Source organism: Lissotriton vulgaris, chromosome 6 (genome assembly GCF_964263255.1).
Source record: "Lissotriton vulgaris chromosome 6, aLisVul1.2, whole genome shotgun sequence".
NCBI lineage: Eukaryota > Metazoa > Chordata > Amphibia > Caudata > Salamandridae > Lissotriton > Lissotriton vulgaris.
The window spans coordinates 822970897-823042985 of NC_141694.1; the positions used below are offsets into that span (position 1 = coordinate 822970897).

A 72089-nucleotide genomic window follows, 5' to 3' on the forward strand; every position below is an offset into this window, starting at 1 on the left:
GTGGTGCGACCAGCGGGGCTCCAGACACTTGGTACGCTGAAAATTTCAGATCACCACCCAGTCACCTGGTTGAATGGTGTGACCTGGGCCTTCTCTCTTGTCGGGGATAGCAGCGTGTACCTAATGATAAAGAGTACGAAAAGAATCGGTTAACTGGTACAGGTGGTCAGTCAATACTGGGAACTCAACATCAGACAATTTCTTTGGCCTTGGTACGTTCCATACATTAGCTGGTCTACTGAATACCAATTCGTAGGGAGATAATCCTATCCTTGAGTGGGAAGTTGTCCTTACTGACAAGAGAGCAAAGGGTATGGCATCTACCCAGGTAATGCCTGTTTCTGCCACTATTTTGGCCACTTTTAATTTGAGTAGCCCATTGTATTTCGCCACCAATCCGGCTGAATGGGGGTGATTAGCAGCGTGAAACTTTTGTCTGACACCAAGCCCGGAACACACAAACTGGACCACATTGGCTTTAAAATGTTGGCCATTGTATTCTTTCAGCAAAACCTTGGCCATTGTAATAGCTGTGCAATCCTTGGTGGGGTAGGCCTCCACCCATCTGCTGAAGGCACAGACCACTACAAGGACATATTTCAAATTCGCACACCTGTCCATGTGGATATAATCCATCTGGATGGCCTCAAAAGGAAACATAGGTGGGGAGAAGCCACCAGTGGGGGTAACTGTACCTTTTCCTGGATTGTGCATAAGGCAGATCATACATGACTTAACCACTCGGTCAGCATATAGGGGTATTTTTTCATTATACCATGTTGGCTCTAGTAACTTGCATATTCCCTTTGCACTGATATGGGCAGGGCCATGGGCCATAGTGACAACTGGGGGGACATGACTGTCTGGTAACACCCATTGCCTCCCTTCGGATATATGCACCCAACCTCCCTCTATCTCTTTCTCTGCTAGATGTTCCTCCCATGTGTGCAGTTCTTTTGCAGTGGCATGAGATTGAATCTCGACCACACTCTGACTAGTATTTTCCAACATTCCTCCTTCCACCACCCATCTGGCTGGTCCTGTCTCAAACATTCCATCTGATTTACTTAGAGCAGTCTGTCTTGCTGTTTGGTCTGCAAGATCATTGCCTTCCCCTACATCATCAGTCACTTTCTGGTGGGCTTTACATTTAATCACTGCAACTTTTCTAGGTAATGTCAAGGCGTCTAGAAGTCTGTGTATCAGGGGGGCATGCTGTATTCTGGTCCCATGTGAGGTGAGAACATTTCTTTCTTTCCAGAGTCTACCAAAATTGTGAGCCCCCCAAAGGTGTACTGACTGTCCGTATAGATATTAACAGCCATGTTTTTACTGATTTCACAAGCTCGGGTCAAGGCCATTAATGCAGCGGCTAGGGCCAATGCCTGTGGAATTTGTGCTGTCTCAACTACTGTAACAAGAGTGGTGAGGGCATATGCCGCAGATGTAGTTCCATCCGATCGTTTAAGACATGAACCATCTATGTATAGTGTTCCCTCAGCGTCTCTTAGGGGGGTGTCTTGTAGGTCCACATGACCCTTTGTCTCTTCTTCAGTCCGTAATATGCAGTCATGAGGGTCAGAATTTTTCCCTTGTGTCTCAGCAGGGAGTAGTGTAGCTGGGGTTAGAATATTACATCTAATGTCAATGTGACTTGAAAAAAGAGTGAGCTCATAACCAGTAAGTCGTGCACTGTTAAGGTGTTGTGTCTTGGTGTTGTTGAGCAAGGTATCTACTACATGTGGGACCATTAGGGTCAAGGGTGAAGACATAACAATACCTGCGCTCTGGCGGACCATAAGTGCAGCAGCAGCAGTTGCGCGTAAACATCCAGGTAGGGCTCGGACTACTGGGTCAAGTGTAGCCGAGAAATAAGCACAAGGGCGATGTTTGTCTCCAAAAATCTGAGTTAAGACCGTGCAAGTGCAGCCATGTGTCTCATGGACAAAAAGGAAAAAGTGTTTGCCATAGTCTGGGGTGCCTAACACTGGAGCTGTACATAAGGCATATTTGAGTGTCTGAAAGGCAGCCACATGTTCAGTTGTCCAAGGAAAACCTCTTTCTGGCATATCTTTAGTAGTGAGAGATAAAAGAGGTTTGACAGTGGCCGAGAAGTTAGGGATCCATTGTCTGCAATAGGAACTGATGCCTTTAAAGGCACGTACTTATTTCTGTGTCAAAGGGGGAGGCATGGAGGTAATAAGGGACACTCGGTCAGCGGTAAGTTGTCTTCCCTCCTTTGAGAGGAGGTGGCCGAAGTAGGTCACTTTCTCTCGACAAAATTGCAATTTGTAAAAGAAAACCTTATGATTGTGGGAGGCAAGGTGGTGAAGCAGACGTACTGTTGCTTGTTCACAAAGTGGAGCAGATGTGGCTGCAATTCAGAGGTCATCTACATATTGCAACAGAGTGGCTCCTGCTGGGAGCGTCAGGGAGCACAACTGATTCTTGAGAGCCTGACTATAGATGCTGGAGCTTTCAGTAAAACCTTGGGGGGGGCGAGGTAGAACCAAAAACTCCGCCCTCCAAGGGAGAAACCAAAGAGATGTCTACTGTCTGGTTGTATGGGAATGCTGAAAAGCGCATTCTTTAGGTCAATAACAGAAAAATGAGTGGCGGTCGCTGGGACCATGGTCAAGAGGGCTGTGATATCAGGGACAACTGGATACAGTGAGACCGTAATTTTGTTGCGAGCCCGCAGATCGATGACAAACCGATACATTTTGGGGGCCACGGGAGAGGGATCAATACATTTTTTAAGAACTGGAATAATTGGGCTGTTACACTCATTACCACGTGTCTCCTCAACTACTCCCGTGTTCATGAGATCTGATATTATAGATAATAGGGCAGCCTCACCTTCCTGGGGAAGGTGATACTGGCGAAGCCGGGGCAATTGAGCACCTTGCAGGATACGGACAGTATGCGGAGCAATATCGAGAAGTCCTACATCAGTGTCAGAAGTGGCCCAAAGTGATGAGGGTAAGGCATGCAGGACGGGAGGGAGGGTCCAGAGAGGAACATAGTGCGGAGGAATCTGGTGATATGGTAAGGGACACGCCATCAGGACTACAAGAAACGGTAGCATGTAAAGCCTTTAACAAATCCATACCCAGCAAATTTTCACTACATCCCGTCGTGAGAATCAAAGGAGCATCCATATGAGCTGGACCGAGATCCAGCGGGAGAGGCTGAGAGACAGGGTTGGTGACAATGACCCCAGAAAAACCCATAGAGACATTGAGAGAGCCAGAAGGGGGTGCCTCCGGTATCAGGGTGTGCGCAATAGAGCATCAAGTAGCCTCTGTGTCTTGGAGAAACTTCTTTTTATCCCCTGCAACTGACATCCGAACATAAGGACCTCGCTAATCCACTGGAATTGGCACTCTTACATTACCCCTTTCCTGGCTTTCCTATGGCTGGTAGAAACATGTCTCATCGGTCTCATCATAATCATCTTTAAAGTATGATCTAGTGGCCTCATACCCGTTGTCAAATCTGTTAACTGTACCCTGGGGCGGACCCATACGGGGTCAAACATTAGGATCTGGTGCACGCCTCTGCCTAGGAGGTCCCATATTTCCTTCCCTTTGGGTTCGGGCCTAGTTTTTCCTTACTGAATATTCTGGGCTAATACAGGGCATTCACTAACCCAGTGGCCATAAGCCTTACAGTAGGCACACTGGTCTTTATCAACAGGAGCTGCTGAACTGATGTACTTATGTAAAGGAGACTGAAGGGGGCGCTGGGGCAGCCTCTGGAACTGGTCCGAAGGCGGACCTTGGCCTCTAGTATTTTGTCCCCGGGGTGGATAAGCTTGTTGTAGCAAAACTTTCATTTTAAGGTCCTTGTTCTTCCTAACCTCTTTGTCTTTATCTTCATTCTCTATATTCTCATGTTACTGGGCCATGGCAAGGATGCCTGCCATAGTCTGAGCTGACCACGTACTCTCAACCTTCTTACGGTGGGCCGAGAGACCCAGTAATAAATTAGATACAAATTTATCAATAAGCACTGAGCCTGAGCCAGGGGCTCTAGCGTCCAATCCACTGTGACTTTTGTACTCAGTTTCGAAGCGGGTAAAAAAATCAGCAACAGGCTCATCCTTACGTTATTTACATGCATTTATCTTATCCTAATTAACAGCTATTTCAGGTAAAAGGGTCTTCATGAGTTACAACAGATGGCCTGGGAGAGCCAGAATAGCCGGATCAGGCTTAGTCCCCCCCTCTCTGTCATTCTCCATCCTCTCAAAGTCGGTCCAGTCACCATGCAAAGCTGCTTTATGGTTGGCATGGCGTATTTTCTTCCATATGTCGGGTGGTACTACTGACCCGAATAATAAGTCAATATCCTCTAAGGTAAGGACACCAGAGGAAACAGTCTGACCTAATTCCTGATAGTAAAGAGCCAGATTCTTACGGGGGTCTGGTAATTGGGATTTCAATTGAAGAACATCCGCTCTTTTCCATGGGACATGCTCCCACATCCTACACCAGTGGGCTGCGGCTGCTCCACCCTGGTTATTGGCGAGCACTGCAGGGATAAAGATGGGGGCTGTATCTATCCTAGGCATAGCTTTGTCATTCGGAGATGGAGTAAAAATGGTTGTGTCTCTGAACGCAATCATGGTAGCAAGGGCTTCATGCATATCATCTCCCTGAACATGACCCTTGGCAATAGTTAGTTTTAACTCAATCAATCCCCTAGGAGTGTCTATGAACAATGCTTCGTATCTTTTTATTATAAGTGTGCACATGTACTCGGCCATGTCTATTTGTTGTATGGCCGTCCATTGTCTAAACGTCGACCAAATATCTTTAACGCCATAAATATTACCATTATTTACCCAAAATGCACATTGTTTTCGCATAGCGTCCCTTTCACTACGCCCATCGAGTTCAGCAGACCTCAAAAACTCCTTTCTAGGGGTACCGAAGAATCCAAACAGGGTATTGGGCATAAGGGAGGACCATCTCGTTAGGTCTGGAGTGGCATAAGAGTCACCAACAGGGGTACCAATAGACTTATTATCAAGCAGACAGGAATGTATGGTCGGGGTTGGGTCAATAGGTGGGGCGGTATGAACTGTCAGAGGGATGGGTGTTGGCAGGATGATGGGAGTCAAAGGATCAGGCAGTGGTACAATGGGTGGGGCAGCCTAAACCTCCACTGGTGGGGGTGGCGCGTTAGGAAAATTTTGAAGAAGAGCGGGATACATAGGAGCCGGAGCATAGGCAGGAGGTGGACCTTCAAGAATAGCATTCAACAACGAGTCCCCCTCTTCTCTTTCAATCTCAAGGTCCCTGGGAGAACGAGCGGGGTAACATTTTGTCGCCTTAGCCCTATGATGCCTATCTGCCATTTCAACCCCTTCCTGAACCTTATTTTCGAAATGCGCTTTCGCATGATCAGCCATAGACATCCTCTCTTTCTTTTTATTCAACGCTTGCTTTTTTCTCATTTTTGGATCTATTTCTTTCCTCCACAACACGGTGGTGTCAAACACGGCGTGACGAGACCGTTTGCGGAGCAGCTGCTCCTCCAGGCTCGAGAGGGCCTGGAGATCAAAGGAGCCAAACTGTGGCCACTGTAATTCAACATTGCTTCATTTTGTATATTTTACTAGGTGACCTTCACTGGCTCCGTATTGACAGTCGTGCCAAATGTAAAGCCATATGCTGCATGCATAAAATCAATTTCGGTATACCACCCCACTACCTAAAGTCCTTAGTGCACCACTATTGCCCCCCCACCTTCTCCGATCCTCCAGTCAACACAAGTTCCAAGTCCCTGGGATTAGACTGGCCAGAATGGGTGGACGCTCCTTTTCCTACCTGGATCCCTCACTCTGGAACTCTCTCCCTAATCACCTACGCACTGAACCACACTATCTCAAATTCCACAAAGACTTAAAAACCTGGCTTTTTAATCAGTAGTTCCCCTACCACTCTATTTACCCTAGCCTTCATCCTTCTGTGTTCTCTAGCGACGGGAAACCTTTGGGTAGCTGTGCGCTGTACAAATGTAATAATAATAATAATACCCATAAGGGAGAAAACATGATAGCAGATGGCCCATATTTAACATACTTCTCATAACTTGGAGTTCCTTCTGGAGGAAGCGGGCAGGCTGCCTCCAGAAGGGAGTGCTCTGTACATACGCAACAACATGACTTTCAGAACTTACTACTGACTGGCATATTTTTACTTCAGGCAGACAACAGTGGGAGAAAAACACTCACCTTACTGGCTTGGCTTTTGCAAAAGTCAATACAGACAGAAAATGAAGCACAAGTGGTGGATGATCAGTCCACCCTTACCCGAAAATGTTGTTCTCTTCTGCAGATGTAGGCACGAGTCCAGATCCAGACAGAGACCGCACTAAAGGGGGCACCAGCGGGACACAGTCAGGTGGCCCAGACCGGATGGGGAAGACCGTGTGCAAGACTTCTGGTCTACCGGTCTCAAAATGGTCCCTCGGTAGGATACCTCCGTCGGACTTCCACCACAGGCCTCCTCACGACCACCAGGCCAGACCTAAGTCTCCATGGTGTCCCTATTCAGCCGCCATTTGTAGAACCAAGAAAAGCCCACCTCAAGGAGGAGTGGGGGCTTGGTGGTGCGGGAATCATCCGAGTCTACTCTTACCCTCCTTAAATAATAAAGTGGACCCTGATACCGTCATCTGCAGAGAGAACCACCTTTATTACAATAGCCCGGGCTATGGAACAGAGTCCCAAGCTAGTCAGAGACAAAACCCAGGAGGCTGCTGGTTTACTCCACAGCGAACAAGCCTTATATACATTTGTATTGCACTCTTTTGGTATTCAGTCCATTGTTCAATCAGGGCGGTGTTTGTAGTTGATGACCTGATCAAGGCAGTGTTTGTAGTTGATGACCTGATCAAGACTCTGCATTCAGACCATTGTTCAATCAGCTTGATCAAGGCTCGGTCAGTCAGACCATTTTTCAATCAGCTTGATCAAGGCTCGGTCAGTCAGACCATTGTCCAGATGACCTGATCACGGCGTCAAGAATGTTTACCAAGCAGGGAGCAGAAGATGAAAAACAAGCTTATTTACACAGGGCGTAGGTGTCTCATGGCTCTCTGTTGATGAATTGGTTAACTGCAAAGAACAGGGGGCTTGGGTATGTGATAGTTTTTTTTAGTGTCAGCAGAAATGGAGGCTGTAGGCAGGGTTTTGTCACAAGATGGCAAGAAATGGAGGAATGTAAGGAAATTCATAGGACCTAGGAAAAACGTATTTTTTTCAGAGACAACTGTAAGAGCAGCTCAATTAGGGCAATATCTGTGCTAATATTTCAATTGATCCAGAGGACAAAGGAGAAGCAATCCGTAACGGAATTAATAAACAAGGGGAGCAGAAAACAGGCCAATATCTACAGCCGAGTCATCAAAGCGTAGCTCCCACATGGCGACTGTAAATCACTCATAGCCCTGTATTGCAGCGTGGCTCGAGTAGTTTGAAAGTTGTCAGAACAAATTTCCTTAAATTTCAGGAATGTGCAGCATACCGAGAACATATCTTTGCCGCTGTTTTATAAGTCTCATATTTAGTGCTGTTCATAACCTATAGAAAAAGTATTCTTGAAATTATCTCATAAGTCCCGCGCACTGCACGCAGCCATGTCCCTCCTGCTCCCCCAATCTTTGCCATAAAGATTTGGAGGGGGGCAGACCTCAAAACATTTTGCTTAGGGGGAGCTCAGAGTACAAAAGTTTGAAGACAAACCAAGAAGCTAACAGCAACAGCGGACCTTCAGTGCCGCACCTCGTGCCAGTTCAGTTGTGTGCAGATGCTGTGCAGCCAACCCCTATGCCAGCCGTTGAGTGGCGCCGCTGTGCTCCAGATCAAACGATTAATATAATAAATGGAGGTGCGCAGCTCACAAAGTCCAACACACCAAGAGTTTTTGGAAAAGTCACCACTTTATTTCAAATTAGTCGTCTTAAGAAACATTCAATTCGAATCATCAGCCAACGTGTTTCGTTCCCACATAGGGAGCTTCCTCAGTGCAAAGATAGTATCAACTGGTACTGTTCAAGTCACAGCTAATGAATATCCAATATCCAGCATTCCCTGCTCTTCTGACAACCTCCCTTTTCATTTTACGAATTCTAGGTTAGTCCCTACAGTAAAAGAGGTGTCCCTCCTTCCCCCGACCGCCGCCATTCCACATTCTCATGCCTTGGGGCACTCATTTGCACGGATGACGTGTCTTTACTTCATACGTTGACTTCAGAGTAACTTTGCACTTAGCACTTGCGTGCTTCGAGGTCTGCGGGAGCTACGGTGGCCCAGGCAGTCACTGAATGGGCCTGCAGTCGATCCAAGGTGATTCATGCCTTTGGGCACTCTTTTGCATGGATGACGTGTCTTTACTTCATACGTCGACTTCAGAGTAACTTTGCACTTAGCACCTCATAATGCAACATCGCAGAATCTCTCAAGAGTTTAAGGGCCATATGTATCATAGTTCCGTTTTGCGAATTCCAAATAGCGAATTTTAAGGAATCGCTATTTGGAATTCGCAAAACGGTATGTATGAACAAAATCGCTTTTTTATAACGATTCCTTACCATTCCTAATTTGCGATTAGCAATTAGCTAATCGCAAAATAGGAATTTTTTCAAGGGTGCAGGGGTGTCTCAAGAACACCCTGCTGCACCCCTGAAAAAGACATTTGGGGGCATATGGCGCACATACATACCCTAAGGGCGTGTATGGGCGTCATATGGCACCTTTGGTTTGTTTGAAAAAAGCATTATTAAAAGAATTCGCAACTTACCACCAACTAGAAGTTGGTGGTAATTTGCGATTCCTTAATGGCATTTTTTGCATTTTTTTTCTTTGATACATTGCATTTAAGGAATCACAAAATTTGCGATTCCTTAAGTGCAATCGCAAAATAAGGAATAACAATTTTTGTGATTCCTTATTTTGATGCAAAAATGTTTCATACATACCATTTAGGTATTTAGCATTCGCAAAGGCCGAAATTCGCAGAATTTCGGCCTTTGCAAATGCTAAATAGCTTGATACATATGGCCCTAAAATTCGACCCTTTCCTCCTAATCACAGAAAGAATCATAATTATTAAACCCCACACTTGGCGCTGTACATTTTGGTGTTGATTTCAAGACTTCTTTAACAGGTAGAGTACCGACGCCTCTGCTGGGAGACCGCCAGCCCCACTCAGAGGCGAAGCCCCTTCCCTGCGCCCTGATGGTACTGACGACCAATGCTTTCACTCCCAGGAGTCGGTAAATCACTGACACGCGTGCCTGCCTCACTGCCTGTCCTAACCCCGCGGTCGGAGTGCGCTTTCTCTTTTGTTGTAAAACGATGCATAAATATCTTGTGCTGTGTTTGTCTGTGCCCACGGTTACTCTTTGCTTAACCTGACCATATTTGACTATCCCTCATCTCTGCCTCCCCTTTGCTGCCAGGACACTAAAGAGATGCTGCCGCCATCATATAATTTTCCTGTTTAGGAGCACCTGGGACGTACCACTTACTTCCATTTGCAGACGCTACCAGAGTTAAGTATAGGGACTAGAAAGACAGCATTCGGTTCATTTTTTTCTTTTCTGACCTTAAACATCGCTGGCACAACATGGACACATTGTTGCTGCAATGCCTACAGAATGTGTAAGTTAAACTGCACGGAGTTGACAATTTAGGACATGTTCATAGAGAAATTACTTTGGTAGGTCAATGCGCCAGACATGTTATCTTTAAAGGCACAATTTGCCAGTCGTAATCTCGTCGGGCTGATCCAAGATTTAATTTTCCTAAAATCAGTATTAGAAGGAATAGTGGCTAACTGGTCCACTCCACTGGAGCCTACAGGTGTTCGTGTGACATGCTTTGAATGAAGGGGCAACATAAACAATGACCCGTGTGATTGGTGCTGATTTTAGTCTCTTTGGAAAAAAGTGTACCCTATTTTTGTTTGAACTTGGAACATTGCCCATTCGTTACAGATTACCCAGAACGTTTGCTCTCTTTTAGTTTTCAGCCAAGTATCTTGGATTGAATACATGTATTTTTGTATTAACATAGCTATATTGTGTGCTCATCCTGACGTGTGCTTGTCTTGTTCGAGCTCATGCACACACTTTTTTAGGGCTCGCCTGCTGATGCACTTGCGCATAGCTGGCGAGAAATATAGGGGCTTATCCAAAGTTTACCAAACTGGCGATTTGATGCTGTGCCCGTGCGCTTTTTAGGTCAATGCGCCAGCACATTAACCTAAAAAGCGCGTGCACATCAAAGCCAGCCATCTGTTCCCCAGCTTGGTGCCGCCAGCAGCTCTTCCCGCTCCGCCCCCTGCTGCATCAAAGCCTTTCATTCCCCCCAGCGTGCGCTCTGACTCAGCCCTTTCTCCTCCCTAATTATTCAGGCGGCCGGCTGTACTTTTAGTTTCACGGCCGCCAGGCCGTGTCTCCTTTTATTTTAACTGTTTAGTTGCCCTTGCCTTTCATTCTGTCTTCGCCAGCTAATTTATCTTTTCTCTTCTTTCGTTCTCTGCTCTTCCCTCTCTGTGCTTCTACCTTTATCCCTTTCACATCCTTATTTTGTGATCCCCTAGAGATCTCTCCCTTTGTTTACTTAGGGCGTCCTCTCTCGCCCTGTTCTTTCTCTCCTGCGCATTCCCTCTGTCAGGCACGTGTGCCCCCCCGTCCCCCCCCCTAATTATTCACGGCCGTCCGGCCGTACTTTCAGTTTCACGGCCGCCAGGCCATGTCTCCTTTTATTTTAACTGTTTAGTTGCCCTTGCCTTTCATTCTGTCTTCGCAAGCAATTTATCTTTTCTCTTCTTTCGTTCTCTGCTCTTCCCTCTCTGTGCTTCTACCTTCGTCCCTTTCACATCCTTATTTTGTAATCCCCTAGAGATCTCTCCCTTCGTTTACTCAGTGCGTACTCTCTCGCCCTGTTCTTTCTCTCCTGCGCATTCCCTCTGTCCGGCACATGTGCCCCCCTGTCCCCCCCCTTCTCACGAGCCCCCCTCCTCTCCTGGGTGTTTTGCAGGCCCAGGCAGAGCTTCGCCAGGGCTGTTCTTTTTGGTACAATGAGCGATTGTGTTTTCGGTGGGTGCCCTGGGGCTGACTCCTGCTTGGCACTGGAACACGCTGGACTCTTCAGACTATTTCTGCTCTGTGCTTCTACCTTTGTCCCTTTCACATCCTTATTTTGTGATCCCCTAGAGATCTCTCCCTTCGTTTACTCAGTGCGTCCTCTCTCGCCCTGTTCTTTCTCTCCTGCGCATTCCCTCTGTCCGGCACGTGTGCCCCCCGTCCTCCCCCCTAATTATTCACAGCCGGCCGGCCGTACTTTCAGTTTCACGGCCACCAGGCCGTGTCTCCTTTTATTTTAACTGTTTAGTTGCCCTTGCCTTTCATTCTGTCTTCGCGAGCTAATTTATCTTTTCTCTTCTTTCGTTCTCCACTCTTCCCTCTCTGTGCTTCTACCTTCGTCCCTTTCACATCCTTATTTTGTGATCCCCTAGAGATCTCTCCCTTCGTTTACTCAGTGCGTACTCTCTCGCCCTGTTCTTTCTCTCCTGCGCATTCCCTCTGTCCGGCATGTGTGCCCCCCATCCCCCCTCCCCTTCTCACGAGCCCCCCTCCTCTCCTGGGTGTTCTGTCATGCCCAGGCAGCGCTTCACCAGGGCTGCTCTATTTGGTACAATGAGAGATTGTGTTTTCGATGGGTGCCCTGGGGCTAACTCCTGCTTGGCACTGGAACACGCTGAACTCTCCAGGCTATTTCTGCTCTTTCTATATTTGTCCTTTTCTTCTGGGTTCTCGCTCTGGGATGTGATTACAGAGGATTCTTAAAATGTGCGTGACTCTGGGATTTCTCTTTCCCTGGTTTTGAGTACCACCTTTGGTCTTCCAACCCACTCCTTCTGCCCCGCCCATCGCCCCTCCTTCTAACCAAGCGCCCCGCCCTCTCACCCCTCATCTACCCTTGCTCCTCCTCTGCCCCCACCGCATCCCTCCTTCTCATTTTGTCCAACCTCTTATCCCACCTCTGCCCTCCCTTTTCCTGCCCCGCCTTCTTTCCCACATCTGTCTCAGCCCACCCTCTGTGTTTCTTCCTCTGCCCAGCCTCTCATCCTGCCCTTTCCCTGTCTTACCTCCAACTCCCCCCTGTGCAACCGCCATCGCTGACAAAGCCTATTATCTTCTTTTATCTCTTATACTGCCCCTCTTTCCTACATTTATTTCGCGCACCTTCATCTTTGATGTTTCCAACCTCCCCTCCCCGTCCGTAATTTGTTTCCTGTGACGTCACCTCACTGACGGCGAGATTGTGTGATCTGCAGATAAAAGTTAGATTCCCTGCAAGGTCGACTTAGCCTTTCACATTTTAGAGGTCGCTAAATCTCACGTGCCTTTAAATTAGGTGATAGTAACCCACACATGCTATTTACAGTAGAGGTGGTATGAACAGATGTCTAAAAATAAGTTACTTATCGGGAAGGATCTAGTCATCCTGCTCTTCAGCTCTTGTCCAAATAGTTCACAATCTCTACGATTTAATCAATGGCCCGCATCTTGGCTGTTTGGGGCTATTGAGGGGTGTCAAAGTCACTTGCTAGACATACTTCGCTGTAGTTTGGGACTGTCACAGTTGCATAAATGCCAATTTCAGATTACTGAACTTGAGTGGAAGAAACCTACCTCTCTGAAGAAACAGTAATGAAGTAAATACGCGAGAACTTAATAAACATAAATTTTGTTATAATAATAGAACCTGGTTCGTCTCACTCTACTAATCTACCACCCTCACTCTACCTCTCTCATGCCCTCTCTCTACCTCCCTCTCTCTACCTCCCTCACTCTACCGCCCTCACTCTACAACTCTACCGCCCTTCCTCTACCACTCTACCACCCTCACTCAACCGCCCTCACTCTACCACCCTCACTCTACCGCCCTCACTCACTTTACAGCCCTCACTCACTCTACCGCCCTCACTCACTCTACCGCCCTCACTCACTCTACCGTCTTCACTCACTCTACTGCCCTCACTCACTCTACCGCCCTCACTCACTCTATCGCCCTCCCTCACTCTATTGCCCTCCCTCACTCTAGCGCCTTCCCTCACTCTATCGCCCTCCATCACTCTACCACCCTCCATCACTCTACCGCCCTCACTCACTCTATCGCCCTCTCTCACTCTATCGCCCTCCCTCACTCTATAGCCCTCCCTCACTCTATCGCCCTCCATCACTCTACCGCCCTCCATCACTCTATCACCCTCCCTCTACCGCCCTCTCTCTATCGCTCTCCCTCTATCGCCCTCCCTCTATCGCCCTCCCTCTATCGCCCACCCTCTATCTATCACCCTCCCTCTATCTACCTATCGCACTCACTCTATCTATTGCATCACCGTAGCATCACTCAGCACAACCACAGCATCACTCAGGGCAACCACAGCATCACTCAGCACCACCACAGCACCTTTCAGCACCACCACATTATCACTCAGCACCACCACAGCACCACTCAGCACCACCACAGTACCACTCCTCAGCACCACCACAGTACCACTCAGCACAACCACAGCACCACTCAGCACCACCACAGCACCACTCAGCACCACCACAGCCCCACCCAGCACCACCACAGCATCTCTGGTTCAAATATGTTCTTTCAATGTTTCAAGCTGTTTTCAAGCTTTCACGCTGTATTACAAATCACAAAAAGATGTTAATATTTCACTTCTGTTCTTGAATTTTCGTCACAATAAAATACAATGAATATAATCTTCACAAAAGTTATTTACAAAAATGTAAGCTATTGCCAGTACAAATTAAATAAAATATTTAAGTATTATTTTAAAAAATTAAAAGCATTGTTATTTGTAATATCAATACATATAAGTCACGTAAATACAAAACATGTTGCATTACAAATGCTATAGGTGTCAGATTTGCGAAAGTTATAACTATTGGCATTGCAAATGACAAAGCTATTAATTTAACTATTTGAAAAAATAACACATAAATAAAAAAATACATTTATAAGACCAATAGCTCAAACTTTTCTAATGCGAGCCCTATTGCATTTCCAATGCTTGTTTCCTTTCCTTTTTACACATGTCTTGCATTATAGGGGCACCCTCAGTCTTTGCTTCATGGCATTCACCTGTGATAATGTTACTACATTAGCACATTCTTAATCCACCTGCTTTTTTCGCCCAGGAGCATAATCCTTCATAAAGTTTAGCATCTTTATCACCAGTGCAGCCCCATCCACGCCTCTTGGGTCTCTCACCAAGACGGTAAGCTAATGTGGTCGCTCTCTATCCTTTGTTCTGTAGGTCCATATCCTGAATGTAGATTCTCAACATGGTTAACGAGAAACAGTAAATTTCAGTTATGGTCAAAGTTTTTCAAGCCAGGGGGATTGCACCCTAAAGGTTTTTCAGAAAGAAGTTTCAAGCGAAATCCTTCAAAATGTTTGACTGATAGCATTGTCATGGCTGTGCCATCCACAGACCTGAGCTGCCTACTTCGTTTGTAAATCAGGCAAGTAATCAAGCAGATACTAAACTGACAGAATGCGGCTGACCAGGGTTCAGCACATCAGTTCCAAAGTAAGACAAGCATTTGCAATGCAATAGGTCTTGCATTATTACAGTTTGAGCTTTTGGCATTGCTAATGCCACACCAATAGCTCAAACATTCAGTAATGCGAGACCTATTGCATTGCAAATGCCTGTTTAACCGTGTGACCATCCAACCAGGCCATACACCTGAAGTGGCCACCACTATGTGGAATAAGTGAGGGCTGAAATTGGTTGGATCAGTCCCTGCTGGAACTAGCGTCATCTTCAACACACTAGCAAACTGGAATTTGGACAGTGGCGATCCATCCGTGTGTAAAAAGAGTGCCTTTGCCAGCCCATGTGGGTGCACTGCAATGTATATTATTATTTTGTGGGCCCGGACAGGGCAGCAGTCAGAGCCAGAAGCCCTATTTGATATAATGTGCTCCCCCTGGTCCATCAGGTCTGTCCTAGAAAACTGTATTGTTACCACAAATGACCCACTCGGCCAGCTGACCACCTTGAGCCAGAGCCTGTTATGAATGTCTTTTATGGAACCTTACACTAACTCTCCTACTCTGAAGGCCCCATAAAAGGTCAAATAAAAGGATACCCTAACAGCTGCACCTTGAAATCGAGCTAGCGAATAACCTCAAAATCTCAGTCGGCTCTAGACCTTCACGTAATGCTGAAAACGTATTGCTTGAGCATCCTACTTTCAAAGGGGAAGATGTATAGCTCAATCCTAAATTCTCAAGCAATGCGGACAGAATTTGGAAATCGCTTCCTCCAATCCTCCGAACCCCCGCCTCTCTCCGACTTTCAAAACAGATCTTAAACCCTTCTCTTCCAAAGATACTTATTCAGAAATAATTCAACCCATTTCATGACCCTCACAGCCGTCTGGCATTCTCTTGAGCTCAACTTTACAAATGTGAATTCTATACCTGTTTTAACATAATTTTGCCACCTTTATTTTTTTAATAATCCTGATTATATATGTAACTTGATAGTGTTTACATTTCCTCGTGTAACTCACTTGGTTCTATTATGAAGTGCTCTGACACCTTTGGGTAAAGTTTGCACTATATAAAACTGCATTAAATAAATAAAGTTGGAATGGCCACAGATCTCCCGAGCCCGGAGCTCCAACGTGCCACCACCACTCCTGCCAAGAGGAAATAAAGGCAAGCAGCAGAGCAGCGAACAGCAGACAAAAAGCCAGTTCTGCCTGCAGTGGCTCCTGTCGCCGCGGCAGGCACCCAAAACTCAACACTATCAGAAGGAACTAGATAGACAAAGACGAGACTCTCTGAGGAAACATGCTGACAATTCTGCAAACACAATTGACCGCTACCCGCGGCCCATCACTGAGCTGACCATGTGATACAACCTCAACTGTGACAAAGAGTCACACACCAATAAGACAACCTAAACAGCGACTAAAAAAATCGAAATGAATGTGGAGTAATGAGGCTACTGCCTCGGTATCCAAAAACTCATCACTGTCAGAAGGAATCTGACAGACGAAAACAAGACAGACGCGCAGTTGCTCCTGTTCAACGCTGCGGCTCATCTCTGTTGGGGGCAGCGATGTCTTCACTGCGAGGTGGTTGGCAAAGAGGTTACGACCCACCTTGCTGCACCTTTTGTTGTGGCCATTGGTCGCCATGCCTAGTGCCTCCTCTAACCTGTCGCAAGATCACCCACTGTGCCATAGGGGACCTAGACCTGCATGAGAGGGCTACACTTCAAAATCCCAAAAGGGCCATTTTTCTCCATGGTCCAGCTGTTCCCACCATAAATGTTGTCTCTCCCCGTTTGGAAGGGATATGGGGAAGGGGGGAGTGCCATGGGACAATTTACAGAAAACTGTGTAACCTCTAGCAGGCAACAAGATGTAAACCATCTGTCTCATATTTCACCAGCTGAGGTGAAATTTAGGTTTATTTCATGACAAGATATCGCATTGCTAAGTTCCAGTGCTTAATTTGAGCCAGTAATTTCCGGCGCTGGCACTGGCAATTATAACAGTCTACCACATGATGGCGCTGTCTTTCAAATGTAAAGATGAGCACAACAACTGATGTATTTTAATTCAATTTACATTTAGAATTACTAATACCCGCCCCCCCTACCCCTTCTTATAGCTTTGGAGACATGGACTCGTTTGAATTGTCACACTTGAAGGAGAGGGAGGGTTAGTGGTTGTGTTGGTATTTATTGGCAGCAATGGCAGAGGTATTGGTGGTGCAAGCAGCAGTAGCCTTCTGACGGGGCAAGGCTCTTATTATTATTTTTTTTACAAATTAAGCACTGATGCTAACAGAGAATTGATATGTGCTGTCATAATGTATTTAGAAGGCAACAATTTTATGGAATCTCTTGAAATAATGTATTACTGACTGAAATAATAAAAAATAAAAAAATTGAAGCGCACCAAAAAAGTTCTCATGTGTACGTCAGAGCAGGTCTGCTGAGATAGCGCCCAAGACGTGGGCGGAGGGAAATTTGGCGCCCTAGCTGACAATAGTGAATTAAATGAGGCAGCAGGGAGTCCCTTTTGTGTTCACTGATCACACAAACATCCCCGGACCTCCCCCAGCTCACACAAATCACCCAAAGCTTAGCTACGTCACACAGGTGATGGTTTTATTGATGTGTTTCAGCAGGGGTCAGAGGGTTAAGGGAGGTCGAGAAAGCGGCCTGAAAGGGATTTAAACATCACCCGCCCTGTGATAATGAAGAATATAAACTGGCAAATCAGACAGAAACAAAGGAACAGGCAGGGACAAGGCTGGAGGGAGATGAGAAGGGCCCTGCTGCTGGCATAACCTTAATGCACACAGCTTCATGCGCCCTTCAGAAAACTGAGGCCTGGCTCGAGCCTTTGCACAGCTCGCCCCGGGCTAAACCCGGCCCCGAGTCCAATCATAGAGATGAAAAGACTTCCTCATCCACAACATGCCAAGCTGTTCCCTATCCGCACTTGTAGTTTAGAATTTCCCTTCACCAATAAAGGACTACAAATCCCAGAATGCAATAAGATTATTCAACAGGAGTTGATTTACTACTAACATTATTAATTGGGCTCTTAGACGTCTCAGAGATCAATTCGAAAAGAGGCCTCGGGGTTTTTCCCCATTATGTGTGAAGTTATTGGTTTTGCTCTCCGCCTGAACGTGTGTGTCGCACCTGGCATTTGACAGAGCATTTAAGCTCCCTGTAAAGAAGTGACTACTTAACGATTCCGCGTACATAATTGGCATGCCGTCAAATACGGAGAGAAACCTGGTACTTTCCCCGCGTGCAATAACCTGGTTTGGCGTATACAAAGACTACAGCCAGTGCGTCAGCCCTAAAAGTGACCACAATTACCTCCCCCGCCCTCATACGCACTTTAGCCAACAATCAGACCAGTTTCGGGCAGGTCAGCCACGCCCCCGGCTGTGGGGGAGGGGTGACCATAAGGCAATAAACGCGGCCATATAAACTGCTGAGCCCGGAGGCCACAAATCACCAATTAACTGTCAATAAGGCCTGGAGGGCGTGGTGTAGGGCCGTGGTCAGCGGGCACCAGTGCAAACCTGTCGGGGAAGGGAATGGAACGTCTGCAGAGAAGCGAAAACCCAATCCCGTTTAAACAGAGGAAGAGTTTAGGTAGAAAAGTTCCCAAAGGTTTTTAACGTTATGTCTATTTTTGTGAGCTGGTTTGAAAGTTTGAAGGCTGTGTATTTTGTGTTAGCTCACTAAGGAATGTTTTTGTTCACAGCAACTCGGAAAGGTGAAGTGGTGGATATAAACAGAAAGTTTCCGTCAAAAGTGCCGGTGAGATTTCTTTAGTAATATTATTCTCTCTCTTCCCCCCCCCCCCCCCCCCCCCCACACACCCCTCAAGAAAATTGTTTAGGGTGTCAGCAATGAGCCTACTGGGTATCTATAAACGCGACAAGGGAGCGCTCTGTTCTCATCTTGCCTGCTTGGCACATTGTATGATTAGTTAATAGTGGCGCCATCGGCAGTTTTATCTGTGGGAGGCAGACTGCTGAGAGCGCTTAGAAACCAGATTCTCGCAGGGTTTATGTGAGCTACATGCTTTTATTAAGTTTTGCGTAACATGAGTGTTTGTGCATGCTGGTGCTTCGCCTGAAGTAATCGTGTGCGTTTTTATATATTTTTTTTCTCTATTTATTTTGCACAGGTGGTCGTGGAAAGGTATCAAAGGGAAAAGTACTTGCCTGTATTGGATAAAACGAAATTTCTTGTTCCTGAGGAACTGACCATGACGAAATTTATCACCATAATTCGGTACGTTGAATGATCTGAGCGTCCTGTTTAGATTAAAGTAGTTTTATGATTGTTTTGATTGACGCGTGTGTTAATATGCGTCTTTTACTCAAGAGAAAGTTAACATCGAGCGGCTGTTTTCTCTTCGCGGGCCAGAGTACTAGAAAGGCGCAGTGGAATTGCAGAACTACCGAGGGGGCCTTTTTGGAGCGCACACATTCGAATAGTGTCTTCGGGAAATTGCGTAATCGTTCCCTGGAGTAGTTTTGCTGATGCCAACTACCTCCTCGCGGTACAGCTGGAAAAGAGCTGCTAATTTGTCTGTCATTTTATTAAAATGGGCTATTGATTAAGTAAACTCATGCTCCTGATTTACGTTTGATCTGCACTTACACCTTTGAATTCAGGTAGGGCCAACTGGGCCTGTCATCCTTCGGGTCATTACGTCATAGTAACTCCTGCCGTCTGGCAAACTTATATACGACACACTGCTGCGTTAAGGCGATACGTTATCAGTGACCTTTAGTTGATATAAAAAGAAATGCTTTATTTAAGTAGCTGGGGTTAAATGGTTCAGTAATTAGCTTTTTTTTCCCGCCCCCTCCTCAACATCGACGTTTCTACTTTGCTCGTGGCTGACACTATTGCGCAACTCGGCCCCCTGTGGTATCCCTGCTTTCTCACTGTCTGTTCTGACGCATTTGCAAGAGTTAAACATAGTAGTTCCCCCTCCTGTTAGAGCGAGGACGCTGATTCCCGCCTCATGATGCTTGAAGGGAATTGAACAGCCAGAGTGTAAAGTTCGTTGACTAGTTTTCTGTGGTGCCGGCTGAAGCCTTGTTCGGCCGAGCCACTCTAAACTGGCACCAGGTCAACAATGGCCGGTCACTTTACACAAGGTGAGGCTTAACGGCTCAAATACGGCTTTTTGTCCCATCTCCATGCGGCAGGTTGTATGCTTATTGCCAATGTGCAAGAGGGACGCTAGTCTAATAATTATCTTGACTGGTGTTGCATCTGGTACATTCAGCCTACCCCCCACCCCCTCCCTAGCTGACTGTCCCTGTTGTAATTGCATCTGTATAGCGTCTAAAACACCTCAACAGGTGTCGAGTAGCATCAGCCGAAGACAGCACGGTACGTCGTGGGGTACTGTTTGGTTGAATGTGTGTTGAATTGCTTTCATGTCTATTTGCGAGGACTTTTTGGGTAATTTGTACCTAGAATTGCGCTTATCGGTGTTATGGTGCGACGTGGGAGCAAGGAGTTGGCAGTAGCTGAACTTACTCCTTTTGTACAGGCCCCTGCGCAATTCGTGGCTGACTATCTCGGGGCGAATGGACGTTCTGTATAATGTTAGTGGCTGGGGAGGTGGGAGTTTGCAGTAACTGATGCTGAGCGCCAAATCAACCATGACGCTGCTTATTTTGTAGCAAGGGTTTGTTGCTTTAGAATTCAGTGTAGTGACGTGGAGCCTGTAGGGACAGGCTAGATTAAAGTCTCTCAGGGTAGATGTTGTTGTAGAGGGTCGTTTATTGCACTTTAAGCTACTTCAATGGGAGAGCCATTCCTTCCTCTGGTCCCCTGTTCTTAGTAAAAACGTTCGATTTGTTTGGGAGGGTGGTTGGCGAGTGCATCATTGTCACGTGGTTTGCCTCGAGGAAAGTGGCCATGTTATGAATGTCTTCCTTTCTCACCATGCGAGGATACAAAACCAGCCTGTGGTCTGAGAATGCTTCATCCAGTCAGAATACATATTCAAGTTGTCCAGAATGCAGTGCGTGGCATGCAGGGATTCGTCCGCACTCAACACATGCTTTCAGTTGTTACAGTGACTTTTCATGGGACTGTTCAGTGTCTGCCTTGTAACAGTCTTGTGAATAGTATTCAGTTATAACTTTTTGTGTAGGGCAGTGGCGAACCCACCATTGTAGGCCTGGGTCATGCACATAGCTGTGTTCAGTGAGTGACTTCCCCACACATGGGGCATAAAAACCTCATAATACATGCGTGACCCCAGCTGGTGTGGGGTTTTTTTCCGCTCCCGATCACAACTTCAAGAACTTTGCTTCTCGTGTTCCATCCTGTGGTTGTGATGTACTGTCTTGCTCAGGCCAGGGTCGTAGCTTGTTCGGTAAGCAGGGCCGCCTTTAGGCCCGTGCGACCAGTGCGGCAGCGCTGGGCGCTGACCTTAAAGGGGGTGCTGACCTCGGTGGGGGCTGTTTTTAACAATAACTTATGATTTGAATGCAGCTGTTGCAAAGTTCATCGGACATCCAGATTTCAGGCTGCAGTAAATATGTCATTAACTCTTGTGGTTAATGTTCCTGCTAGAGAGACTGGAATTTTGTCTAGTGGCAATTTTGGTTAATATGCCTGCTGCAAAGAACAGATCTGTATTTAAAGTGCTCCACTGAGTGGATCAGTAAAGACAGCCTTTACCAGCACTTTAAAACACATTTAAATGTATGCGAGAGAGGAGCTATGGCGAGATGGGAGGGGGCGTCCTTTTACCTGGTGTTGCTGAGGGAATCCAAGGAGGAGTTCATGGGGCAGGGGCATTTAAAAATTGTCGCGCCACCAGCACTTAAGCCGGCCCTGTCAGTAAGACTGGGGTGGAATGAACCTGGTGTTAACTGCCCCCCTCTGGGATCGTTTGGCATATGGTTTCCACTGGGTAAGTGTTGCGAGGATAGTTGCAGCAGTTTGGGCCAAGCTTCCCAGTGGTGTGTTTGATGGACTGGAACACCTAATGCTCTTAACAAACAAACTCCACTTTTATCAGGTGATGAGTCCAACTAGGTCCAGGGAGGCCTCTGACCACTCACAAAAGGTACAGTGGCGGCTAGTCGCTTGCCAAGATGTAAATCGGGCCGTCCTCGCTTGGCAAGGGAATGAATACTTGTTAGTTCTCCAACACCCGCTAGGCTCTGTAGAACAGTGATTTTGAAGGAAATAAAGGTAATTATGCACCTTTTGCCCCCCCCCCCCCCCCATGCCATGCTCTCCGGTGACATTGTTCACTATAACCTCTCAAAATAAAGGGAAGGAAATCTATTTAAAATGGCTTTTTGTGTGCTGACACTGACTTGAACAGTACCTATTACTATAAATGAAGTGGAGTGAAACAGGTGATTGTGTGAGGTGGACCATGTAGTGTATGGTGGTACTTTTTAAAAGCTGCATAGTGAGAAAAGCTGTTTGAAAACTGGATTTGCTCCTCGAGATGAGGCTTACAGCTAACTACCTGGAACAAGTGAACAACAATCCTGTGCTTGACCAAGTTTTACACTAGAAGAGCATTTTGCCTCTGCAAGCAACACGATATTTACCATGGACAATAAAACATTTCGAAGATGCATGCAAGACTAAGCATCCATCTTGTTGCTTCCAACAAGCAACTACTCTTCCGGTGAAACATCCACAGTAAAGCCGGCGTTGACCAATTCAAGGTTCTTTGAGTAACTGGAGATGAGGCGGGTATGGGTTTTGATAGAGTATGTTCTAACTGAATTGTGTTGAGTCTTAGCTGAAAGCTGGACTTTAGGCTAGAGCTGTGACAGGACATGCACCTGTGTGATCAGCAGTGATTTGATTAGGGATTTATAGAGCACATGGCTGCCCAAAGGTTCCCCAGCGCTATGAGTATGGCTGCCGGTACGGACTAAATTAGAGGTCTAAGGGAAACCACTCGGCGTTCAGCTTTTTCCTAAAGGACCATTCATTTTGCGTTGCTCTGAGGGTATTGTGCTCTTTCTTGAAAGCCCAGTTGGGCCAGACCTCTGGGCCGGCTTAAAGGATGGTGCAACTGAATCAAGGAGTATCGCCACAATGGCGGGTCCTGACCCTAGAGCAGGGCGCACCAACGGAATCTGCGGCCTGGTATTGGTTTAAAAAATGTGTGCTCTTTTCCAGGCTGCTTGGAAAGCTGCCCTTGGCACACATTGCCCAGCAGGGGGCAGTGCAGGCGCCTGGGCAATGGTCAAGGGCCCAAGGGCATTTAATCCATAGGGTAGCTTGGAGCAAACTCCACTGCCCTGCAGACCACGCCCTGGATACAAGCTGGTTTAGAAATAGCTTGGGGGATTAAACTCGCTTGCTGCAAAGCTCATTCTGGCCAGCATGCAACTATAACAAGCACTGGCGTTGCCAATAGGTCTCGCAGTAGGAAAGTTGGAGCTATTACAATTGCAAATAACAATGCCTTTTTATTTTTGTTTTCATTTTAAAAACATAAAGGGCTTTGTCATTTACAAAAGCAATAGCTCCAACTTTCCTACTGCGAGACCTATTGTGCACTGCACAGTGTAGGTGAAAGTGGCACTGCGTGGTTGTGAGTGGCGTTGCGTGGGTGATAGTGGGCTTGCGTGGGTGTGAGTGGTGTGGTGTTGCGTGGGTGAGTGGCGTTGCATGGGTAAGTGGCGTTGCGTGGGTGAGTGGCGTTGCGTGGGTGAGTGGCGTTGCGTGGGTGAGTGGCGTTGCGTGGGTGAGTGGGGTTGCGTGGATGAGTGGGGTTGCGTGGGTGATAGTGGGGTTGCGTGGGTGATAGTGGGGTTGCGTGGGTGATAGTGGGGTTGCGTGGGTGATAGTGGGGTTGCGTGGGTGATAGTGGGGTTGCGTGGGTGATAGTGGGGTTGCGTGGGGTTGCGTGGGTGATAGTGGGCTTGAGTGGGCTTGCGTGGGTGTGAGTGGCGTTGCGTGTCTGAAAGTGGTGCTGTGTGGGTGAAAGTGGCACAGAGCCTTTGATATGGCCTGGCGCAGGAGAAATGCTGCTGCTGGGAACAGATGGCCTGGCCGTGAAGCAGGGGGCGGGGCAGCGCTGGGGAAGCCTGTGGGAGGGTGATTGATGCGATATTAAACACCCCCCCCCCATGACGAAGTTAAACAGTGGAAATTCATTGGGAGAGCAGACTAAAAGTCACGTTTAAGGCTGTGATTCGGACCTTTTGAGGAACGCAGAAAGAGAAAGATTCTTCCTCGTTGGCATGGATGGGTTAAGAAAAAATTGTAAACAACTTAAATATCCGGTTTTAAAGTGAATTTATTGAATTAACGTGAATACCTACAAAGTGGCCTTTATTTTATTATTTGCAATCCATGCTTACTTAAAAAAAAAATCCTGATGCAATGCGAGTTTGCTTGATATGATAAAGGTGTAATATCAAACAGATTTAAAATGCTACACAAACCGACTTTATGTAGTATTCTGCAGGCCTTCGCCTTCACAACAGATTACCAACGCATCGCATGCAGCTACGCCCTGCCACACAAGTGAGAAGCCGAGTCATACGTGTCCTTCCATTTACAACAGACAAATGCCGCCCAAGTGCCATCTTATAAATGCTTGATCATTTTTAAATAATTCAGGCTTCCATCAGGGGTCATTTTACTTGTTACATAAATTATTTACACGATAATTAGAATGTACAATAGAAAATCTTCATCTAATTGTTCACTTTAGAGTATTGCAGTTCTGTCGCGTGTCACTGACAGTCCGGTCTCCATGTGCGCGGGTTTCCGGTTACCTGTCCTTTTTCCGCTCCTTGGTCTACATGTCCCTGGTGATCAAATCCCATTATATAAACTTTAACAAGAAATGTGTGCAAGCAATCTGTGTGTTCTTTGTATGGTGGCCTTGTATGTGTTTTAGCTTGAGGGCACACATTGTTTCGTTTGGCGATGGTGGGTCGCAGATATAGGTTGGTGGGTACCACGACTAAGTATCTTTTGACTGCATTGGTAGTTGGGTTTATTCATTTATAAGTAGTTTTACAAAGCGTGAACTAGACATGGGCCAGCTGTGGGTCTTGGGGGGGGGGTTGTTTCCTCTCACTGCATGCAAGGGAAGGAAACGGAGTACGGCCGGCCTGCGGCCGGCCATGAATAATTAGGGGAGGAGAAGCCCTAGGGGAGGAGAAGCCCTTTGATGTGTTGGGCTGGCCCTGAATGCGCGTGCTTGTTCACGTGAACTTCATGAAAACCGCGGGGCTGAAAGCCCTTAGTTTGACGATGTTTTCGCCACTTGAATTCTCGCTCCGCTCGATGCGCTTGCGCACATCGATAGGTCGCGAGACCTAAAAATGTCAAGATAACTCTAGTGATCTTTCTGCTAGAGAGTGCGAGCTGAGTGTAGTGGCATGTGGGTCATCCTAAAGTATCATGGGTTTATATGCCTGCTGCAAAGAATGTGTAACCTGTAGATCACGGAACTGTTACATGTAGATAGCTCACTGGGTTACTGCTTATGCCCTGATCCTTTTCTTACAGTTCATAAGTTACAATCCTAATATAGCACATTGAGCTATGAACTAATCCGGGTTGAATGGTAAAGGTTAGAACGTTTTGTATAGTTCAGTCCTTCAGAATCCTAATGTTGATGGGAGTTCGTTTGGGTAGAAATACATTCTTAGGGCCATTCCTAGTATTACATTGTAAGCGTGCACAATGTAATTTGTTTTATTTCTTTACCTAACTCCGATCGGCTGTATGCCAGTTTACTACCCCCACCCTGCCCCTCCCTGTGCGCTTTACTGCCCGCTGCACTCCCTCCAGGAGTCGCTACTGGTTATGTAACCTTTCCTATACAGTTTTACACACTTAAGATCGCCTTTGTGGTGTGTGGTAAGTGTTTGGACACCTGCACTTGTAATGCTGTAAAACCAATGGAATACATGTGAGGCTGGAGATGAAGAGCTCTGTTTGAGGGTTGTAGTTATGGAATCCATGGTGTAGGAGATAGACTCACCAGGCACAGCGCGAAAGCTGTCCCTGCCTGACCATGTAAAATGACTTGTTTGCTTGCCCCTAATCTGAGAAATCAGATCAACACACTGAGATCTAGCTATTGCTACTTCTGCTTCCTTTCCCATCATCTGTGAAGTTAAGTAGTGGAGTTGAACTAACGGCTAGGGTGGCCAACCTCGAATATGGGGAACTGGGTTACAGTCTCTGCAATGACGCTGAACATCCTGTGATTCTGGGCAAATCACTTAATCTCCCCGTGCCTAACAAAATTAAAGTGTCCTCATGTAATGCAACTGGTGCTATGTGGTCTGCCCTTACACCTTCTAATTCAGGTAAGGCCAACTCTGCCTGTCATACTTCCGGTCATTACGTCGTAGTAACTCCTGCTGTCTGGCATTCTTATACTCGACAAACTGCTGCATTAAGGCGACAAGTGATCAGTGCCCTTTAGTTAATATAAAAGGAAATGCTTTATTTAAGTAGCTGGGCTTAAAGGGTTCAGTAATTAGCTTTTTTTCTCCCCTCCCCTCCCCCTCAACATCGACGTTTCTGCTTTGCTCGTGGCTGACACTATTGCGCAACTCTGACCCCTGTGGTATCCCTGCTTCCTCACGGTCTGTTCTGACGCATTTGCAAGAGTTAAACATAGTAGTTCAATCTCCTGTTAAAGCGAAGACGCTATTTCCCGCCGAATGATGCTTGAAGGGAGTGGACAACAAGTGTAAAGTTCGTTGACTAGCTTTCTGTGGTGCTGGTTGAAGCCTGGCACGGCGCAGCCACTCTAAACGGGCACCAGGGCCACAATGGCCGGTCACATCACAAAAGATGAGGCTTAGTGATTCAAATACGGCATTTTGTCCCATCTCCAGGCAGCAGGTTGTATGCATATTGCCAATGTGCAACAAGAGGCCAGGACTTTAGTCAATTAATTATCTTGATTGGTGTTGCTTCTGCCCCCCCCCTTTTAAGGTGACTGTCCCTGTTGTAATTGTATTTGTAATTTGTTTAGTGCCTAAAACCCTTAACATGCGTCCAGGAGTATCAGTCGAAGACAGCACGGTACGCCAGGGGGTAGTTTTTTGGTTGCATGTGTGTTGAATTCGTACCTAGAATTGTGCTTTTCCGTGCTTGTCGGTGTGATGATGCGACTGAGAGCAAAGAGTTGGCATTAGCTGAATCTACTTTGTTGTGCAGGGCCTCTGCGCAATTTGTGGCTGATCCTCTCAGGAGGAATGCACATTCTGTATAATGCTAGTCGCTGGGGAGGCGCAGGAGGTGGGAGTTTGCAGAAATGGACGCTGAGCTAAGTCAACCATGTCACAGCTTATTTTGTAGCAAGGGATCGTTTTAGAATTCAGTCTAGTGACGTGTGAGGAGCAAGAGGCCGAGCCTGCTGGGATGGGCTAGATTTAAATCTCCCAGTGTAAATGTATTTGTAGAGTAGTTTATTGCACTTGAACCTACTTTAATGGGAGAGCCATTCCTCCCTTTGGTCCCATGTACTTAGTAAAACGTTCGATTTGTTTGGGAGGGTTTTTGGTGAGTGCACCATCGTCACGTGGTTTGCTTCCAGTTAAGTGGCCAAGTTAGGAATGTCTTCCTTGCTCACCCTGCGAGGATACAAAACCAGCCTGTGGTCTGAGAACGCTTCATCCAGTCAGGATACATGTGTGTTCGGGACAACCAAGTTGTCCAGAGAGCAGACATGCAGTGATTCGTCAGCACTCAAGACATGATTTCAGTTGTTAGTGACTTTTCATTGGACTGTTCTGTCTGCCTTGTAGCAGTCTTGAGTAGTATTCAGTTCTAGCCTATTGTCTAGGGCAGTGGTGAACCCTCAATTGTTTAGACTAGTGGGCCTGGGGGTCTTGCCCATAGCGGTGTGCAGTGACTAGCGTCCTTACACATGGGCATTTTTATTATAAAAGTTTTATTTAGCGCTAGCTTGCCCATTAGGTATCGGAGCCCTTTACATACACACTGTAAAAAAAAAAAAGACAAATTGCATTACATAGTAGGCAGGCAAATGCAGCATGAAAAATAAGGTGGTTTAAAAAAGGGCATAAGCCCTGTAGCGAGAAGTCTAAAGATGACTGTTTTGGTGTCTGAAAAAACATATTTTGAAATTAAAAAGAAACATAATACTTGCGTGACCCCAACTGGTGTGTGGGTTTTTTTCTCTACATTCCAGGAGCTGCACATTATCTTTCCCCAGATCACATCTTCAAGAACTTTGCTTCTTGGGTCTCCTGTGGTTGTGATGTAATGTTTGCTCAGGCCAGGGGGGTATGTTGGTCCGTAAGACTGGGGTGCTATGAACTTCTGATTTTTCCGAACAATCACACTGGCAATGCTTATTAAAATAGATTATGAAAAGCAGAACATGAGGGGGTGTAAGGGGCAGTGGAAAGAGGAAGGTGGGTGCTTAGGGGTACTTAAAACAAAATATTTTTTGAACTAACCATTCTTTGGGGCCTTCAAAACAGGCAAGATAGAGTGTAATGCTGCAGGCGATGGTGACTTTTGGCATTTGCATTAAAACTACTAGTAGTCCATGGCTATAGAATCAGAATTCCAGTAGAGCTGCCTTTATAGTACCCTTGCCATAGTTTTATGGCATCTCTGTTCTGAGGTCATAGGCAGTCTGGAAGGAAAGGCAGTTGGGGGGGGGGGGGGGGGGGGGGGCGTGGGGGGGGGGGTGTTGCTCTATCAGGACACTCTTAATGGAACAAATGCAAAATGGTTTACTCCGTGATGGTTGGCATAAGATATCGATCTGTACCTGGAAGAGCACCAAGGAAAGTGAATACACTCACCCAGGTAAATCTGTTCATCCTCCAGGCTTCTGGTCGTAGCAATGATATTCCTCTTTAGCTGATATTCCTCATTAGCTAACCTACTTATTATTGGGTCATAACCCAGGCCTGGCAGGCAACCTGGTGCGAACTGAACCCTCGGAACGTTTGGTGTACGGTGTCCTCTGGGTAAGTGGTGTGAGGATAGTTGCAACAGTTTTGGCCAAGCTTCCCAGTGGTGTACTTAATGGACTGAAACACCTAATGCTCAAACAAACTAACTCCACTTTTATCAGGATAGGAGTCCGAGGGTTCAGGGAGGCCTCTGATAACTCACAAAAGTTAGTGGCGGCTAGTCGCTCGCCGAGATGTAAATCCTGCCGTCCTCCCTTGGCAAGGGAATGAATGCTTGTTAGTTCTCCAACACCCGTTGGGCTCTGAACAAACGGTGATACCTGCGGAAATCAAGATAATTGTGCAATTTTGCCTTATCTTTTCTTGCCCCCCCCCCCCCCCCGCTATGCTCTCCGTGGCCTTTGTTCACTACAGACACTCCCAATAAAGGGAAGGAAATCTATTTAAAATAGTTGTTTGTGTGGTGGCCCTGACTTGAGCAGTACCTATTACTATAAATGAAAGGGAGTGAAACAGGTGGGTGTGAGGTGGATCATGTTGTGTACGGTGATACTTTTTAAAAGATGCATAGTGAGAAGAGCTCTTTTGAAAATGTGATTCTTCCTCTGAGGCTTATAGATACCTGCCTGGAACAAGTGAACAAAAATCTTGTGCTTGACTAATTCATGTAGCTTTACACTAGAATAGCAACTTGGCTCTAAGCAACAAGATATTTGCCATAAACGCTAAAACATTGCCAAGATGCATGCAAAACAAAGCATCCATCATGGCGCTTCCAACAAGCAACACCTCTTCTGGTGAAACGTGCAAAGTAAAGCAGGCTTTGAACAATTCGAGTAACTGGAGGTGGGAGGGGCATGAATTTTGGTAGAGTACGTTCTATCTGAACTGTGAGTTGAAAGCTGGACCATAGGTCAGAGCTGTGACGAAACATGCACCTGTGTGATCAGCAGTGAGGGTATAGTGCTCCCTCTTGAGCCCAGTTGGGCCAGACCTCCTGGCCGGCTTAAGGGCAGTGCAACTGAATCAAGGAGCAACGCCACAATGGTGGGTCCTGGCCCAAGAGGGGGGGCGGCCCGGTATTTGTTTAAAAAATGTGTGCTTTTCCAGGCTGCCTGGAAAGCTGCCCTTGGCACCCATTGGCGGACTGGGTGAGTGCAGGCACATGGTTGATGGTCCAGGGCCCAAGAGGGTATTTAAGCCAAAGGTAGCTTTCAGCACACCCCACTGTACCCTGTAGACCAGGCCCTAGATGCAAGCTTATTTCGAAATAGCTTGGGAGTTTAAACTCGCTTGCTGCAGAGTTTATTTTGTCCTGTAGGCGACTATAAAATGTTAAGATTACTCCAGTGATCTTTCTGCTGGAGTGGGCGGAGTCTTGTAGAAGGTTATATGCCTGCTGCAAAGAATGTGTAACCTGTAGATAACAGAACTGTTTTATGTAGATAGCTCAGACGGTTACTGCTTATGTCACTCATCCTTTTCTTACAGTTCATAAATTAGAATCCTAATATAGCGCCTTGAGCAATGAACTAATCAGCTGTATGGTAAAGGTTAGAAAGTTATGTATAGTTAAGTCTTTCAGAATCCTACTGTTGATGGGAGTTCGTTTGGGTAAAAATACATTCTTGATATTCCTTGTATTACATTTTAAGCGTGTGGAATATAATTTGTTTTATTTATTTCTTTACCTCACTCCAATAGGCCGTATGCTGGAGTTTACTACTGCCCGCTCTACCTCCCGCAGCACTCACCCTAGGAGTCACTACTGGTTATGTATAAATTTCCTATACAGTTTTACACACCGTTGTGAGAAGTTGGCCTGGTATATGATGATCACTATTCTAGTGAGCACCTTGCACCAGTCCAAACAACACTTATGGTGATGGTTGTAAAGTCAATCTTATAGACCATCTATCCTAGTGGTAGCATGGACCAAGCAGTCATAGGCTAAACTCAAGAGGGCATGTGAAGCCAGCTGTTTTTACCATATGTACCCCCTTTAATACCAAATGAAAGGACACCACACAGGATATATATAAAATGTTATTTATTACTAGACAAACTTGAACTCTTTATGAGGTCAGAGGCACAATACAAGATATTCAATTAAAATACAATAAGTTGCACAAAAAAAGTAGGATCCTAGGGGCACACTAAACCATATTTTAAAATAGTGGTATAAGAACCACTACACAAAGTGAATAGGCCTATGGAACCGCTGGGGCTACGCTGAGCTACCAAGATTTGGGAAGCAGGAGACCCAAGGGATGCGTGTGCAGTGTCAAAACACACACGTGAGTTACTATAGAGAATGAATGGGAACATAAAAGATGGAAACTAGTTTTAGGGCACTTCTGACTGGACTCGGTGAAAGTTACTTGAAACCTAGGCAGTTGGATAGTCCATACCCAGAGGAGCACCAAAGTACTCGTGTTACTTCACCCACAGGAAGCGGGTGCATTGGTGTCAAAGTGTCGCGTTTTGTTGTCTAATCCTATGGAGCCTTGAAGAAAGATGCTGCAGGGGACCAGTAGGGAAGTGTCCGGATAGATCCAAGGGTAGATCGAAGATTAAGAGGACCTGAAAGCAGAGGGGACAGTCTGGGTCACTAGCCAGTGACCAGGAAGGAACCAGGCGACGTCGCGAAGCCATCAGGTGCTGTTGTGAAGCTTGTCACTGTAGCCACGTGGACCAGAAGTCGTCGACTACTACCAGGAGTCAGGCACGGACTGTCCCACAAAGGCTCTCGCTGTCGGCTTCCGGATTGGAGTCAACAAGCCTTGGCAAAGATACACATAGGGGGCATTGAAAAATTCTGGCGTATGCCGATGACGTGGCGATAATTACACCAGATCCCGCAGAGGCCATAAGACAGGTGGAAATAGAAGCCCTGCATTTTGGTCAGGTGTCACAATATGCCCTAAACACCTCTAAGACTCAAATCATTGAGGATAAGAATGTGGGCTGTGCCGGTTCTCGTGTGGTCTCATCAGGTATATATCTAGGAGTAACCATTACGGCGGACCTAGATAGACTGGTGAAACTGAATATAGCCCCAATAATTGGCAAGGCCAAGAGCGATCTAGACAGACTACATAATTTACATCTCTCCATAGTAGGACTCACTAATATTATTAAAATCTTCCTCCTGAAATTTCTGTACATTAAGTGGTTTAGCATACTAGAGCATATGATAAATAGGTTTGTCTGGGCGCATGGCAAGACAAGAAGAGCAATGAGGTTCATGGCACTGCCTAGGGAGAGAGGAGGGTGGGGCCCTTCCGGACTTGAAAATATATTACTGGGCAGCTGCCCTGCAATATGTCAGGCTTAATGGGAGGAGTAGAGGCTGAAGGCCAGGATGAATTGGGAACAGTTGCTATTTACGCTTTAGTCCTGGGCACGGAGGCAGAGTTTTTTTTTTTAAATGCACCAGTTCTACTTCTTTTAAAAGGACTAAATTTAAGACTGATTGCAGCATATAATATTTGGAAGTCTTTCTCCAAAAAGTTCGGACTAGGGAAATACAATGTGTATACTAGGATGCTTCATAACCATACACTCCCTTGGGATATATTCTCAGACTTCGTCTTTGCAGAATGGGGCACACTGAATAACTAAATTGGGAGATATAATGGGGACGCAGGGAATGATGAAATTCTCTGATATTCGGACAAAATATGGTTTAGACTCAAGGTACTTCTGTAAATTCTTGCAAATTTGTAAGTTTTTTATGGCAGCAAAGAAGGGGGGACCAGCAGGGTTAGTACAAACCCAGTTCTGGAAAGTATTCATGGAGGAGTAGACTGTACAATTAAAAGACTATGCAGAACTGCTGAGACACCAGCCATATTTAGAGAAATGGGTGCACAAACTGGGTATAGACAACCTTCCATTTGTCATTAGATTTGGGGCAGAAACTCTTATGCTCAGCATCACTCCAGGTGCAACACTATAAGACGTTATATTCTTTATACTACACACCAGCAAGGATAGTGCAATGGGGCGGAACCGCAGGTACTACCTGCCCTAGATGTGGTACTGACCAGGCTGATATAGTACATATGTTTGCGTCATGCACTCACTTGCAAACACAGGAAGATATAGAATTATTTTTACACAGATCTTTAGGAATAGAAATTGAATTAACACCGGCAATTATAACTGGAGTATTGGATTCTGATGCACAGCCTGAGTGTAGTTTTTATATTTCTAGCAATGGCAATATTCCGTTAATCAGTCGCAGCGGCATGGCTTGATCAAATTCCCTATCTTGGTGTTCTCGGTGTTAGTATTAAAGTGCTGTTATATTATTAAATGCTATCGTGTCCAAGATAGACACAGTGGCGGTGGATGTTACTCTTATTCGAGCCGATTTGGCCAAGACTAACGAGAGGGTCAAGGCATTGGACTTAAAGGCATCGAGTTTGGTGACGGACATGGCGGAGGCACAATCCGAGATGGGGAATTTGCGTTCCTCACACGACCTTTTGCTCAAACGCATGGAAGACTACGATAATAGGGCCAGGCGGAACAACATACGCTTGGTCGGAGTGCCGGAAGACAATGGTGCCGCCTCGATCGATTTACTGGTCGAGGAACTCCTTGTCGCTAAACTCGCTCCTGCAGGTCTCAGCAAGTTTTTTGCGGTTGAGCGTGCCTATTGCTTCCCAGGTGGTCAGGTGAAGCCAGGGGGCCCTCCGAGGCCTATCCTCGCTAGACTGTTTCACTTTCGGGACAGACGCTATCCTGCAGGCCGCTCGTAAACACGGCCCGTGGAAGTACGATAATAACTGTCTCGCTCTATCCTGATTTCACTCCCCAAGTGCAACGACAACGTTCTGGTTTCCTTGGAGTGAAGCGTCGTCTGAGGGATTTGGGACTGAAGTACGCAATGCTGTTTCCTGCTCGCTTGCGGATTGAGTTCAGAGAACGAGCCTATTTCTTCGATCAGCCTGATCGTGCTAGTGACTGGTTGGACTTGTTGCCGAAAGATGACACCGAGAGTGGAGGCCCTGGCGGTGCGGAAGGTGGTGCGACGGCCCAGGTTTAACGTGGGCCCCCAGTGGTCCGACTTGAGACTATGAACTTTACAGAGTAACCTATATTGTATGCTTTATGTTTGTGCCCGTGGTGGTACGGGTGGTTTCTCCCTTCCTCCTCGGGGGGGGGGGGGGGTTCTTTGTGTAGATCAGATGGGGCGACAGGCACACTGCAGTTTGGGGTGGCTTTCTAGTCAGCAGGGTGGGGGGCGTTGTAACGGGTTCTTGGTTGGGGGGTGGTTTGTGGGGACTTGGTTGTGTTCTATGTTTTCTGTTCTCTTTTTTCATGGTATATTACTGATTACAAGTATTCTGGATCTGTGGTTATGGGAGGGGGTTTCCTGCTCTCTTCCAAAAAGCAAAGCAGTTTGCAATGACAGGGTGGGAGCTGCAAGGCTCCCACCTTGTCATTGCAAACGGCTGTCCCAGGGGTGGGCACCCCGAGACACTGCAGGAGCCAGCCCTGGGAGTGGCGGTCTCAAGGGCTCCAGGAGGGAGGGCAAGCGGCCCCCACCCATTTGAACAGCCCCAGGGGGTGTTGGTCCCCGGGGCTTGGGGGTCCATAACAGACCCCAATTTAAAAACTTAGTACCCCAGGGAGGTGGTAGTCCCTGGGGTGTGTGGGAGGGGGGTCAAGCCCCCTCACCCACAGGTTTTTGATTGGAAAAAAAAACCTGGGGGTGGCGGTCCCCAGGGCTGCAGGTGGCTGTGAGCCTCCTGCCATTTTTTAAGCCTGGGGGGGGGGGGGGAGCCTGAGAGCCCCCCACACAATTGAAATAAGCCCCAGGGGGTGGCTGTCCCCGGGGCTGGGGGCCCCTCTGGCCCCCCTTTACATAACTATTGCCCCCGGGATTTGCCCCCCCCTTGGGGACCAATTGCCAAAGCAGCACGGGAGGCTGCTTCATTTTTTTGTTTTTTTATCGGCAAGATCCATGCATCCTGCGCACATTTTGCCGGTTTTTATTTAAAAATGTTGGGCCTTGGGTGTCCTTGTGGGACCCCCCTCAGCAGGCCTAGGGGTCAGGGTGTTTCTACCCTGCCCCTTTTCACGTTTTGCATGTTTTATTTTATAGGTTTCTTGTGCCTCGGTTCCTTTGAGGCCATAGATATATAATTTTAAAAGTCATTTTCTCATGAACTACTGAACTGATTTACACCATTTAAGCAAAAGGCACAAGTCTGAACTAAGGACTACCTCTTTGCCAAATTTGGTGTAATTCTGTTCAGCAGTTCGGGCTGTAGCTGCGGCTAAAGGTCCTACAGGAAATTGCATGGGGAAAACATGTTTTGGGACCCCCCCTTTTTCTTGGGCCTTGCTTGACTGATCACCGTGAAACTTTCAGGATAGGATAGGAGCAGACCGGAGCTGACCATAAGTTTTGAAAATTTCGCAAAGATTCGTCAACCGGCGCCAAAGTTATTCCAAATGGAATGTTGCGTATTTCCTATGGGAAATAATAGGTACTAATAAAATAAAATGTGTCGCAACTGCCCCATTTCCCCCTGCCCCCCCCCCCCCACCAGCCAAGATATTTGCTGATTGTTCAAGTGAGACCCTTCTGACAGTGAAGCTACTAAGTCTGGCCTAACCTTCTCTTCACAGGTGTCTGTGCTACTTCAACTCTTGTGTATATTCTGCATATGACGGCGCTTGGCGTCTGTTGCACTAATCTTTGCATCAAGATTGTGAGGACAGTGGTCCTACCGCCCAATATTTGCATACAAAGTGGTTAATTTTTCTGCATCAAAGCATGAGACCACCTATATTTAAAAAAGCACATGCTACGTGTTTGGTCTATGCGTGCATGACTGGGTTGATGGATCCCAAAAGCCTGGACTGGCCTTCAGCAGTAGAGTGGCAGACTTCAAATCTGTATTTGCGCCTGGGGCTTTTTCTATGGCTTTTGCAAGGCAGCTTACTGGTTCCTTTTACTATTTCCGGTATCTGCTAGTCCTGGCTTATTTATTAAATGATTGCCAAATAGCCTCCCTTTTCTCCATGCCTCTTTCCCGGATTTTGACTTTTCTCAATACTCCAAATTCTGGAGGGATGGTTTTGTTCATTTTGAGCAGCTTCTGGTCCATGCCAGTCCGTATTAATGGTCTGTGATGAGTCTCACAATTTGTTAGTTGGGCTCCCCCTGCTACAAACCCCATTACTCTTTTCAGGTTAAGGATTTCAGAGAACTGCCACTGGGTTAAAAAATCCCCTTTCTCCGGAAGAGCTCTGCACTGAGGCTCGCTGGAATGTATATGGCACCAGTTTAATTTGGGTAATTTCTCACTATGCTTGTTCGAAATTGCATCATTATGAAACATCATGTAAGTGCTTGCAGTTTACAGTAAATTTACATAATGTTAAAATAACCCGACACTCACCCGTACTGCAGAAAATGGCGCAAGGGTGCAATTTGAGCTCAAATATGGCGCTAAGTCAGTGTGCTTTCACTTTTGGGCAGTTTCTGAAATTGTGCATAGTTGCATGTTGTATCTTGAGTCTCCCTGCTGCTCAGCTAGAATGCATGTGTTGTAGAATGTTGGATGAGTGGAATGCTAGTATGTTATGAATGTCAGTTGGGTGAGGGCTGAGCAGCAGGACAGCTGCTCCTGATGGGGTTAACATAGTAGATAAGTTACAATCTTAATTCAATAAAGTAACCTTCTTAATCGACAAGGAAGACCCAGCTTCTTATTGATTACATCATTGCACAAAAACAAATGGCGTGGATTTTACACACCCCCTATCGAGAATTCTGTTCCTTGGGTGAGTAAGTATTCAGTAACTGAGGGGAAAGCACCCTGCTACGCTCTAGGAGAATCCTTCACTTGCACCTTGTTCACGGCCTGCTGAAACATGTGCCCTTTTATAACCTGCAGTTGTCTATAGGGGTATCTTCTAGATCTTAGTCCAGCAGATCACCCATTGCTTCTTGTGATGGGCCATGTTCCGTGCCTTTTTGTTGCTGCCTGGAGTAGGACCCTTGCAGTGCACCGGACTACCACAGGGATCTCTGGTGAAGAGTTTCTCGGACTGTTCCGTCCCATCCCCTATGCACGCATTGAGCTCCCTGAGCCCCCTCACAAATTCCCAAGACTCCTCGTAGTGCCACTTACAGAAGAGTATGTGATTCCATAATGCATTCTCTACCCCAAAGAAGAGGTTCTGAGCCCCTAGGGTTTTCAGCCTGGCGTGAGTACTTTAATCTTCTGTACTCTAGAATCCACAACCGTGTTCGGATTCTACTCTGCCCTTCTGAGCAATATTATCACTTCTGAAGCCACCTCTCGCAAGGGAAGGAGGGCTTTTCGCAGCCCTGCCCTGTACTACATTTTAATGGCCATATAACTAAATAAAGTAAGTCATCTATGCATTGAAATTGGTGCATCAGATAATCAGCGAGTTGTATACCCCCTGCTTATTTAGAACTGACCGCATCTGCAAGATGGGACTTGGGTGCATAGATCAGCCTCTCACTTTGTCGTCGTCCTTGACAAATGACACGTGCTTTCAATACTGCCCCATTCTAAGTCTTAAAGTATTTAACGGGATTGTTTGCATTTCAAAGTCCGCGTACTTTGATGCCATGGATTTAATTTTGAGCATCTTTTTCCCAGTAGGGGCACGTTAAAGTAAAGTTGCATTTTTATCTTCCAGCCAGACTGTTTCTATTTGAACCTTCGCCTGACTAAAGATTATATAAACCTTTAAAGCCCAACTTTTATTACCATCCCTTCACACCAGGCATCATTTTCATGCAGTCCTGGTTGCTGCATAGCGCCAAGTAACTGGCTCAGGTTTGTAGTTCAGCTGTTAATGGTTGGCCTAATTCAGTCACAGAAGGTCCACTAGTTGAATCACTAAGTTTAAAAGCGAATAAAAAAAAGCCTAACTCGACATACAAATACAGTAAAACCTCCCCAATTAAATCATTTAAACCTTTTGAAAAATTAAATTTCAATCCATTATACAGATCGGAATCTGTCAACTGATTGATAGTGGGACACTATCTGTGTAAACTTGCCTTGGTGGGAACTGACTTGGCACCAGTATGTCTCACTCTACTATCTATTTACAATGACACCTGGTTACCCCATGCTGTCATCTTATTTGATGTTTTGACTTTTTTTCATCTCCTTCAAGGTCCACAATCTGAACAAGCCTGGTTTAGGGACCATGATCCCAAGTAAATTTGCTGAAAGCCCACCACTTGTCTGCATTCATGGACACCCCTCTCCTAAAACTTTCACATGTTGAGCAAAGGAGCTTGCCCTGTCCAACAACGGATAAAAAAAAAGTTATACTTGGTTGTATTGGAGTTTTTTTAAAACCTCTCCATCTCTTGACACGGCAACCCAATTCCAGTATTTTCCAAAATCATGGAAAATTGAGCTACTAGAACCTGGGAATAGGTGTTACCTCTTAATTTCAACCTGGCTTGAGAACTTACCCACTGCAGATACATTTGTACCAGTGGTTGTGCATTTTTTAGCCTGTTGATGCTGTATTTGATACACGCACTGCAGGTTGAAGTTCTGGACAAGTTTCATATGGTCGCTAAATCATGAAACTTCAATTATCGACTGCATCAAAGAAGTCACATACTGCCTCCTTATCAACCTGCATGGCTACCTGAAAGCTACACTAGGGGATGTGGGTAAACTCCCTAAAAGTCATTAAGACCAATATTACTAATTGGCAAAAATAAAAATTGGGATGAATCCCTTTGGCCAGTCATAATGGAAGAGGTACCCACATCTCTACCCTCCTGTACATGTTCAGATTTAATACTGGCATACCCATTCTTGTTCCCTTTTTTTGTGCAGGGCACCACCATATCTTTTAAATGAGTCCATGCCATTGTAGTGCACCCTGACTTTGGAGTATTGTGCTATTTTCTTTTGTGGCCTGCTGGTCTGTTTTGGCAAAGTTACTCTTCTGCTAATGCTGCAATCCAGCTAGTTTGCCTCTGAGGCTTTATTATCCCCTGTGCTTGACGTGAAGAAACCTTCATAGGCGTGCTGTGGAAAGGAGGACCTACGTCTGTTTTTGCGCAAGATTTTCATCTGTAATTGGAGAGCCTTGCGCAGCCAGAGGCTCGGCTGAAATGTATAATTTGCTGCGAAGTCCTTTGCATCACAGGTCATGTGACGTCATTCCTGGTGCTGCCATCAATGTTAGTGAGTAGTTTTAGAACTTTTGCAAATACTGCCTGTTTTTGACCACACCATAGCAAGTAGCTAGTAGTGTTAGTTGAAAGGGCTTGTTTTTTGTTGATTCTCAGCCTTTTTGTCCTTTTTTATAACTGAGATGATTAAATGGAATTAATGTAAACAAATGTTAGATACTCTTCTACTTATTGTAAATGATTTGGATATTCATTTTACTACAAATGTTTGAGGGTGGTGCTACATCTGCATCTTGTCACCTGGCCCTCCCAGCCCTTCATTTGAGGGGGAGGGGGCGCACTCCAGTCGACTACTTTTCCTAAAGTTGTGAACAGGGTACTTTTCAATCTTGTGTGTACTACTGTTCGGTCCGGGAGACCAGGCACAGGATGTGGGGACCCTAACACATTTTTAATTCAAACCTTCACTTGTCCCTATTTATCTAACCCCTCTCTCCTCAACCTAGCCCTTGGGTTTCACATGGGTCCGTTATCTGTGTACTCCATAATAGCCATTTGGAAGTGTTATGCAGCCCGTTGGAATTTATCTCCACTGAATATAGGTAGTCTGTGTAAAATCCGTTCACTTGGGCTTTTATTTATACCCACTTCCTACTCCTTGCCCTCCAAATGTACATGATTCATTTGAAATATTTTTTAAATCTAATTGCAAAAGTACTCTGGGTGCTCCCTTGTCAGGAAAAATCTATGTCTCAGAGCTCTAATAAGAGCAAATCCAAACTTGTGCCACTTTTCCCTAGAGTGGGTTAAGGGCTTTTTTTCCCCCTCTTTCAAGGGTGGCACTAGCTAATCCTGGAAGTATGTCGTTACAACGCATGCTTTTTCATTGCATGCCTTTACAACGCAGGTTTTACAACGCAAGTTGTTACAACGACTTGCGTTGGGGGGGGTGCTGGATAGTGAATAGTTTAATTTACTATTCCAACTCCAGTCCCTGTAGATAGTAGGGTAGGTTTTGGATAGTAAATTAAACTATTCCCTATCCTACAGCGCCCTCCAGCGCAAGTCGTTGTAAGGCCTTGCGTTGTCATTCCTGCGTTGTAAAGGTACTGCGTGGAAAATTTCGTTGTAAAGGATGTTTCCCGCTAATCTTATGCTTAAATACTGCTTTAAAAATGGTAAAGGGTTGTTCTTTTCTCCCTCGGCGTGAATGTATCTGACGAAATGGGAGACCAAAGAGGAGCAAACCTGCACTTACCTGTGAGACGCCGCCACCGCCAGGAGTCATACAGAGGCAGCCAGGTACCCGATAGCACGCCGCCACCGCCAGGAGTCAATCCACTGCTGTCTACACGCGCCGCCGTTCCGGGACTACAATTCCTGTCAGCCTACGCGGCGGCGCGCTCTCTGACACCGCAAGAGCGCCAGGAGGCGCACATAAGCAGCGCAGCACCCGGCGGAGTGGGGGAGACTAAAGAGGAGAAAACCTGCACTTACCTGTGAGACGCCGCCACCGCCAGGAGTCATAGAGGCAGCCAGGTACCCGGTAGCACGCCGCCACCGCCAGGAGTCAATCCACTGCTGACTACACGCGCCGCCGCTCCGGGACTACAATTCCCGGCCGCCTACGCGGCGGCGCGCTCTGACACCGCGAGAGCGCCAGGGGGCGTAATGAGCAGCGCAGCACCCCGCTTCGCGGGACGCCCGTGGCTAAGCCCGGGCAAAGGGCGGGCCCTCTACAGCCCTCATCGGCAGGACGAGACGGGGACAGGGCCCTGACCCCTGACCAAATCTCTTAAGTAAGTTATCTTCTCCCAAAAATATCTAAGTGTTTGTGACACTATTCTTTGTTGAACACCCCACGGATTTATATAGCCGCTGTCTTTCAATATGTCAAAAGTAAAACCGATTGCCCCCCTCAATACCATAGACAATTATATGGTCCAGAAAGTTGCTAAAATTAATGACAGGAGATCATCTCTGGGGTTGAGTTATTCACCAGAATTGCCCATTGACAATACGCCTTTACCTACTCCTGCTTTTGATATTAGCAACTAGGTGTTCCAGACCCCGGAGAACAATTCACTAACCCAGCTTCTAGTAGCCATTGCCGAACCAATCCACAAGAGTATACCTGAAGAAGAAATAATCCTCCTAGAAGAGGAGGCCCCTGCACCGGTCCCAGCACCAAGAGTAACGAAGGGAGGGGAGAAGAACATATCCAAACGGGGCGGTCTTCGATCAAGTAAAAAGCGTCCCGATGCATCCCCCCTGGAAAATAGTGGAGACGATACAAGGGGTACTACTGGAGGGAAGGTATACTTGGAAGAAGATCAATTCAAAAAGCTGCTAAATGCCGTAGATAACAAGATCAAAACTATAACCAAACTGCTTCTTAGTAAAATAGACCAGCTCACGGAAGAGGTGTATAGGCTGGGGGGTCTTCTACAAAAATCTTTACAAGAAAAAGCGAAAACCCCATTGCCAAAAACACTTACAGTTGAATCAAAAAATACCCAAACTGCCCCAAGGTTAGAACTACTTGAAAATACTCTCTTGACCTCCATGGAGAGCACTGATCTAGGGAGGGGGGGCTTGAGGGATGTAGATACCAACAAAGGGGACTCGGCAGGGTTGAGCCAAAGAGATGGAAAAGAAGATTCTAATTTAGAGAAGGGTCCTGTAGAACTAATTGTAGAGGCATCTCCACTAATATTGGTTTTAGCAAACGTCCCCCAGCTGGAACCAGGGCAAATTGAGAACATTCCTTCCTTGATAAATAAATCACTCCATTGGTTATCAAGGAACATGGCTTTTACTCCGGGAGGCGGGGATCAGTTGGCACAAGAAGTAGTTAAAGCTAGAAGAGTTGAATGGATCGGGGGTGGCACTAAAAAATTCAAGGGGGATTGTGTGGTCTTACACCTTTCAGACCCAGAAGTGCTGCCAAACATCCTAGCGAACATATACCCTCCCCAGCGCAGATCAACTGAAATAGTGCCACTAACTTTGGTTTTCTTTTATACAAAAAAAGGTAATACTCTAAATCCAACAATGTTGAAAACTAAATGGAACCCAATACTAAAAAAAGCCAAAACCCTTGATATTAGGAACAACTGGGGAATCCCGATGGAAAATAGGTTCTTGGCCCTTTCTGGTCAAAGTGAATGCGATTGACTGGAAGAATGGATGAGCATAGGAAAGGTTAAGGTTGTAGAGATTCAAGATAGTGGAAATGATGGTATTATAAAGCACTTGGAAACAAATTGTAGTGAGGGCAGTGAGGGTAAGATATCCAACTCCAGGGAATATTTCCCTAATATAGTAGAGCACATCCCACTAAATATCCACACTACTGTATGTAATGAGGAAAGGAGCACTTTATCCCCCTTTAACCAGGGTGCATCATCTTTAGAGTGGACTACCCAGACAAAAGGAAGCCTTAAACTTATTTCCTTGAATCTTGCGGGCATTCACCATAAATTAGAAACCCCTGAATGGTATGAGTTTATCGACTGTCATGATATTATGCTGCAGGAAACTTGGGCAGTGGCACCCGTTTTTCGGCAGGGCTTTCTAAATTTCTTTGTACCTGCGAAAAAGAATACTAAAGGGCGGCCCTCAGGGGGTCTAATTATTTGGGTACGACAATCTTTACAATGTACCATCAAGCAGAGACCTATTTGTATTTGTGACCTACTCCCACTTGTGTTCACCTGGGTTGATGGCCATAACTTGGCCTTATATAATATCTATGCCAGGGGAACTCAAGGGGGCAAAGCCTCGGATGTGATAAGTGCATTAGATAATGACCTAGAGATTCTTCCTACACAGTACACTGTCCTAGTGGGGGGGGAGACCTGAATACAACATTTGAACCACTAGGACTTGAGGATAACGAGCTGGCCCTAGAGGAAGATACCAAATGGGGAGTTCCCATGGTAAAGTGGACAGAAGTGGCAATACAGGTTAAGAGTTTATACCTGGCCAGGGGTTTGAGGGCAGTAAATGGCCACACCCCGTCAGACCCACAGGGCAAGCATACTTTTGATAATTTGAGGTCAAGTAGCAGGATAGACTACATCCTAATAGATGTTAGAGATTGGCACAAAGTGGTAGATATGCAAGTGACATCGAGATTAGAGAGTGACCACAACCTGTTGTGCCTGCTCTTTAATCTGGAACAAGGTGAAAACTCAATCAGGAAAGGGGTGTTACGACACTAGATGTTGTTCCAACTAACAATCTCCGCCATATCAAATGGGCGACTCTGGTAGATAAGCCCGGGGACATGAAGGACCTAGAGGAGATTGTAATCTGGTGACCTCTTTGATAACTGATTTATAGCAATGAATTAAATTTTAATCAACTGATTGAAGAGTCACAGCCAACGTTTTTTGCTAACTTACAGAGATTTTTCTTTAAAAAAACCAAGCAGAGGAAGGGTCCTGGCCCACCAATAAAAAGAGGGTGGTATGACCACTCCTGCAGAAAAGCGCGACAGAAATTCTGCGTAGCACTGAGGACTAAAATAGGAGTATTAAAGGCCAGGGATGATTACAGGAAAACACAAATTAGGGCAAAAAGACTGTGGGATGAGAAAATATGGTTAGATCTGAAGAAAGCATGTACAGCCAAACAACAGAGTTTTGGGCCATCCTAAAGTGGGGCAGTGGGGGAATAGCAGACTGCCCGAAAAATCATGTAGCAAAGGAAGCATGGGTGGACTTTTTTAAACCACAATACGCAGATAATCTACCCCCTCCAACCGAAATGCCACCAGAAAGGGTATTCTATACTTATGGAATATTCTCATTGAAAGATGTAAACGAGCCAATGGACGGGGTAACTAGAGGAAGGGCGCCAGGAATTGATGGAATACCAGCAGATGTGTTCTTATTTGACCGGGCCAACTTGTGTAAATATTTTGTATGGCTTGGTAATTCCATCACACAAGGAGCAACGATCCCAGCAACATGGAAGGGTGCGGAGATATTACCAGTCTTCAAAAAAGGGGATAAGGCTTTACCAAGTGATTACAGGCCCATTAGCCTAATCGACTCGGCACAAAAACTGATGGGCAGGATGATACAAAACAAAATACAAGCCTGGATAGATGATAAGGATATCTTTTCCCCGTACCAAGCTGGCTTCCGCCTACTAACTAGCTCTGTTGACCAGGTATTCCACTTTTTAACCATGTTCTGGAAAAATGTAACCCTGACAAATGGCCCGTTATATGCTGTTTTCGTTGACCTGAAGTCAGCGTTTGACTTAGCACCCCGACAAACTTTGGATTGTTTTGCGGGATCTCGGAATAAGCCCCGAATTGCTCACTCTGCTCATGAGGATGCACGAAAACAACTATGCCAGGATCAGGTGGGGTGCTCGGGGAGACGTCACCGAACCTTTCCCTGTGGAACGAGGGGTAAGGCAGGGCTGCGTCCTGGCCCCCACCCTATTCTCTCTTTATATCAACGGCATAGTAGACTTTTTAAAGCAATCTCCGACAGATGCCCCGATATTAGATGGGGAGCGGGATCCCCACCCTATTCTCTCTTTATATCAACGGCATAGTAGACTTTTTAAAGCAATCTCCGACAGATGCCCCGATATTAGATGGGGAGCGGGATCCCCACCCTATTCTCTCTTTATATCAACGGCATAGTAGACTTTTTAAAGCAATCTCCGACAGATGCCCCGATATTAGATGGGGAGCGGGATCCAGTATTAATGTTTGCTGATGACACCTTACTGGTCTCTCGGTCCCCTAGTGGTTTACAAAAGACAATCGACGCTTTTGGTGATTTCTGTTGGATTCGGGGCTTGGAACTACACACATCAAAGACTAAGTTTATGAATCTGAACCCTGCAAAGCAATTTAAGGGGAAAATGCATTTTAATGGGTCTTCATTGGAGGAAGTGAACGCTTTTACTTTTCTAGGTATCTCCCTACAGGCCAACATGAACTGGAAATCCCATATGGACTCTGTGGTGCTAAAGTTCAATCAATTGGCCGGGGCTATAGCACAAAAACACAAATCTTCATTTACAAAAGCCATCCAGCCAATAATGGAGATTTACAGTATGAAAGTGTTGGGCGCTTGCCTTTACGGATCAGAGCTATGGGGCTTTACCAATTTGAGTACACTGGTCACTGCAGAAAACAAATTCCTTCGTCGAATGGCTGGTCTCCCGCAGAGCACTCCATCGATCCCGCTCCAATATGATCTTGGGAGGAAAAAGATCGAGGACATGGCCAGATTGCGTCCCCTCCTATATTGGAGGCGCATAAAGACTACTCCTGAATTGGGACATTACGCAGCTGCTCTAATGGACGTTGTTAGCTCTGATCGGTTTCATAAAATATCTTGGCTTAAAGAAATTAAGAACTTGCTCCAAAAAATGCACCTGGATCACCTGTGGACTGCAGTAGACCCACATGCCTTTCCATCTAAGGCATCATTGAAAAAAATGTATTGGGACATGATATATAACACTGTTTTGACTTCCAACCAACTAACCATGTTGACATCCCAGTTCTTGGATGTTAAAATTACTCCTAAATGCGAACAGTACTGGGATTTGATTTCTAAACCCCTAGATAGGAAGCTGTATTTTCAGTTTAGAATTGGCTCCCTACCCCTTAATGCCTTCACTGTCAAATGGTCCCCTGGCAATGTAAATATTTGCTCCTATTGTAAAGTACATGTAGAGGACATCCCACATTTTCTGTTTGCCTGCCCGCTATATGCTGCCCCAAGAAGTAGATGGCTAAAACCGGTTTGTAGGAATTTGGGGATAAGGAAATATCTAGAGGTACTAAGGATATTGAGATCAAATTGTGCCCCCAATCTTGCTATCGCTGTAGCCAAATACCTGGGGTGGGCCTGGATAATACGCATGCGCACTTTAAACTGTAATTAATTATGGGAAATGTAATTACAATGATAACTCTCCTCGCCAAGACCTTGTACTGTGACTCGGATTTTACTAAGCATGAATTTTATAAATTGAAATATTCGCCAGCACTGTATAAATTGATGGTATTTCATATGTATTTTATCCTGTTCTTAAAATTTTAGTGTAGTATGTATTCTGTTTAGCTTAGGGAAACATGCTTTTATGACAATGCTGTCAAATAAAGTATTAAACTTGAATTGTATCTGTGCTAATCCTATGCTTAAAGTCTGCTAGAATGACATTTGAGGTGAGCAGGTTAAGAGTGCCACTGGTGTTGTAGGGTGCCCACATAGAAGCTGTTCTCCGCCTAAACCTTTTAATTACCCAGAGTTCCCTTCTTCCCCTTTTTTTGTGTTTTTTTTTTTTGCATAATTATTGTGGCGCTCCTTGTCTGAAAGGCAAACTTCTTGAGATATATTAGTGTAACTTAAACGGGCAGAACCCATTACGGCAGGGCAGTAGTGCCAAGGATCACACCAACTCAAAGCTCTTCAAATGAAGTGGCATCCAATATGTCCAGGAACTCATTGCTTTTCTGTACTTGTAAATAAAATGGTTACGTTGCTTCTGGTCTTCTCAAAGTGTTTCTCTTTATCTCCAGATGCCGAATGGCGTTATCCGCAACACAGGCTTTTTACCTCATGGTGAACAACAAGACCTTAACGTCCATGTCTCTCACAATGTTGGAAGTGTATCGGGATCACAAGGATGAAGATGGCTTCCTGTACATGACCTATGCCTCACAGGAGATGTTTGGCTGCAATCTGACCAGTGACCAGCAGAAATGGACAGACTGCCCCTCACTAATGCATTAAAGCGAATTTTATCCAGGGAAAATGCTTTTTATATAGCCATTGTGACCACTTGCTTCCGAACCAAAATACTTTGTATGCTTTATAAGCTGTTACCGAAGAGTTTAATTCAAGTCTATAAGGACAATTTGTTGGGAGGCTCAACAAACATGAATTTTTCTTTTTTTGTGGAAAATAAACGTTATAAGAGTGCAACCTCGCAGGATTTACCGCTGCATTTTTGTATTTTGGAGCTGGTGAAGTGTTCTTAGTCCTGCTTTTCTTCCCCCTGAAAAAACCAGTGTATCCCATTTTGCTTTCAGGTGGGGTTGCAAGCAGGGATTTGGTAAATTGATAGCATTTGTCACCTAGCATGCTCTTTGAGGCAATAAGACATGGTCACAGGGCCTGCACACCATTACTGCACCACAGTGGCCATTTGTAAAAGGACTTTCGAGGTTGTGCTGGTAGGGACATCAGGTTTATCATTGAAAATGCACCTTATTTTAGTGTCTTTGACTCTGTGCATTACGTTTTGTACAACTTGATATCTAATTTATGTTTTATTTTTAAAGATGTAATTATATTTGTAATAAAAACCTTTAAGATACATTGTTTCTGGTTGATATGATTAACGGTGCGTTTTTATTTTGGGCTGGCTTAGGCCTTCGAACCTCCCCTATTTCATGTCGCCATATTCCTCCAGCCTACAAAACTAAGCCTAGGTGTAGATTCCGCAGTACTGTGACCTGTTCTTGCACTAGGTGAGAGACATCGATATGTACAGCTGACCATAACTGCATAATTACCCAACATTCTGTATTCCATTATCTTCAACACCAGCTTGGCATCGATACCACATCGTACCTGAACATCCAGCAACATATGTTGCAACTTTGATTGCTTATTTTTATTTTTTATATTTCCAAACGTTTGGACCATCAGCAGGTCACTTCTAAGTTCCTATTTTACCTCCATCTATAAAATATATCCAGGTTGCACATTGGATCACAATATTGGCTCCTCTGGATTATCCTTTTCAAACTATACCGCGCCTACTTGTAACCAAAGAAATGGGACGCCGAATTGCGTCAGTTCAGCACGTCTTGGGTATTGCAGCACCCGTTATGCTACTGTCTTCTGCCAACCGTAAACCGCATTGCTGTGCGACACGAACATTTTAATACATTCAAATGGTGGGCTTGTTCTGCCATCTAGTGGTTGTGTACCAGAAGCATTTGTGAAAGAGCGATTTTTTTTTTTCGTGTATACTATAGGCATGAAGAAACATGTCATTGATTCTACGCCCACAGTGCAACGGTGACTTCGTCGTTTATTTTTTTTATTTTGTATTCATTATTGTACTGATAACCGTCATTCCAGTAATTAGCACCAATTTTTTAAGGAAGGGTCACATGCGAGGACCAGTTGCAGCCTGCTGTTGAGTTTCTTGTGCAGGATGAACTTGATTTTAGATTTCCATACTGTGCATATATTATACAGTAGAATGCTTCTGTGGGAGTGGCAATTAAGTAGTACCTATCAATTTTTTTTAATACGGTCAGACCTGCCCGAGATGTTGTTGCAATATCAACTCCAGTTTATTGATTGCATGCCTAGAAGACCGTGGGAGCTTTGCACATTTACGGAAACAGTTCTCACAAGCTTGTCTTCCCCTTTTTTGCGTTGAAAGTGCTTAGTTTTGCATCAACACTTTATTGGTATGGATCAAAACGCAACTGTTTGGACAATCCAGCTGGCAAACGGGCCTTGCGGCTAGAGCGGTCGACCTCGAAGCTGGGACTCTTGTCCGAGTCTCGGCAGGGACTCTCAACATCCTGTGATTCTGGGCAAATCACTTAATCTCCCCATGGCTAACAAAAAAAATGTGTCCATCAGTAACGCAACTGGTGCTCATTAAAGCGCTCTGATACCTTCCGTACGAGTTCGCGCTATATAAAACTCTCTCTCCACCACCACTAATAAAAGTTGTCTCCTGTAGCCAGTTAATAGAAGGCGTGTCTACAATTAATCTTTTCCAGCACAGTGGGTGGTTTGTGTATAATGAACCCATGCATCCAACGCCCATTGGCCTTTAAGGCCTTCAGCCGCCCCCCGTGTCTCAGCCCGAGCTGGCTTGGCTGGGCAGTGTCTGTAGTCTTATCTCTGCCTCAGTAGTTTTTCACAGTTCTTTAAAGACCATTCGTATACCTTTTTAGGTCTCGCCTGTCGATGCGCATGCGCATCGAGCAAGCGAGACTATGGGGGCTTATCCACTCTTTATCCAACTTGCAAGGAATCGTGGCGATTCCTTGCAGTGCCCGTGACTTTTAAGCTCAATGCGCATGCGCATTGAGCTTAAAAGCGCGTGCACATGCCCCCAGCCGCCTGCCTTGCCTACTCTCCCGCCCCCTCACTTCTTGATTGCACGGCCGCTAGGCCGTGCCTCCCCTACTCCTCCTCCTACTCTCCTCCCCTCGCCGTCTGTTCCCGCACTCCTCCCACACCCCCGCTCCGCCCCCTCCCCTGCCTGCCATGTCGCGTCGCATTTCTCCTCCCCCCTCCCCACAGCAATGATGACCATCTGTCCTGAAATGGGACCCTTTCTTTGTTTTTGCTGTAGCCCGACTCAACCGTATATGAGCCTATACATGAGCACCAGTTGCATCACACCTGGACAAATTCATTTTTGTGGTACTCGCGGGGAGATTAAATAATTTGCCCAGGATCATAGCATGTTGAGCCACGCTGAGATCCGATCCTTATTCTCCCAATCCAAAATTGGCAGCCCGAGCATAAGGGCCACCTCCCTTCCCCCTTAGTCTCTGCTATTGTCTACTGTTTTCTTCTGTAACATTGTGCTCCTGAGCCCAATTACCTTGGCTGCTTCGTAACTCCTAAACTGAGCATCCGGCCATCCGAGAAACTGCCCCTCATGAGCGGTATCCCTGCACCCCAGCCTTCATGTGCCCCGCGTATGCATTATTTTACTATTATTCACCCCTCTCCCCCAAAATTGTACCCGGACCTGCCTACGCCCCACGTGCTGTCTGTGCGCATTTAAACTTCACTGGACTGGTCCCTTCTACCTGCACCTCAAAGCTCTCAGGTCGTGGCATGTGTGTGGCCTGAACCTGCACACTTTCAAACGCCCCTGGAGGGCACTTGAATCCCCGCTGTGCTATCTCTGGTATTTGGGAGCTCCGCCCCCTGCATTACACTGATACCGCCACCGTTAAAGCAACCCGATCATTCTCACCCCCCCTCCCCCCAACCATCCCTACTGATCCGGCGACTATTACATAAAGGTAATTGCGAGAACTGCATGCTGTTTGTCCACTTGGCTCCATTGGTTGCCGCTGAACCACACCACCGGTGTATGATATCGCATTGTTGCATCTTTTAGACTACTCAGCAGGCCCTCTCGATTATTCTGACCGAATTGCCCCCTAGAGTGCATCTTTTGCTTATGTTAAATGATGATTAAGATGAAGAATGGGATTTTGTGGATAGCATATACCTCCCTTGAAGAACTGTTTTTCCAGATCCGTGAGGAGTTACTCTCCTCAGTCTACAATATACAATCCTATATCATTTATCTGGAGCCACATCCACCACCACTTCCACCATCACATCCGCCACCACCACTGCATCCACCACCACCACTGCATCCACCACCACCACTGCATCCACCACCACCACTGCATCCACCACCACCACTGCATCCACCACCACCACTGCATCCACCACCACTGCATCCACCACCACTGCATCCACCACCACTGCATCCACCACCACTGCATCCACCACCACTGCATCCACCACCACTGCATCCACCACCACTGCATCCACCACCACTGCATCCACCACCACTGCATCCACCACCACTGCATCCACCACCACTGCATCCACCACCACTGCATCCACCACCACCGCATCCACCACCACCGCATCCACCACCACTGCATCCACCACCACCGCATCCACCACCACTGCATCCACCACCACTGCATCCACCACCACCGCATCCACCACCACCGCATCCACCACCACCGCATCCACCACCACCGCATCCACATCCACCATGACATCCACCGCAAGATCCACCACCACTGCATCCACCACCACCACCACCCCCACCACCCCCACCACATCCACCATCACCACCCCCACCGCATCCACCATCACCTCCACCATCGCATCCACCATCACCTCCACCATCGCATCCACCATCACCTCCACCACCGCATCCACCATCACCTCCACCACCGCATCCACCACCACCGCATCCACCACCACCGCATCCACCACCACCGCATCCACCACCACCGCATCCACCACCACCGCATCCACCATCACCGCATCCACCACTGCATCCACCACTGCATCCACCACTGCATCCACCACTGCATCCACCACTGCATCCACCACTGCATCCACCACTGCATCCACCACTGCATCCACCACTGCATCCACCACCACATCTATATGTGTGTGGCTGTGTGTGTAGGTGCAAATGCAATGTTCTTGGATTTTCATCACAATAAAATACACTGAACATAATCTTCACAAGTTATTTACAAACGTTTAAGCTATTGCCATTATAAATTACAATAACTTTTATTTAAGTATTAATTATTTACAAAATTAAAAGGCATTGTTATTTGCAATATCAATACATCTAAGTCACGTAAATACAACACACATTGCATTACAAATGCTATAGGTGTCACATTTGCAAAAGTTAAAACTATTGACATTGCAACTAACAAAGCTATTAATTTTGCTACTTTCAAAACCAACACATAAATAAAAAGTGTCCTTTACAATACCAATAGCTCAAACTTTCCTAATGCGAGACCTATTGCATTTCCAATGCTTGTTGTTAACTGGTTACGGCTGCCTAGTTTTTTTTTTTTTCGTTTTTTTTCTGGTTCCAATATCCCCTGGGCCTCCACTATGCCTATTCCTTACTTTTGCATTTTACGTTTACTGCCAGTGTTGGAAATAATTTCATGACCAGGAATATAAAGTAGGGTTGCCAAAAGAATAATGCCAGGCATGTGTTTAGTGTCAAGGAGAGGCCTTTGCAGGCTCTTTAAAGAGTTAAAAATGGAAAAAGTATGTATGTAATGCAACTTTTTTGTCTTTCGTTTAATTCAGTCATGGATCATTCAGGCAGCCCTAGAACCCAATTAAAACAAGCATTTACAATGCAATGGTCTCAGCATTATTAAAGGTAGAGCTATTGGCATTGCTCATGATTTTTTTTTAAAATCATAAATAAATAGCATTGTCATTTACAATGCCAATAGCTTAATCGCTCGCAAATGCATGACCTATTGCATTTACACCCACACAGAGCCACACACAAAGTCACCCACACACATACAGAGCCACAAACATACAGAGCCACCCTCACACAGCCAGAGCCACCCACACATAGAGCCATCTACAAAACAAGATTCAGGCACACAAACACACTTATATGGCACAACGGAAAGGAAAGGCGTCCCCTGCAGTGGCCTGGTAAGCAATGCCTTGGACTCAGCACTTTTTTATTTACAAATTAAGCACTGAATTAGTAATAGGTTGTGGGTGAAGTGGGATCTGAGAGGAATAAAAACAGTAACTGTAGTGCCTTTTTAATAGAACACTTTGGAGCATTTTCCTGCATATTAAATATCTGATGTTAGTTAAGCTTAGTAGCTATAATGGCGCTCCATGTACTGACACCAGTAAGCATAGAAGGCTGAACCGATTTTGAGGAGATGTGAACCCGTAACTTTCTTCCTGCCTCTTCTATGACATTGTGACCCTGCCTGTGTCACGAAGTCACGTTGTTCTTGTGTGGTCAGTGTGTCCACGACTGTCTGATGTTGCCTACCTCTGACTGTTGCTGTGAGTCTGCCCTTCCATCTTCCTGTCTTTTCTCGGACTGTGTGACCCTGTCAGAGTCTCACTGAGTCAGATTGTTGTTTTGTCAGCCTGCGTGTCCCATGACTGCCTGACAGAAAGACAGGAATGAAGGAGGGGTGAAGAGACTGAAAATAGAGAAAAAGGGAGACGGGGAGGGAGCAAAGCGCAAAATGAAGTGAGAGACAGAGGAAGTGGGAGGAAGGGTAAATGAGAGAAAGATGCGGGGTAGGGGAGAGAGGGAGAGGGGGAATAATTTAACAAGATGGGTAGAAAGAGGGGAAGTGGGGGCGCTGCTAAAGAGAGCGTGATTGATGGGGAGCAAGAGAGGTGGGAGAAGGAGGCAGCTCCGAGGCAGAGAAAGTAGTGTGAAGAACATGGCTACGGACAGAGAAACGGTGATGGAGGTGTGGGCGAGAGAAAGGGTTTGGCCCAGGGGGCGACAGACTAAGGATGATGCAGAAGACGGCGGAGAGAGGAGAGGGAAAATATAACACAAAAGAAGGAATGGAGAGGGAGTCAGAAAGAGCGAGAGTGGAGGAGAAAGATGTTGGATAGAGAGACAAAGGATGAGAGAGGGATGGTGGAAAGGGAGAGAGAGAAACTGGGGTATTGGGGTATTCACACAGCAATACTCAGCAATGTAGACACCCTACCACACAGCAGTACTGCCATGCGGCGCTACACAACACACAAAGGATGACAGACACACCAACACACTATTTGGTGCACATAGTATGTTTGTTGTGTGTTTCTATCACAGAAACACGTGCTCACAGAGCTACACATGATAGACAAGGTCACTCAAACCAAAACTTAGAAATCATCATTAGTACAAAGACCTTCACACAACACTCACACAGGTGCACCAACACACAATAACTGACACAATGCACACACCGCATTACTGAGCAACACGAACACACTAACACAACAGTACAGCTATACGGAGCTACATAACCACATGGGTGCATATAGAGAGCATGACACGGAACACAGCCCTCTGATACATGCACACACAGCGTCACACGCGCACCAGCACAGCTACACCATCACTAGAACAGTCACACAAACAACTTTAAAGACACTGACACTCGTACACAAACATGATTGACCGTTACACAAAGCACACACTGCATTATAGAGCTTCGTTTATTGTTTAATAAATAAAAGCCATAACATGCAGGCAAAAAACAATAAAATGCAATATTGACGCTAAAATCGCTTGGCTTGACGACAGATTACAAGATTACCTCCAAAAGGCACTGTGTATATGTTTACAGCATTATTGATTAACGCTGACCCGCAAGCAAACAGATGTACTGCCACACTGAACTACACAACATGCAAAGCATCAAGGTCTCACCACGTACAGACACACACCCCGCACACAATGCATCACGTGCACATGCAAGCACACACGGCTGCACACGGCCAAAAGTACCACTGACGCAGACACCCCCCCCATAGGATGATATCACTGGTACTAAAGCAGCAATGCACTCAGCATAACACGTGCTCAGTGTCTCTGACAACAATCCACTCAGTGTCGAGGGTACACACACACGTGTAGGTACACAGCATCATTGTCTCATGCTACTGAGCACACAAAGCGTCACAGTTACGCCAACACACTCAGACACTGGTACAGGCACACACGCAGTCACATGACAAATACTGCGTCGCTGACGCGTGTACACGGAGCTGTACAACATTCCTAAACATGTACCCTACATAGACGCACACACAACGCAAAGTAACACAGACAAGCAATCATACCTGTGGCGTCACACATAGAACAACCAACACACGGATTGACTGACAGAGAAGATGGAGAGATACACAACACTAAAAGTGCCACTGACCAAGACATACGCCACTGATACAGAACACCGATATACTCGCAACATCGCTGTCAGAGCCACACATGGCTTAATTTGCACATCCAATGAGAGAGAGAGAGAACACAAAAACCTTCACTGATACAGACAAACCCAGATACATCACTGACAAAGAAACACGTACACGCTCTCCTCACTAATACATAGAACAGTGCAATACACCTACACAAGTGTCACGGACACACCTACAGACAGCATCTCATACACTAACACGTAATTGACACACAGCTACACAACATAGTGCTACTGAAACCGATACAACAATATGCTTCCAGCGTAACACACAATAACAGAACTCGCATGGTATTATACCTGAGCAGTAACACAGGCGCAGCATCCCCGACAAAGACACACAACACAGTACATTACACACAACCACAGTTACAGAACAGGCCACAACAGAACAGCCTCTTTGATACAAACACACCTGCACACACTATCGCTAACGTGCCACAAACTGCACACAGAACAGGAAAACAAGCACACTAACACATCCTCGAGTGACACAAGGCACAAAACACCAGCTGCATCTCAGACGGTAAGGCAGTCGCCATTCATACCTCTTCCCTGACAGCAACAGACACACCAAAGTATCACAGACTGCAACACTAACAAAACACACATAGCGTTCCTATCATTAACACGCACGCACAGTAACAGACATGCTAGCGCACATACATTGCTACGAAGACACAGACAGCAACAAGCCAAATCTTCAAATAAATCAACTCCTATTAGGGACGTTGGGTTATATTTTGGGGGGAGGGGGCGGCAAGGCACGGGGTACTTATTGGATCAGCGAAGGTGTAACCTACTGATTTAGTTTTCCGTTCTGACCGCTTACCTAGTTTCCCCATCGCCAAATGTCTATATCCCACGTCTTCTGCAAGGCACCAGACCCTTCGAGCTCAGGGTATGTCTGGACCCCTCCCACCCCCCTAAACAGCACAGGTGTCCCCCTTTCTCTGCCCGTGGCTCGACTGTAGCGAGACGACTGCAGGGGCGAGGGCTGCACAGGACTAGGAAATTGAAAAGCACGCTGTCAGCAACCACGAGAAAAGTGCCAAATGATTACATGGGGAGACCCTTTGCTTATCTCTGAAAGGCTGGCTACACTGTAAGATTCAGGGAAAGACATCTCGAGGCTGAGAGGGGGATGTACCTCCTCCGAGCGGCGGAGGATGGAGGAAGGCAGCTCGCCGTGAAGCCCAGAGCCCCGGACCGCCATCGGACGATACTGCAGCGGCAGTACTGTTCCAGCACTGGGGGCCCACACAGGCTGAACTGTGCACCCTGCTCCTTGCCTGCAGCACCCCAACATTACTTTACCACGTTTTTGGGGAGTAGACTTTCATGCGAGCCTGTAGGTGCTTGGAGGGACAGATGCAAAATGGCGGCTGGAAGCTTCTAAATTTTTCGGAATTGAGGGCGTGGTTTTGTGGTTCTGAGTGACAGACCACGTCACTGTCTAAAGAACGCAAAAAATCACGCCCCCAAATCCGAAAAAGACGGGGCTTCTTTGGAGGGAGGGCTCGCTCCTCCAATGGCTGGCCTCTGTTTAGGAAGCCAGCCAATGGTGGAGAGACAGCAGGGAGGCGGGTTCTGAAGTCCTTCTAAGTAACATTAATTCTCGGACTTCCGGTCTACCGACCGGATATTACCGAGACCTAAAAAGTGCTTTCTATTCATGTTTGCTGTTCAAAGTATGCACAGATAAGTGCTGAAAATGCAGCTTAAGGTGACTGCCTATTTTTGTACCCTCTGGGTTATCAAAATAACAAGCTGGCAACCTCAATCATAAGACTGGAAGCTTGTTGCAGGATCAGCACATTCTCTCCTGCACCCTCGATCCCTGTTTAATGATATATTAGTGATAGTTTAACTTGTATCTGAAATCCTACGCTGATGTCAATAACATGAATAGTAATTTCAAATGTCTGGTAATGCATGCTGTATTCAGATAACCCACTCATTCTCGCCCTTCACTTTCAGCTCATCCTGCACTCGCTGATCACCATGCACTCGCTGATCACCATGCACTCGCTGATCACCATGCACTGGCACTGATCACCATGCACTGGCACTGATAACCATGCACTGGCACTGATCACCATGCACTGGCACTGATCACCATGCACTGGCACTGATCACCATGCACTAGCTCTGCATTCAGTGATTACTCTGCACTCAATATGCAATTGGGTTGTTCAAACTATACCTCACCCTGCAGTCAAATGCACTACTCCTCCTGCTCATGTGACACTTCACTCACCTGTGTTCTTACCCCCACTGCTCAATCTGCAATCTCACTCCAACAAGCCCATCGCTAACCATGCATTATTTGTCTCACTCTGCACTTGCATCCGCACTCCAATTCATACGGTCACCTAACTTGCCCTGCAGTCACTCCTCTTTCCTTCCTCTCACTGATGCATTGCTCACATGGGCACTCTTGCCACCCACACAGTGCAGAGGTTTAATGTGCCTGGTACAAAAAACTTGTACCATGCAGATCACAGAACGGAGTGTGAGTAGAGCTATTTAAAAAAAAAAAATGTTTGTAAAAGGTGCTTGTAGGAGGCTGGCTTAGTATATGGTGCTCATTTATGTGAATGTAGCACCCTGCACTAATCAGGACCTCTCTTATGGTGATTTTAGTGGTCTTAAACAACCATAGAAAGCTCTCTAATCGGTAGCTGTGGAGAGCAACCTCCAGAAAGCTCTCTAATCGGTAGCTGTGGAGAGCAGCCTCCAGGCTTAGTCCAGAATAAGTGTAAAGCAGCTTGTTTTACCAGTACATAATCTTAATATGTGCCTAATACAAGCAATTGGTACGTTGCTGTTTTAAAGAAGGACCCTTCCTGCTGGGCTCTAAAGAAACCCCTTGGAAGGTTGAAGAGCCACCCCACCCGTGGATACCCCAGGAACCAGTTTATCTACCCCAATGAAGCCGGGTGCATAGGTGTGAAGTGACGTCGGTAATTGCCATAGACCACAATGGAGGACCTCAGTAAAGATGCCACTGGCAAAGGTGAAAGTCTGGTGCAACCTAAAGGTGGATTCAAAGTGAGAAGAACCTGCAAGCACAGAGGACAGTCTATGCCACTCAGAAGTGACCAGGAGGCAAGGATAATTAATGCCCGCTGATGTTGATAGATGCAGGAGTTGATGGGGGGGTCCTTGAAGTTACAGCTGTGTGGACCAGGTGACACTGAGGATAAGGAGCCGGTTATGACCTGTTCCACGTTGAGGGACTAGAACCAGGAGGTCCACGTCTGCCAGGGGCACCAACAAGCCTTGGCAACTGAACTGGTGCAGTATTAAAAAAAAAAAGTGCAATGTTGGGACCAGCAAGGTCCAAGTGACTTACCACGATCTGGTAAGTCCGAGCAGGCCCTGAGCAAGCAAGGTAGCCCACTGGGGCCAAAGAAGACCCTCAAGAGGACCCACAGGCACATTAGTCGCAAATGGACCTCAAACACCTCGCCAGAGATGAAGGGCCACGGTGCAGGGGATGTGCTGAGGATGAATATCTTGGCTGCAAGAAATGCTTGAGACTGGATCTCTTGGTGCCTGAAGATTTCTGGAGGAGTCAACCAGCATTGGCAAGTCGCTGCTGAGCACAGGAGTTCTGTTCCAGTTAGTCCGATGAGGGATACTGGCTTCAAACTTGCTGTGAAGACCAGCCAGGCCCGAGGGAGCTGCAGAACTGCCACCTGTGTTGCTGAGCCTTTTGGAGACAATAGGAGCCCGGGATCAGCAGACCGGTTGGCTGCGGTGCAAACAGATGCAGGGGAGGGACTACTTCCTGCCAGGGGAGATTCCTTCAGGTGTCTTGGATGTCCACAGGCCCTAGGAAGAACCTGTATGGAGCACAGACGTTGCAGAAGACTTGCAGAACGATAGGAGCAGAAGAAGTCTTCCAAGTTGGGGTCTTGGTTCCCAAAGCAAAGTCCAGAGTGCCTAGAAAGTTAAAGATTAAGTGGAGTTGGATCTGAATCTTGTTCCTCAACAAATCTAGGGACCCACCCACAGGTAACCACTTAACCCCTTGCGTGCAGCGGGAATTCCCCGCCCATGCTGACTCCGCCTTGCGCGGGCGGAGTCATGACGGAACGGTTCCGTCATCAGCACAGCTCACCCGTAGCTGATGACGGAACCGTTCTGTCATCAGCATGCAAGGGGTTAAGTACCCTATGAAGAGGGGTGGGACGATTCAGGGGTCCAGACCAGAGTAGTGTCTTGTAGGGAAGTGGGTTTCTGTTGCAGTAAACCCCCACTTTTTTCCTGATACTGGATGCACTTTTCCCCTGATACTGGATGCACTTTTCCCCCGATACTGGATGCACTTTTCCCCCGATACTGGATGCACTTTTCCCCCGATACTGGATGCACTTTTCCCCCGATACTGGATGCACTTTTCCCCCGATACTGGATGCACTTTTCCCCCGATACTGGATGCACTTTTCCCCCGATACTGGATGCACTTTTCCCCCGATACTGGATGCACTTTTCCCCCGATACTGGATGCACTTTTCCCCCGATACTGGATGCACTTTTCCCCCGATACTGGATGCACTTTCCCCCCTGATACTGGATGCACTTTTCCCCCTGATACTGGATGCACTTTTCCCCTGATACTGGATGCACTTTTCCTTGGTGTGCCCTGGGTCCCTGACAATCGGGTACCCAGGGTGTGTTCCTTCCCTAAAAACTACACCAAAGCATATTGGCATCTCTGGCCACAGGTCAGCCCCAGGTACTGTGACCAGAGAAGACCCCGAAGGGCTGCAGCAATTATTGTGCCACCCTTTAGTGCTCTGCACCCTGACACCCATACACTGCCTTGGCAGACTGTGTCTTGGCACACAACTAAACAGTTGACACGGCACACATCCATGTGTGCCATGCCCACAAACACTGCCCTGGCATACATCAGTCTCCTCCTCTAGCAGGGTGCCCTATGACAGTGGTGTTGGCACAGGTGCATAAGCCCTGTGCCCCTACAGTACCATTCCTGGACACTGTGCAGTGATGCCATTAAGAGTATATGGTGCTGAGAGGTTGTCATTACGAACTCCACAGCACCATAATGGCTACACTGAAGACTGGTATCAAGCTTCTCAGCACATTAAACCCACACTGATGCCAGTGTGGGATTTAATGTAAAAAGCACTACAGAGGGCATCTTAGAGATGCCCCCTGAAACCTAACCAACTACTAGTGCCCTGACTGAGAGGCTGCCACACAGCAGACATCTTGCTGCACCCCTGGGTAGAGCCATCTTCTCTCCTGGGCCTGCAACAATGCACGTCCTGGGACGAGGTACTAGGTCTCCTCCCCCAGGATGGGCCTTTGTGAGCTTACCCAGGCCTCTTGCTGTACTCTACAACCGACCACAACCGGTTCTGAACCCCACTCTGGTGGGAAGACGGGCAGGAAAAACAAAGTACGGGAAGGGTGTGCCGGCCTCTGCCAACCCCACCACTCGGGTGGCGGAGGCGAGGTGAAACACAATTCCGGGCTCCATCTTGAGTATTGGGAGCCTTGCCCAATCAGCTAGGCTCCTACAGGAGAGGAGCAGGATAGGGGGTGTACTCACCCCAGGACAGGGACTCATTGGTCCCTGTCCTTACCCTACCGGTAATCAGTGCTTAATTTGTGCCGGTGCTTTCCGGTGCTTAGCACCGGCACTTATTTCTTAGGGCCGGGTCTACGTCGGAAAATATTTCAAATTGAATGCCTCTTTGATTTATGCATTGTTAAGAGGCACATTCCGCCTCTCTGGGGAGGGACTCCCCGAGACCGAGAGCATACATTGGAGCAGTGCCTGCCCATGATCGGCGATAACAATCGTTCTTCTCCCCGGCTGTAAGGCTGTAATCACGTCCCTCCTGCCATAAAAAACACAACGTAGCGCAGCCTCCAGGGCAGAGCGGGGGGGGGCACCTTCCCCCCACGCTCTAACTTCCGCCGCCTCTCTGTTTCTGCTTCCTGCGCCTGCCATGGTCCTGACTTGAGAATAGCAGCAAAACTTTTAAAGGCGGGCATTTCTGTTATTTATTTCCTCTCCCATGCTGAATTAAGTCCCGTCAGTCTGTCATCATAGGACGCCCCCGCCCAGGACTCACAGGAGTCAGGAGGGAGGGGGCGCATGAACGTGCCCAGCAAGACCGGTGGTGAAGCGTGAACCAGAACAAACCTTTGGAGCAGCTGCCCCGAGGAAGGTGCCGTCCAACTAGTGCACACCATCCCAGTGGTCAGGAAAGAAAGCAGGTGAGCTAAGGCAGTAATAATAAAAAAACGAGGTATGACTGAGTCACTGTAATCTGCTCCCCCTAAGTAAGAACTGCGGCGCAACCACAGGCAGTTCACACTCAGTGCAGAGGTCACGTCACCTGCACACCGTCTGCTCAAGTCAAGTGTTATGCGTTGTTTAATGAATGCACCGTGTCGACCCGCTCTGGTAGCTCCGTATGCAAGCAGGTAATGTCTCCGTTCCAACTTCCAGGTCCGGAGAGAGCACTCAAAGCCAAAGATGATCACTTTGTGCAGCCTGCCCTTCCTGACTACTTCTGTATTACTCCTGCTCAGATAAGGATGGATGTGTGAAAGAAGAATGCAGGGCTCCTGTCGAGAGTAGACGTCATCTACCCTGCCAAGAGGTTGGGCCCCACAGAAACGTGCAGAGCTGGTCATGTTTTATTTTTCCGGACACTTTCAGCAGCGCCTGCACGTTCTGCTTTTGTCCTCAGCAGCAAGGTGCAGTGGGGGAACAGGGTTTATCAGATTACAGCTTCGCCCATAACAAAATCGTAAATTAAGGGGGCATCAGGTCTCTTTTTCCCGGAGTATCCTGGCTCGGACACATTTCAAACCTTCCAGGTATTTGACAATGAAATACTTTTGACTTTGTTCGGTCCCAGTTTATATGAGATATACATACACTGTAAGAATGTCAGATGTGTTGGTCGCCCCACTATATACACAAATAACAATTTAAATACCACTATTTTGTTTTATTTCTTCAAAGCGCTTTAGCAATACTCATTCCTCTGCAGGTTGTCAGAGTGCTTTACATCACAGGTACATTGACAATAAATCATGTTTGTACATCAAGATAATGTGTTACATAAGACAGTGAGGGTTATGAGGGGTAGGAGCCATATGCCCTGGCATCAGCGCTATAATTAAGGCAGACTGACTGGCCTACTGCCATTCTGCATGCACAAGTGGTCTCAACTTTCAGCAACACCCTTTTCAAGGTAACGTTTTCTACTTTATTTTATTTATGTAAAGAGTAGTTTCACTATCTTTGTGTAACCTCTTCCAAATCATCTCCCCTGAAGCTACAGGATTATCTCTTGGACACATTTCTAAATGTTTCTTATTGCTCTGCACACTTTTTTTTTACACAAGCAGTTTATTCATATTTATTTTCGAACAACAATATTGGTTGCACAAAATACCAAAATGTACAGTCTAACATGTACAATTTCAACCCTAAGTGGTAATAACCAGGTCGATAGAAAGGCAACCAAAATATACCCAAATATCCCACCAACTGAACTTTTCACAAGCATAGATCCTACATCCACGGGATCAGGGGGGCTTGCCATGCAAGAATGTGCCTGGCACAAAAATTAAGCTCAAGAACAGTGCAAGAATTAAGAGGCCTTCGCCCAGGGATCTGGCTGCAGCCCCTAAGGTAGTTTGAGGGGTGGTTAGGGTGTAAGGTGTGTTGGCAGGCATGCTCTGTACATGTTTGACGTACTTTACTTTTATTTGGCTAGGCTCAGAAGAAATTAAATCCATGAAAGGAATTAAAGGTGTGATAATAATCTTGTTGTTATGGTGATTTGCATGGTACGGGAAGTGTGAAGAACACTACAAAAGTCTCGAGGCCTCAGTCCATGGACCTGGCTGCAGCCTTCGTGGGGAGTTTGAGGGTCAGTGGGGGTGAAAGGCTTGTTGGCAGGCATGTCCTGGTACATGATGTCCCTGCTTGCGAGTGGTTTGTCTGTAGACTGAGGAGGTGAGTTGAAGTTTCATTGGAGCACCTCCCTGCAGGGGTGTTATGCCGTGCATTCCTAGAGAAGGTTAAAAAGCGGGGGTGGGGTCGTCTCGGAAATCCCTCCCAATATGGACAGAGGAGAGAGCGGGAGATATGGTGTATTGGAGGCCTGCCTGGAGAGGGCTGAGGAGGGCAGGTGATGTCAGGAGACTGGAGACCATAAGGGGGGCAGGGCAGCCCTGCAGGAGAGAGCACTAAAGAGGGGCGAGTCTATGTTTAGAAAGCTGAAGAAAGGAGCAAGTGTGCAGGCCTGCGGGAGGGAGGGATCAGAAGGCATGTAAGATGGGGAGGTGTCAGGTGAGTAAAAGACCCAAAGGAAAGTAGGGGACAACCAGGCGAGAACTTGACATGGGGGAGGGGAGTCATGATCGGCGCTGAGGGGGGAGGAGGCCTCAAGTAGATATCTGAAGAGATGGGGACACGCTGCAGAAGACGGTGAGTTTACAGGCCTTGGAGAAATCAGAAGGGGATGGGGGGTTAGAGCTTGCCTAGATAGAGGCTGAGCGCAAGAGAGGAAAGTGCGCAGGTGTGTGGAGACAGCAGGAGGGAGGGAGATGTAAGGGTGTTTGCAAGTCTGGTGGAGGGAACAGAGGGGGTATGGGGAGGTAAGGGCCCACTGTGGAGGAATTGGGCGGGGCCACGGGGGAAAGTGGGTGTGGCCTCTAACAAATATTTGAGCACCTGGACTTCATATTTTACAAATTAAGCACTGCCGGTAATGCCCCTAAATTCAGTATTTAGGGGCACCCTGAACCTTCCTTCAGCAGATCCAGATTTGAAAACAAAGATCAAGACGACCCGCTGTGCAGCTGCTATCAAGAGGATGACACCAACTGACTTGGCCTGAGCCCTACATGCCTGTTGATCCTTGAACCTGCTCCTGCTAAATCCCGGCGACTCCTGCAGACAGCAACCTTGAAAACCCCGTAGGACCGGCCTACCTTGAACATCTTAAAGACTGGGACTCCCATGAGCAGTGGTTCTGCTAAAACAGCAATACCCCTGGTGCCAGCCAGGAACCACGAATCCAGCACACGCTGCACCCGCTGAGCCCGGCCTGTGCCTGAGTGGACAAAGACCCTGGCGATTCTGACCTGGAATCCAGTGCCCTAAGGACCCTCCTTGATGACCCAGACTATGCCTGCAGCCTCACTGCAAGGGACCCCTCCAACCGTGACCAGCAGAGGGTAAGATTTCCCGACGTCAAGACAGTCCTGCACTGGCGCCCCACGGCCCCTTGTGCCCAACTCTTGGGTGCCTACCTATCCTCCAAGATCCCAACTTATATCTCAAAGTGTTGGTTGCTCCTGAAGAATCTCCATCCCCGAGCCTGCAGCCTTTGTTCTCTTGCCAAGATCTCCATTGAATAATATTGAGCGCCCAACGGCTCAATCACCCTGCACCCAGCCGCCCCAATGCCCCTGGCAGTGCAACCTTGGTCCTAACCTACTTCCCCATTTTGCCCTGAGCAAGTGACCCGGAGCTCAGCTCCCATAGCATGTGTCTTGCTTCCCAGCAGCCACCAACCGAAGGCCCCCTGCCTCTCATTGGATAACATTGGGCCAAACTACCTCTGCACCTGGCTGCCCCTATGCTGCTGAGGGTGTACCTACCTGACCATGGGGGACCCCGGAGTCTATGCCTAGAACCGTAACTCTGCCCATCGAGTACTTACCCTAAAGCCGATAACTCACTTTCCTTCCTTAGGAGAACATAGAAGAATTTTCAAGTGAAACCAGTCAAAGTGTGGAGTTTTGAAACATTTAAATATTCACCTAAAATCATCCATCACGAATTCAGATTTACTCCTTATCAGGAGAGAACCCAGTGCTGCATCTTTTAGCCCAGCACTGACCCTGAAAAGTAATTTTAACAGTAATTGCCAGTAACTTGCATTTCCTACCATAAGAATCCATTGTATGATTTTCATCAAAAGTTTCATAGTGTCAATTTTTAGAAACTACAAATATTCCTTAAAAATCGCCTGTATGACTTAAATGCATTCTTTCAGCTGTTTACAGGAGATGCACCAGGGCTGGATCCAGGATCCAACATCCAACCCGGAGTAAGAAAAAGTAATGCGAACACTACTTGCCTGTTAAGTGAATTTCCTCCCATAGGATAACATCGGTGACTCTATGTGAGCGTTTCTAAGTGTCCACTTTTAAAATAACAATAATATTCCTTAAAAATCACTACTGTAACAAACTCTTTTACTTAACTGTTTACAGGGTATGTCCCAGGACTGAATTTAGGATCCAGTCCAGTGGTTAGAAAAGTAATCTACAAAGTAACTAATTGCATTTAACCAGACATTCCCATTGAGCTCAATGTTGCATTGTGTTTGAAATTGTTGCCTATTGCAACAACTGTAACTGTTGTAAGTAAAAAGTCTATTGCCTAATTGAAAAGTTTTTAACTACAGTAATTCATTCTGAGTATTTTTGATACCTTGTTGGTTCTTAAATAAAACCACTATCTTTTGATACAAACAATTGGCCTAGAGTTCAGTTCTTGAATATGTGAGACCATTTACTGACTGAGTGTGTACACCGAATGCTTTACACTGTCCTCTGATACTGCCTTACTGCTCGACCAAGCTACTACTTTAGAGAGTAAGGTTTTATCTAACTTTAGTCAATACCAACAGGAGAGGAAGGGTATGAGTAGGCACTCCTGTACCCCAATCAAATATACATTAACCTCTTCAATGCTAATGACAAGGGTAACTCGTCATGCACTGCCCATTCATTTCAATGGAAATCTCATTATATGGACCTAACTCCAATAGCGTCCAAGTGGTTAACAACAAAGGAGTGACTGTTATAAAGTGCTATCAAAATACACTAGTGAGGATTAATATTATTCCGCTGCCTCCTGCAAATGTGATCAATGCTCACACACGTGCAAGCACACAGCGAAATCTGTCTCCCTATGCACGCCCATTAGGTCCCCTTCCAAGGAAGAAACCTGGTGGGCTTACCGGTCACCTAGTGTTAAAAGGAGGGAAAGAACCTTACTTATTAGAAGGACCCTCACTCACCACTAGTTGGTGACATGCTTCATCATTGGGTCCCCGCTGGGGTGACCGAATGTCTCCCCAGCGTGACCGGAATCCTAATCAAGATCAAAAGTTGGACCAACTTTTGATCTTGATTAGGATTCAAGTTCCCTAATTTAGAACCTGTGGAGTCCGCTCACTCTGTTTTTATTCAATGCAGGTTGGCCATTATTAAAGATTTTTGTAAAGGCACAACCTTTGCATTTTTTAATACACTTACACATTCACGTTTAGTCACCTCCTAATTTGGGCACTGTTGCACTCTCCACATCCTGCTCCGCTGTAACCAGGCGTCGTAGCACGCTGGGGAGACATTCGGTCACCCCAGCGGGGACCCAATGATGAAGCATGTCAGCAACTAGTGGCGAGTGAGGGTCCTTCTAATAAGTAAGGTTCTTTCCCTCCTTTTAACACTGGGTGACCAGTAAGCCCACCAGGTTTCTTCCTTGGATGGGGACCTAATGGGCGTGCATAGGGAGACAGATTTCGCTGTGTGCTTGCACATGTGTGAGCATTGATCACATTTGCAGCAGGCAGCAGAATATTATTAATCCTCACTAGTTTATTTTGATAGCACTTTTATAATAGCCACTCCTTTGTTGTTAATGTATATCTAACTTTAGCCTTTGCCAACCCACTGTGGACTGCACACTGTATCTTACTTAGGTCCAGTATATACAGAGCCACTTTCCTACACGTCTCAACAGTGGGGAGGATACTCCCATTTCTGTTGTCCAGTTTCACGCCAGAGTGGAAGGCCATGGCTTCCTGAGCTGTTTTGAACTGCAGTATGCAATGGGGGCACCACATGTGCCCTTCAAACAGCCTCAGTGGTACTGGAAAGTGCCCCCACCTTGTCCCAATACACTACATCCAATCTGGGAGGTGGTTACACCACCTTGGGTCAGGAAATCTATTGTCTGTCATCCAGCGGTAATTTCTCAATGCAAAACCTCATTTAACTCTATTTTACCACTGTATAGGTGAACGGACCTTTGCCACAGTGTATCACCTTCAGGAGACATTACATAAACATGAAAAATGTAAATACAATTATTTAAGCCAATAAAGAGTTGCTATTATTTTAAAGGGTTTTATTTTCTAGTTAAAGGTTAAGGTTCTCTGACCATTTATTAATTAGTCCAATATCAGTCAGGTTACAGAATTGTAAACAGGAAAAATAGAATTAATACTGAACATATTACAGACTGGATACAAGGCATTCCATAAAGGTAGGGAAAGACATCAAATGTCAGTCAGAATTCTTTAAAGAGTTCAGGAAAAAATAATTTAGGAGTGAGTTATGCAAGGCTAATCAATAGTTGGCCAAATCTTCCCATATAGAGAAATAAATGCTAAAGACAAATCTTTTCAAAACTAGTTAGTCAAAGCATAAACTTAGTTTTAGCATCTAAATCTAAACCTGTTCCATCAGCTGCACTCTCAGCCCCGGTCTGTTCATCTGAGAGAGGCTTCCCTCCCTTCACAAGACCACAGAGGAATGGGATCTGCTTTGCCAAAAATGACGTGCAAGGCTAGCCTATGCCCCTCTGCCCCCTCCCTCTCCTTGGACGCAATCTCATCCCAGGCTGCAACAGCGACGTTCATGTACCTAACCCATATGATGTCTGGTCTGCTTCTCCTCCCTCTAAGGCTGACACGCTCCCATGGGGTAATTTTTATACTCTAATTCTTGGATGACTATACTAATAATGTTGCAGTTTCAGTAGAAACTTGCACTGTGATTGGTTAGCATAGATGACATGAGGGACTCTCTATCCTGTTTTCATTGCAAATCCAACCTATACTAGCTCTGACAAAGGAAGCGTTAATGCTTAATACAGTCATATGCATCACCATCAATAATCATAAATGATTGAAACATTAAATAGGAAAAAATGTATCGGCCTATTTCCTCCTTGCTTTCACATCGCATGTAGGAATGAAACTTTCCCACAAACACTGGTACATTGGCACAATGACAAGAGTGTACAGTTCACTGTGGCCTTGACGCATGTGTCTTCATATGAGGCACTTGGCAGTTCATGCAGCTGCGCAGGCGCCTCTCATTCAGCACAATTCTCAGCCATGCTGGATTCTTAGGCAGCCATTTTATGGTGGGCGCAAAAACAAACCAAACCAAACACGAGTAATAATTTATGAAATAAAATCCATTATGGTTATCGCCCCATACTAGCACCCTGTATTAGTTATTAACTAGCAAAAGCTATTAGTTTAAATCAGCTTTTCTATTTGTGCACATCATGCAAAAATGTGCAATGTAAAACATAGCATAAACATGCACCAGTACAAATTTTCAAAGCGCACAGTTCATACATACTCATAGCAACATGCTCTGTTTTAGATAGCTTTTCATGCAAAATGCTTTTGCCCCGCTTGTAGTGTTGGTGCATGGTTGATTAATTATTACACATTATAAGAAGATGTGTTATGAACTGAATATGCATTGTCTAAATATGCAACAAAGCCAAAGTCTCTTGAGATGGGAACAGGGAGTGTAATTTACAGGGAAAACAAGCTAGGGGGAGAGAACACACATTCCAGTCTTCTCTTCAAAGCTAAAGAGGAAACAAATCACTAGTTTTCAACAATACAAAAACACTTTAGTTCAGCACAATTATGTGCTACTTTAAAAGTTCAAAGAACCATTCTCTAAATTAAATGTACTTTCTATAGTGAGGTTACATCTAAACTCAACACATTAAACATCCCTGATTAATGAATTGAGCATGCTTTTAAATTAAAGCTTTTCAGATTGAAAGCATTTTGACCAGGCCTCATTTTCAAGTTTCATGTGCCATGTGTTTTTCACTTGCACCAAAATCTGCGTGTCATTTTAAATACAGTCTGCCTAAAACACAAAAATAACGCAATGCCTGAATCCAGATGAAATCTGAGCATCATCACCTGCCTTCCCCTGCCTGAGCCTGGCTCAGCAGCAGGAGGGCAAATTGTCTCTGGTCGGTAGCTGCCATGGCTTGCTGTCCGGGTCTAGAAGACTGGTACCGGGAACACTGGGGGCCTCCCGGAGCAGCTTAGGATGCATTGAATCAAACCCCCAACACAGTTTTATAGTTCCAACATGTTTGATACCAAACACAACTGGGTTAATTACAGCCAGTTTAGAGATTGCCATCGCAAAATGAAGCATGGCCACTGTATCGTAATGGCTGATGCACTCACAACCCAGGAGAATGGACTCCGAATGATGTAGGGGTGCTTTGCTTATGTAGGGGCACCCTCCCACTTAGAACCGAGCACCATGCCTTCAGAATTGAAAGGTCTGCCTTAGGGTTTTAAGTGCGATGACCTCAGATACAGGTAAACCTATCTGTGTGTAATGGAGCTTGCACCAACTTACACAGGCTGCAATGGCAGGTCTGTAGTCACAATTTGAGTGGTCACTCATGGGTGGCATAATGCTTGCTTCAGCCCATGGGGGACCCCTGGTGTATCTATACCCTGGGTAACTTCATACCCTATACTAGGGACATACAAGGGCACATCAGTAGCCAATATGGGGGTACCTAAGTACTCACCATGTCCAATTTAGGGAGGAAGCACAGAGACTAGTCCTGATTAGCAGGATCCCAGTCAGAAAAACCTAATGCCAGCAAAAAATGGGGTAACCCTGAAAGCAGATCCTACAGTGCCGTAGAGAGATGAGGTGCATTGTTGGTGAGTGGTAGTGAGGGAATTCATGGAGAAGGAGGAAATAGGTTGAGGGGGTGCCAAAAAAAGACTGCCGCACCATGTGCGACCAACACTAGGGAGTGTTGTGCTCCTGAATGAAACATTACAGACTGGCTAGAACTAGTTCTGCTGGATTAAAGGTTTCAGAGTTCGCACCAATTTTATTGCTTGAATCCAAGAACATTAATTTGGGTTCTTTGTTCACTCTACTCATTTCTTTGATTTGGTTACATTATTACGCTACAGTAAAATTTATTTGTGAAAACGGAAACCATCTTTTGATGTCTGGGTAAGAGGTGAGATCTGGTGGTTGTCAATAGCTCATATCCCATTGGATAACCCCAATGTTGCTGCTTTAAGGAGTAGATAAGATGGTACCCCTCCAGATGGCCTGTCCTTGAAAATGGAGCAATGGCAAGATGATGTTTCTGCAATCTGATTGTAAAACCTTTAACATGAACACCATTGCTGGTTAGATGTGTTGCTGGGTACACAGACAGAATGCTTACAAATGCAGTCACACATTTGATAAACTAACAATCCGCATTGGAAGTGAAAGACTGCGGGAATCCTCTTGGTTTGTAAACTTACATTTCTTTAATCTGATTCCCAATATGTACAAGGATGCTATATCCTAATGTTAACTGTGCACGGTGACCAGCATTCACTTTTGACTTTATTCACTGTCTTGTGAAAACTGGCGATGTGGTCTATCTTCCAGCCATTGGAGGATGTCCACCTGAACTCTTGATAATTCATATATTCATCTTGGAAAGCAGTGAATAAACGTTTCCATGCGGTGACCTTTAGTTTACAGGGCAGAACCATCACTGTCTTTGTTTTATCTCTGAGCCTATTTTTAATAAAACACTGTTCACTCAAGATTAATGCGATCCAGCTGAAAGTTGAAGCTTTAAAACCTTATGGGAGCTCGGTGGGTACAGGACTGGAATTTGACAGTGATGATTTACTAGACTGGCACCAAAAGTTGACTGCTCACCATTTTCATGAAATCAAGGTGGCACACCAATAATAGACATGCAGTATATATAAAAACATTACTTGCAAAGTTAAAGAATAGATATCCCACTGGAGTGCTTGATAGTGAATATTTTCTCATGTTTTACAGATTGGATTACCCAGTAGGTTGAATGGTTTCATAGTTACTAGTAAGTAAAGTGTTTTGACTCTCCCTTTTTAATCCCCCATAATAGATCTACACAACCGGACATGCCTACCCCGATTGTAACTGCCTGCCACATTTGATGCAGATTCATAGAACAGTTATAAGCAAATTAAAATGTCCCCTCTGCCACCTTACCAACCCCTCCCTTTTATATATTGTTGTTGGAAATTTCCCTTTCTGTAGAGTCACCCAAGATTTTAGCCTTTCGCTTAACACATTTTGCTGGTAGGACTCTGCATACTTTACTCCTGCTAACCAGTGGTAAAGTGCTTGTGCTTCGCCCTTGTATACCTGGTAAAATTGCCATTCACCAATTTGGCGCAGTTAATTTACTTAAGTCCCTACTACATGTGTCTATGGCCTGTAAATTAAATGCTATATGTGAGCCACAGCACTTGGTGTACCACCCACTAAAGTGGCACCGTAAAACATCTCTTGAGGTCTGCCCTTGGATCCTGGATTTGCGGTTTTAAAGCAGCCATTGACATTGCGACCTAGCAGAATAAACCTTTTTCCAGGCCAAAACCTTTCAATAATTATGTCACCTACTAAGGTAGGTGGTAAATGCCCATAGAATAGGGTAAATGGTATTTAAAAAGTCTGTAGAGACGAGGAGTGTGACGAGGGGAGAGAAGAAATTAGTAGTCAATCTCTCCCACAGAAACCTCACCGTGACCGAACTTCGTGTTCTCCAGAAAGGTTTAGGTTACGTTCCCACCCCGAAGACTGACTGGTTCAGAGACCAAAGTCAGACTAAACTCCTTCTTTAAAGACAGACCCACAACAAAGAGCAACGACACAGGGTTGCACAATCCATCAACCTTTACTCCCAACAGGAACATGGTGCCACACGAAATCCTAACCTTTGAGCAGGCTGTGCTCAAGGACCTGAAGGATATCGCACCCAATGCCCCTTCAATAACCTTTCCAATGCAAAATGGTTAGCTGTAAGATCCCTGGCTGATGACCCTTCTATAACAATCAAACAGGCTGACACAGGGGGAACTACCATCATTATGTCAACTTGCGACTATGACTGAATGTCTCTGCCAACTTAACGACAGGTACTAGACCCCTATCAGTGAAAATCCAACTAAAAGGCTTTCTACCCTAATCTCAACAATGGTGTTTATAGCAGAAACAGAAGGATGGATCACTAAAAAGGAATCCGATTTCCTGGTGACAAAAGACCCCAAAACACCGTATTTTTACATCTTAATGAAAATACACAAGGGCACTAATCCAGTCCCAGGGAGACCTGTAGTCTCCAGTATTGGTTTTAGTGCTGGAACCACTATCGAATTTTTGCAAGAACTTTTGCCAGCCATTAGTGAAGCAAACACCCGCATTCCTTCTTGACACCACAGCTGTACTACGCCTCATTGATTATTTCCAACGACAGAGCAAGATCGATATTCTGGGTAACCTAGATGTGGAAGCATTGTATTCGAATATACCCCAATGTGCCACCTTGGAGGTAATTGAGGATGCCCTTGGCTCTTCAGAATGGACATCACCAACCCCAATACCCTTTGTCATAGAGTGTGCCACCCCTGCCCTCACTGAGAACTTTTTTGAGTACAACAACAAACTCTTTCATCAAACACAGGGCACATCTATGGGAAGCACTTTTGCTCCCAGTGTGGCCTATCTTTACGTGCCCGCTTTTGAGACTAGGCCCATTTTCAACCCATCTAATCCATATTCAGGCAACCTGATTATGTGGAAGAGGTACACTGATGACATTGTGATCTTCTGGAAGG

At 46.2% G+C, this 72089-nt stretch overlaps 1 protein-coding gene across 2 annotated transcripts; it reads left to right on the forward strand.

Annotated features, from left to right (window-relative positions):
• The first annotated feature begins 18092 nt into the window (after window positions 1-18092).
• MAP1LC3C (microtubule associated protein 1 light chain 3 gamma) lies at window positions 18093-47083 on the forward strand. Of its 2 annotated transcripts, none has more exons than XM_086925290.1 (4): window positions 18093-18266; window positions 18361-18416; window positions 18790-18896; window positions 46285-47083. In XM_086925290.1, the coding sequence occupies exons 1-4, from the start codon at window positions 18191-18193 to the stop codon at window positions 46496-46498; spliced, it is 453 nt and encodes a 150-aa protein (XP_086781416.1). In that variant the 5' UTR covers window positions 18093-18190; the 3' UTR covers window positions 46499-47083. The 2 variants fall into 2 exon arrangements, with proteins under 2 accessions (XP_086781416.1, XP_086781417.1); XM_086925291.1 differs by having other exon boundaries at window positions 18104-18248.
• The last annotated feature ends 25006 nt before the right edge of the window (window positions 47084-72089 follow it).

Coding starts and splice junctions, on each gene's coding strand:
- MAP1LC3C (XM_086925290.1), top strand. CDS start 18,191: ATGGAACGTCTGCAGAGAAGCGAAAACCCAATCCCGTTTAAACAGAGG. Junction 18,267..18,360: donor AGGTAGAAAAGTTCCCAAAG/GTTTTTAACGTT, acceptor TTTTGTTCACAG/CAACTCGGAAAGGTGAAGTG. Junction 18,417..18,789: donor AGTTTCCGTCAAAAGTGCCG/GTGAGATTTCTT, acceptor TATTTTGCACAG/GTGGTCGTGGAAAGGTATCA.